Here is a 72,089-nt window from a genome sequence, read left to right as displayed (position 1 = left end):
GGCTAGAGGTTGTTTTTTCATCTTTTTTGCGGTCCACATAAATATTTGTTTAAATATTTTAAAAATCATTTTCGAAAAGTCATTCAGTCCTATAAATAGAATGGGACAATCTCAGAGAGACGGCGTGGTTTTCAAAATAGAGGGCAGGACCCTACCTCTGGTGCTTTTCAATTTTACTTTATAGCACAAAATACATTTCAGAGTGTCATTGATGAAAAAAGGCAAAAGACCAAACATATTCAGTGATGGCAAAAATGCAAGTATCCAGGGGGGGGGGGGCAGGGGGCCCATTTTCGCCCCCCCCCCCCGAAAAACAGTAATAAAGGAGTAAAAAAATGTTTCTCTCTTTTTTAACCAAAAAAAAAAAAAAAATGATAAAACATGAATTGAATCACATAAAAATGATATTTCATTCAAAGAAAAGGAGAATAACGAGAAGTACATTTTCGGTGACAATTTGTGGCGCAACACTGCGTCTCTGGCAAAGGCAGATGTTAAAAAGGTCATTCTTGTAATGAGTCTTCTCATTCTATTATATCCCAAGTTGGCCACTCAATATTCAAATTTGCATCTTCTTTTTTATCTTTATATATCAAATTGAAATCCAATTACCACATACATATGTGCATGTTTCTTTCTTTTTGTTTTCTATTTTTTTGTTGTCTTTTTCCCTTTTTACCAATATTTTTGGTAAATTATTTGTATTATTATGTATTTTTTGAGGGTAGTCATGCTATCAAGCTTTGCTTATTTTGTCAACCCTCCTGTTTGATGTGTTTGATTAGTTACAGTCAGCCTTACTTTATTCTACATATTCTTTTGTCATGTGTAAATTTGCAATGTTTGTTTGTTATATATTTGTAAAAATGCAAAAGAAAATCAAACAGAAATAAATAATCAAATCAAGCAAATCAAATCAAATGTAAGGGTTATAAGCAAGCTGTTCATTTGCCGAAGCACTTTTAACGTATGCCCCCCCCCCTCTTCTCTCTCTCTCTCTCTCCCTCTCTCTCTCTCTCTCTATATATATGTATATATTTCGCTCTCTCTTTGTCTCTCTGTCTGTATGTTTGTTTCTCTCTCTTCTCTTTCTCTCTCTTTTTTTCTCTCTCTCTCTCTCTTCTCTTACTCACTCTTTCTTCACTTTGCATACTATCAACCTCGTCTCTACACGTCTCTCACGCTCCCCTTGTCCCCCCCCCCTCCTCTCTCTCTCTCTCTCTCACACATACATCTTGCATACTATAATGCTCTCCCTCTATCGGCTACGCCTCTACACTTCTCTCACCGCATCCCGATGCCTTGTCGTCTCTTTCTCTTTCTTTCCTTCTTTATCTCTCTCTTTATACATCCTCATTCGTACCCTCTTTCCTCTACCTTCCTTTCTCCCAATACCCATTTCCTCTCCGTATCCCCACATATGAAACTAGCAATATGCCTCATAATCAGTTTTGTCAAGGCTGCAATAACCGTGATTAATTTCGCCCTTTTATCATTCTTATATATAAAGTAGAAAATAAATTAATAAATTAATAAAAATCATTACTCGGACGGGTGTGGGATTGACATAAAACTGAGTATCACTATCACAATCTGACATAAACATTCTAATTGCTTATTAATGAGACAAAGGTTATGCGGAGGCATTGTGTGGTTTCTAGTTAAGTACAGGAAGCTATGTTAGTTGTGTTTATATTTGCGGTACACCAAGACCTTCGTAAAAGACTGAGAGTTACTATGTCAAACGATTCCTTCCCTAATGAGCATAACGCGCAGTCAAGATAAGTGGCTTATCCGAAAAACATTTTGTATTGCCATTTTGAGATTTCCAAATAAATTCGCCACTATAATATTGTGTTTATGCGGCCGTCATTGTTGGACAGCTTGTGAGTGTCAAGTAACGCCCGGCTGGAATGCTCCCCAGGGAGTGGAGATTGTGCCCACAGTGTGTGTGGGCAAGCACTGAATCTAATGACCGGGGTAATAGTATATTTGTAAAGCGCTTAGAGACATTTGTATTAAGCGCCATATAAAAATTAAATATTTTTATTATTATTATTATTATTATTATTATTATTATTTAGAATAGGGTAACCTCATTGCTCCCACTTTGTGTGTGTGTATGTGTGTGTTTCAATTCTAGGAAAAAGAGAAAAAAAATGATGTACCTAATATCATCTTTATCACAAACAATTTGTTAGTTTTGTGTTCACACTTCTTGGTCAATGTCACTACGTACCCCCTGTAATACAACTATACATTTTTATCCTTTTTTCCTCAATGGCCCATTTATTATCCCTGCTAAACTAATAAAAACAAAACATCGGGGAATTACTGTCACAATGAGTAGGGTACATCTCCATAAAACGGGTTTGCCTTTGATTTATTAGTAAAGAGTGGTATTTTACAGGTTTGAAATTAAAGTGGCGAAAATAATATTATATTTGCATGGAACCTCTACTACATGAATTTACATTTATACTTGAAACTACATAATAAACAACTATCTGTCTCTCTCAAAAAAACATTAAAATACGGATTTGATGGAATTAGGCCATTTTACTTGTTTTTGTTGTTCTTCTCCTTCTTTTTCTTCTTCCTCTTCTTCCTATTTTTCTTCTTCCTATTTTTCTGTATTCAATCATATTAAATCGAGGAAGCTGTTCATGACGAACCTTGCCGGCAACTCTTGAAAATAATACATTGACTTCCACTCTGTCCTCAGGGTTTGCATACATCCTAATGGCATGTTTCGCATAAATACCATCTTGCAACCACGACTTCGGGTCTTTTAGTTCCTAATCTTAATCCTAATCCTTTCTTAGGGACTTTCTTTGTGTGAGTGATATGCGCTATACAAATAACGTTCCTTATTATTATTATTATTATTATTATTATTCTAATAAAACATGAAGAAGATGCGGTTCTAGAGAATATGTTGAGATGGAGGGGGGGGGGGGGGCTTGAGGGTTTTAGCATTCACTTTCTATATGTGACTCAGTAAGATTCATTCACTCAAGGACGAAATGAGGGGGGAGGGGCTTGAATTTGTGTACGTGTTTGTATTTGGGGGGACGGGCTCGGACCCTCCCCGCCCTCCCCGCCACCCTCATTTCTTGAAAAGCTAATGTCAGTAGGCCTATACCGCTTTTCTTTTCACACAATTGTTCTTCACATACTTTAAAAATAATGCTTGTGAGGGTAGAAAACTTTGTCTCTATAAACAGGTAGTCGCTAAAGCAGGTTTCACTGTACTAGAGCAATTGTTTCATGACCACAAAGTCGCAGGTTCGAATCCAAGATGATGCACTAGTGCGTCCAGTGGACAATTTCAAGTTGGACGGATTTGGGCGAGTGACACCTTTAAATTATACTGTGTACGTCACACGTTTAGTGCAATGTTTTCATTTTCATTTTATTCATTAATTTATCATTTATTTTCCTTTCTATTATTTACAGGAACATATTTCACTTTCACTGGTTTCTCATCACCTCTTTCACTTTCATTTACATGCCATATGAATGTCATGTGAATGTCATGTGAAATAAAGCTGTTGCGGTTTACCCTCCCCCTTCTCTCTCTCTCTCTCTCTCTCTCTCTCTCTATCTTGTCTTTCTTCTCCGACTCCCACTCCCTCCCTCCCACCTCGCTTCCCATTATAATTATATAGGCCATCTCTGGTTGGCATTTTGTTGATATTTCGTCACGATTATGTTGTCTTCCTATTCATGACTGTTATGTATCTAATTTGTATTATCTTGTTACTTAATACTAATACAATGACAGTATTTATTATCGTTATTGTTTGTCTTTTTGTATGTATTTGTTCGCTTATTTGTTAATATAATATCCCCGTCACAAGCTCTGTCTCTCTGTCTCTTTCTGTCTCTCTTTCCCTCCTTCTCTCTCCCATTCCGTACCAAACTAGTTTCGACAGGGGCGGATCCAGTCGGCGGTAAGGAAGGGGGCCGAAGAGGGGGCCCACTTCGTGAGAAAATATTTAGCGGCGAATAAGCGGGGTCGGGGCAATGAGCGCCAATTTTATTTTGCTCAACTGGGGTGGGGGGGGGGAGGGACTACTATTGTTTTTACTCAACATCCCCTCCCCCTCTCTCCACCCCCCCCCCCCCCCTTGAGCAAAACAAAAGGAAATGGTAGTAACCATCTTTTTACCCTTTTTTGGCCTGGGGTGGGGGCCTGTGCCTCCTGCCCCCTTGATCCGCCACAGTGTTCCGGTCGATATCATGATTTTGCCACACATGATACGATTTATTTGTTTTTATTTTATTTTTTTATTCGACAAGCTTCCAACATACAACAATATACAATAATAACAGATAAAAAAAAGTCAGCTTGAACAGGATAACCCACGAAAGCTCGAGAGCTTATTTCCAGTGGGGTCCCTTACAGACATGTATAAAATTAATAAGTTAAAATAGTAATATTTACAGACAGATAAGAAAATTAAAAGAACTACTTGTTAAAGATAATAATAATAACAACATTAAACTGATGATAGAAATGATATTAAGTACAAGAAGAAAAAGAAGAAGGAGAAGAAGAAAAAGAGGAGAAGGAAGAAGAGAAAAATAATGATGAATTTGTAGAATTTCTATAACGTAGGAAAACATAAGTATATACAACATGAAAAAGTATCAACCGACAGAAGAATAAAAATTTCAATCATATAACATGTCATTCACTTCTCTTCTCTGACTGTCAAGTATTAGGTATTCCTTTAATTTCCTCTTAAAATGATCATAGTTTCCTATTTCTTTTACACCATTGGGAAGGGAATTCCAATGTTTTATGGCATTGTAATAAAACGAATTTCCAATACTACCTACTCTTTCAGGTAAGTTAAAGTTGAATCGTCTATTTCTTGTATTATAATCATGTACGTCAGTAACAAGATCGAAGTTGGATCGAATATAATGATTCGACCTAGTATGATATATTTTATGCACATGATGCAATACGAGTTGTTTTGATCTTTGGTCGACTTCAAGAAAACCAGCTTTAGAAAGTTCGCTGTAGCCAACATGAGTTCTTGGACCAGAACAGTTGATAAATCTCACCATTTTGTTCTGTATAATCTTCAACTTATTTTGATCTGACTTGTTTATGTTACTATACCATGCAGGGTTAGCATAGTCAAATAAACATTGAATAAGAGCAAAACAGAGTGTACGTCTTGCTTTTAAATCCATACAACTTTGATATCTGTACACAAATTTCAGACGAGAATTTGCTTTTTTTACAACTGATTCTACTAAAGATGAAAATGAAATTGCGCTAGCCAACTCAATGCCTAAATACTTCACAGACTCTTTTCTCTTGATTGCTTGACTATTGTGTGTCACTTTGAATTCAAATGACTTTTTAGAACTACTTTTAGAACAAAATAAAATGCTTTCTGTTTTTCCCAAGTGTAAAGAAAGCTTATTATCAGTCATCCAATCGACACACGTAGACAGCTGTTCACTGAGCTTTTCCTCAATATATTTAGGATCAGGATTTGAATAGAGTAGTACGCTGTCATCTGCGTACAATAATAGTTTGAAGTCTTTTATACAAATACACATATCATTTATATAACTTGAAAATAGAATTGGGCCTAAAATGCTTCCCTGAGGAACACCGCAAGTTATAGGCATTAGTTTGGAACGAATATCATGAATGGCCACTACTTGGTGCCGATTAGATAAGTAGGATCTAAACCAATCTAAACTTGCCTTATCAAAACCCATTAGTTGTAACTTCTTCAATAAGACGCAATGATTAACTGTATCAAAAGCTTTTTGCAGATCAAGGAGCACCATACCAACAAAGCGCCCTTGGGAAGTTTCTCTCCTCAAATAATCAGTCAAATGAATTAGACATGTTTCAGTCGAATAATCATGTCGAAAACCAGATTGAAATTCATAAATTATATCATTTTCTTTGAAGTATCTTTCAATTTGAACACAGACCGATTTTTCTAGAATCTTTGATGCTACGCTTAAAACACTAATAGGTCTATAGTTGCTAACATCAGTTTTATCTTTCTTTTTATAAAGTGGAGTCACTTTTGCTATTTTCATATCCTCTGGAAAAGTACTCGTCAAGATAGATAGGTTCATTAAGTAACTTAGAGGCTTAAATAAAACCTTCGCACCATCTTTTAGAAATTTAGCTGGAATCAAGTCTAACCCAGTACTTTTTGATACATTCAACTTACGTTACTCTTTGAAAACAAATTGTTCACTGATTGGTAATAACTCGAAGCTGTTTTCACGTACACCTTTTCTTTCGTAAAAGTCACGAATACAATCATTGTCTGCGCTGAAAAAGTCTTTGGAAGGGGGGAGTTTGTCTACTAATTTGGCAGCCACATTTGTGAAATGAGAATTGAATTCATCAGCGATGGCCATCTTATCATGACATAATTCCCCATCAATTTTAATGACAGATTCTTGTTCTTTTCGCTTCTTATTTTTCAATCCTAAGCTTTTTAGATTCTGCCAAAGTTTTTTCGAATCTTGTTTATTTTCTTCTATCTTGTTTTGTAAGTAAACGAGTTTAGCCTTTTTCACCTCTCTTTGGACCATATTTCTTAATACTCTGTATCTTTTATAGAGCTTCTCATCTTTTGCTCTTTTCCTCCATTTTTTGTATACTATATTTCTCTCTTGAATTAGGGAAAGAATATCTTTAGTCACCCAAGTTTCTGATCTTTGTTTTATTCTTATCCGTTTCAGTGGCGCTATCATATTCAAATTTGAGATAAAAACATGTTGAAATATTGACCATGCCTCATTTACATCTGTACAGTCAGTTATTCGTGACCAATCAACAACAGATAGTTGAAGATTGAAAGACTCTTCTGTATATTTTTTCATGGATCTGATATCATTAGTCCTGTGATGACCTATAGCCAGTCTAACATTTTTCCGTGTACAGAAAGTAAAATAATGGTCGCTAATACCTAGATCAATGACACCACTTTGACTTATTTTATTTTCTTTGGTACAACCAACATGATCCAATAGAGAAGAACATGTAGGTGTAACGCGTGTTGCCTCTTTAATGAGTTGACTAAACCCATGAAGACTCAACAAGTCAATATATTTTTTAGCCAGTGGCCATTTGCGAAGAAGACAAATATTCATGTCTCCTAAAAGAATTATTTCGTCATCCTTCTTTAATGTATCAAGAATATTGGACAATTTCTCGATAAACAAATTGTTTTTCGGAGGTCGATACAGAACGCCAACAACAATTGGTTTTGATCTTGGTATAAGCAAATTTATCCACAGGGATTCCGTATCTCCAGTACTTATAGCATCCATAATATTAAATGCAATATCATTTTTGATATAGAAACATACACCACCTCCAGAGCCAGAGGATCGAACATGGCGTATGATTTTATATCCGTCTATTTCAATTTCTTCATCATTTATGGAATTGTTTAACCATGTTTCAGTGAAAGCAATAATAGACAGCCTTTTTCTTTTAAAAAGAATTCTAAGTTCCGATATCTTGTTTAGAATAGACCTCACATTAAGGTGTAAAAAATGAAGACCTTTAATTTTAAACTTTTCTTCAAATTCTTGAAAAAGAGAAGTGTTTTCATCTTTGAGGTTTGGCTGAATTATTCTTGCTATCGCTTGCTTTTCAGGTGTAACGCGCGTTACCTTAAAATAGTTTTCTTTTAGTCTATCCTCGTTTTGGCTTTCTTTCTCTAAACAATCGTCAGTAAATATTGATTCACAAAAAGATGGCAGACAACATGTTAAACAATTCCACTTCTCATCAGGGCATTTATAATATAACCTACGGTACTCTGAAAAACTGATAGCTTGACAATTAGTGTGAAACCATTTTTTACAATAAGAACACAGAAGGCCGTGTTGATTACATTTGACTGGCTTATCACAGTTCCCACAAGGGAACTTATATTTTCGACCGTCAACTATAATTTTCGGATCATCACTAGATTTTGTCAAACTTTCACTTAATTCAATACCCTTCTTACAAATTGAAGATAATTCGCCCAGTCTTTCATGTCCACCTTGGATGGTCTCAAGGCTGGTTTCAGTCGTGACCTCTGTTTGACTGCACTGAAATCCAAAGATCTCCCAGAAACAGCTTCGGCGTAGGACTTTACGGGGCTGCTTTTTTCCTCATCAGAATGAAGACTCTGGTTTTCTCGGTAGATGGCTTGATGCCGCCTTGCTCCAGGTTCACTGCCTGTAACTTGATCGGACGACCGTTGAGTCCAGCCATGGCCTCGTGTTGTCGATTGGTCAGCACTGTTGATGAGGTGTTTCAGGTTGCCTGCCAAGATTCGTTGACCGGCTCTGTTGAGGTGAACGCCATCACGCCCGAGATGCTGCTCGCTGATATCATTGTTGATGATGAGGCCCCATCTGTTCTCGCTGGCTGCCACTCTCCCCTCTACGATGGATGATCGTAGAGACTGAGACGTTAAACCCCTCGGCAGCAACAGACTTGCCGAGGTCTGTGATTTGGTGGCAAACTTCACCAGCACCCTCAGAGATGTTGTTGGTGCCAGCGTGGATGATCAGTTCTCCCCCTGGCTTGAGAAACTCGCAAGGTGAAGAGGTGAAGATGTCTCTCACTTTTGCACCGGGAAAAGAGACGCACTTCACGTTCTTGCTGCGGGAGAGATGTCTTCCGTCAATGTGTTTAATCATGGAATCACCGACCACAAGTACATCTCGTTTGTTGCGGATCACACTATGTCGGTGGCGGTATCCCTCTATCTGCTCATGGTATGGTGGTGAAGTAGAAGTAATACTAGTAGGTGTTGACAAAGATCGGCCTGAGCTGTCATCAGTTGCGTCGCTGTCAACAGTTGCGTCGCTGTCATCAGTTGCGTCATCAGAGAGAACTTCAGGATGGGTGATGTTGGTTTTGGAGAACAACTTCAGGTGCTTGGCCTTGTATTCATGAAGTTGATCTTTCATTGGCATTGATACACTCTTGGCACTGTTGTCTGATTTCGTGTTATCGGATAATATTTCAAACCGGTTATGCGTAGCAATTGTCGGGAAATATTTGGTGGTAGGCCTAGATACTTGTTGTTGTGCCTTCATATTCCCTTGCTCCTTCTCCTTCTCCTTCTCTGTCTCCTTCTCCTTCTCCCTTGCACTACATCCTGACTTATGGATCCTGCTGAGTATCGTCGTAGAAGTAGAAGTAGAAGTATGCTGTTCGAATAGATTGTTGAACTTCTTCTCTATAGTATCGAGCCTACTATTCAAGCCTTTCATTTCACTCAGTACATTATGCAGTAGTTGTCGGCAGTCTGCGTCATCATTGAAGACTACTACTACTACTACTCCTACTACTACTACATCTGCCAAAATTACAACAGGTATATACATGCTTATGTAGCAGATTTAGGGAAATTCCCTTAATCATTAAGACATACTCACGGAAATGTAAAGGGGTCAGGAAAGAAGGATATGAAGAAAACAAAAGTCACGCTATCCTTTAAAACTCGCTACTAGGAATGGGATCGATGGATATGACACTTTTATTTTCATAAATGTTAATGAAAACAATAAACATGATATCGGATGTACCATCTTCAATCATTACAAGGAAGTAACTCGCTGAGTTCATGACGTGGATCGGGGATCGGGTCCGGGCGGATCCAGGACTTTGAGTGGCGGAGGGGGAAAACAAAATTTAAAAAATCTCTGACAAGCGAAATAATGTTATAACTGCTACGATTACTACTAATGCCACTCCTACTACTACTACTACTACTACTACAAATACTACTACTACTGCTACTACTACTACTACTACTACTACTATTACTACTACTACTGCTTCTAATACTACTATACTACTACTACTACTACTACCATTACTACTACTACTACTACTACTACTACTACTACTACTACTACTACTACTACTCCTACTACTACTACTACTACTACTACTCCTACTACTTCTTCTACTTCTACTACTACTACTACTACTACTACTATTCTAAAACTACTACTAATGATAATAATGACAATCATAATAATAACAACAATAGTTATGATAATGATAAGATGAAATATATTACAACTAAATAAATTATCAATTTTTATCAAAAATAATTTTCACTGGTTTACCTGTATTTTGGGGGTTTTAGATTTGAAGGAGCACCAAAATATAATCACGTGACACGGCTGTATGTTATGTACATGCACTCAAACCTGCTTTAGTGACCACCTGTGCACTTTTCATGTCTCCTTGAGCGGTCTTCATATACAGGTTTCAATGTACTTAAGTTATGCAAAACTGTCTTCCAAAAGGCGGGACTGGTTGGTTGTACCCCTGCCCTTAAATCTGCCATATGGCTCGTCTAATATTTCCTCTAGGCTAACCAATTAAGATGTAAATAATACACAGCAGTGAGAGCATTAGTAAGAATTACCCATAGATACAAGGTACCTTTGGAACAGTCGACACGGCCGAGGCGATATACTTAACCGCGAGGGTGTTTGGACTGTTTCAAAGGTACCGAGTGTGGGTAATTTTGCTAATGCCCGAACAAAATGATGTGTATTATTTTGTTTATAAGATGATGTTTTATTAGTTTTATTGAATGATATTTTTATGAAATGATTTAACTAACGACCGGTCATTAGCATTTGTTAATAACCAGTCATTGGTAAAACTACGTGTTAGGCAAAAATAAATGCCTGGTCACGTGTACGCTCTCAACCAAATCATTTGATTAGGATCCGCTTCATCATCTTATAACACGTATTAACATAATTAACCTGACTTTGAATTAGATCCCTTTTCTGCAGGTAAACCAATAGATGTGTCATTGCAGTTAGTAAAAGTAATTTAACCTCCATTTCACTCATCCAAAAAGTGCATTGCTAATAATTTATTAAAGGAACAATCAATTTGAAAGTGAAACCCAGTATCAAAGGCATGTCGTGTGGTACTGGAGCTGTATTTCCCCTTTTACTTGTTTGTAATTAATGCGAGGAAATTGTCCTCACAAAAGACCAATCGTACGTGAGCTTATGAAACTTGATCATCGTTTCTTTTCCCGTCATATTATTCATCGTTAACTTTGTCATACTTGGCTCATTGTATTCTTATCATTAGGCCTATCGTGCGGCCAACGCGGATTGCTCCACTTTGTTATTTTTAACCGGTGCTTGATCTGAAGGTTACTCGTCTACAATATCATCATTTCAAAATTCAACGAATGAAATTTAGTTCAAATAGCAATTGGTCGTTCAAGTATTCGTAGAGCGAATGGTTGCAAACTAACGCCAATATGTCTACGTCAATATTCGCAACAACCTTCGCAGACACGACGATCGGTATGGTTTCCGCGTCGAATGAGAGCGCCGATAAGGTCCTCCACGCGTCAAACTCCACCGCGGTCATCGTGGAATCCACCACGCTCGCCGCCATCATGGCATTCACCATCTTAGCCAATCTGGTTGCCATGGTTACCATCTTCCGTGTGCCGATGCTGAGGAAGAATCCGCATAACATCTTGATCATCAATCTGACGGTGGACGATCTCGGGGTCGCTCTGACGATCATGGTCTTCTCCATGATCTCCGTATTCGATGATGGCCGACTCTTGAGGACACATCCTATCTTGTGCAATGTAAGTAATGATAATGATGACGATAATGATGATGATGATGATAATGATGATGATGGTGATGATGGCTATTGTGATTATGATCATAATCATGACTGCATTAATGATGATGAAGATGATGACGGTAATGATAATGATGTTGATAATGATGTTGATGATGATATTGATATCGATGATGAATATGTTAATAAAGAGGAGAAGGAAGAGGAGTTTGAAGGTATAAAACTAAAAGCCGACCACCATTAGGGCGTCCGACCAACTTTGATTAATACAGACCCTGAAAACTAAAGCAATAACATTATCTAAGAGGGCCGAGGAATGACCACTTTTGCAAAATGCCGGGTAGATTTATAGAGATTAAATGCAGGATGATTTGAAATATCATTAACCTATTACAAAATAGGGCACTCGTGTCCTTCTGAATTTTTGATTTTTTTTTTGGAGTGCATGAATTCATATTCGGTCTTATCAAGGTAATGATAAGGCCAAACATTAAATATTGTTAAAAATGGTTTGTCACAGGTCAAAGTTACCCTCATTTTTGGAAAAAGTTTCATCCAGTATGCTATTAAAGTAAATGAAGAATTAACGGATATCAGGGGAGTGTTTCACAAAGACTAAGATCACTTTAAGTTGGACTTAAATATGGCAGGTCGTTCATGCCACTGTTTGCTCTCACCATTATGATCTTTAGATAATATTTTTTCCTTCAATAATAAATTATCAACAAATATAAATTATGTAGATTAAATTTTGTAACCCTGATTACGTACGTCTCTTGAGAGACAAATACCAGTAAATGGTGAGAGTTAACAGTGGCTCGAACGGCCTGCCATAACAACCCCCAGGTGGAATAATAACAGCCATTAAGACAGAATTACTTGAACATTACCTGATCTGCAATGTTAATACTTTAGTTATGTTTATAACATGATATCAATTATTACTTCATTAAGCTTGATTTGTTGCACCAAGCTATTGTCAATAGTCCATGATTGTAATATTAGCTGCAGTGTCTGATTGAAACTAATATTCTGTTTCCGCATGCTAATGTTTTCTTTAGTTTAGAATGACACACGTGATGATAACATGATGATGTGCATTGTTTAGTCTAAACTACACTTCTCTTCAGAATCTAAAGGAGTCTTCATTAAAACAAAACGTAGGGATGATGAGTAGATAGTCCTTACTTATGGAGAAAAAAAATATTCTGTTAATCCATTTTTCGTTAACACTATTTTTCCCTCTGATATTAATTTTGTTTATAAAGCCAGTAACTTAAAAGCATTAACGCATATAATTACATCCCTTGAAACTCTCATTTTTTTTTTTTTTTTTTTTTTTTACAACAACAACAAAACGATTTGACATGGATTTCTTTTTCTTTGACTTTTCTCCAGTTCAACGGATTCTGCACTGTATTATTCTCCGCCTCCAGTTTCGCTACGATCACTTGCATAGCGATCGATCGCTACCTGTCTGTCGTCTGGTCGACACGCTTCCCGCCAAGTCACAGCCGCGCATGCATAATGGTAGTGGGCATTTGGGTTTTCTCTGCATCATACGCAACCCTGCCATTGGTCAACTTTCTTTCATCTTTCTCCTATCTGGACGCCACCCATCACTGCTCGCCCGTTTGGGATAACTGTTTCTTCTATGTTGTCGGTTTCATGACCAATTACGTCATCACCATACCCATCATGTTTGTTTGCTACCTTTTTGTCTTCCGGATCATTTGGAAGAAAGAGAAGAAATTGAGTAAATACCGAGCTGCAGCTATGAATCTCACCTATAGCCAGGTAAGTCAATAAAGTTCTACAAAGCTCCGTAACCTGGGCTTCACAGACATTTCTATACTTTCTTAAATCAGTTCTTCCCGAATAGATGATACGGGCGAGAAGATTAAATCATTCAAGGATAGAGTGGTGAGATATATCCATAACGAGATTGCGTCATTTTGTCTTACAAATTAATGAACAACCGACACTAATACAGAATTGATTGTGGCAACGCGCCTTTCTTGAAGTATTGATTCAATCCGTTGGCCGAACGAAATCGGAAACAGTTTGCATCGTGTGAAAAAAAATATCATTTATGCTAGAGATTTTCTTAGGGCATGTCTTATTCAGAGTTTTTCCAATCTTCACTATTACGCGATGCGAATTTCAACCAAAGATTATCGGACATCTAAAATCAAACCTGTGGCGAAAATAAAGTAAACTACACTGTCTTCTTTCCTGCGATAATAACTATATTGTCATGATCATTCATTATCTTGTTTATCTTCTTATTTAGCAATCGTTTGATGACACAGTAATAGACTCGGAATCTAAAACTGGGCATTCCGTTTCCTTCGCGCCCTTTTCTCCATCTTCCGCAATGTCCACCTCTTCGGAAGATGGTAAAGATAGGAATGGGATCGCGAGGATCTCCATGTCCAAATCTATGCCACACCTGGACACCTTAGGATCTGCAGAATGTTCCTCTGTTGACTTTGCAACCCCTGATAGATGCATAGGAGACTGTCAGCTCAGAGGATACCAGAACTGTGCTCGATGCAGATCGGCTCTGACTCAACAGATCCGCTGCTGTTCTACGACGAACAAGGAGAACGGACGAAGTAGCTCCGTTCAACGATCAAAAAGCACAATCACGCCTTCAAAGACCATCTCGGGGCGACGTCAGTCTCGTGTACGGAGCTCCTCCAATGACAGGACGCTTGACAGAACTGACGTGGGGGTCGGTAAACGGAGACAGTCTTCAAAGAGTCTTGACCGATCGGCATCCTTCTTTCATTGTCTAGCATCCGCCGGAAGTCGTTCGGGTTGAAGGGAAATACGACAAGAAAGGCGAACAAGGAACAGCGGAAGATGTATGCCAAACGTGTCAAGAAACTCCGAGCGGACAAACAAGTTGCCCTAACAGGTGGGTTTAAGATATTCAATACAAAGACGGTAATTTCGTCTCCGAAACAAGATATTGAAACACTGACTCACATAATGCTTTAAGATAACATCATATCCCATAACAGCATTATTAACATCCGTGGGTCAAAAGTGACATCATTATGCTTAAATAACGGACCATTATTATCATGCCAAGATGATTCTTTTCTGTCTTTTCTGTCTTGTATATTACATAAAATCAACCAAACAGGTCAAATCTAAACAGCATTTTTGAAGCTAAATAAGTCTTATCGTCATGATAGCGACGCCCGTGAAAGGGGTGGGATGGGACTAAAGCCCCACTGTACTACTTATAGCTACTTGCTCCCTCTATACAGCCAACAGTGCCTAAGCGGTACCCGTTGATCCCCCATGATCCCCTTTTTCTTATGTTAATTGAGAGCTGATTTGATGATATAACCACCTGCCAGTGACCTCGCAGGGAGGTCTAATCCCCTCCATACCAAACTAGTGGAGAATATCTCTCAAACAAGGAGTATTGCTCTTCACTATCGTAACAAAGTGTATATTCCTACGCTATTATAATATTAATAATAATAATAGCCTAATAGTCCACTCCAAATTTTATTAAACCGAAACGGAAATTATTTTTGCCTAATTGATCGTGAGCCCGGCAGCCACTGAGCAGCGCCAGATCGACGTTGCTCTATCCCTTATTGTTGAACGCCAAACAAGGTAGCAACAACTCCCATCTTTTAAACGTCTTTTGGTCTGACGAGGCCGGGGTTCGAACCCACGACCTCCCGGTTGTGAGGCGGACGCTCTACTGACTGAGCCAACACTCCGGTATTCCTGATCCTTATTTTCTATATTACAGGATCTTTCCTGATTCTATCGAGTCTCCTCTGCTGGTTACCTTACGCCATCACACGCTCCTGTTTCTTCCCTGTTCATACCAAGCACTGGATCGACATCACCGCCATGTGGATCTCCTTCGTCAACGCTTTCCTCGACCCGGTCATCTACGCCTTCATGAACCGGCGAGTCAAGGCGAAGATAAGTGACGACTTCATGGCTATTCGGCGCTATTTCCGGTTCTGCCGTAGTGGTGGTTCAAAAGAAGTTGACAAGTAAAGATCATCGAAGGCCATTTACGACATCGTCAGAAGCAACAGCATCATTTGCGTATTATGCCTCGGTGAGAGGAGGCTAAATTGAGGGAGAACTTCAGGGCGATCATCGGTTTAAGTTTTGCTGCGGTGGTGGTTAAGAGGAAGACGAAACAGAGGCCATGTATTTGATGTCACTGTGGTCGGGATCATCATGAGCAGCATCATCTACGTCGTTTTCGCCTTCGGGAATCATCCGGCCAACGCCCATTTATAGGGAGACTTTCAGCAGTACCTCCAGTTCTGCTAAAGCGTTGGTTTAGCGGAAGACGAAAGGGAAGACGAGTATTATGTTCAAGGTCATTGTCAATATCACTAGAAGTAGCAACATCTTCATCGTGTACGCCTGAACAATACAATACAATACAATAAAGTCATTTCTATAGCGCTCTTACAAACTAACTGTTGTTTCACAGCGCTTTACATAAAAGTTATCGAAGAATCTATTGTTGATCATGGTCAAAGAGGAGAGTTTTGAGATATTTTTGGAAGACATCCAGCGAAAGTGATAATCGAATAACACGTGGAAGCTCATTCCAGAGTCGAGGAGCACATGCATGGAAAGCATTGTCGCGAGCTTTGGCGAGTCAAGCCGTGGTAATTACTTCAGGGCCTTTTCAGAGAAATATCTTTCTTCTCCTGCGATCTTTAGGGGACGGGAAGAGGGAGTGCGAGTAACTGTCCTCACAGACTGATAATCATCGTCAACAAATCATATCTATTCTAATCCGTACGTACTACCATTGCATTTTGCCATCCTAACAATTATTATCCTAATCAGTACCATCGTTATTCTCATAATTATCATTATCATCGTCATCTTCGTTTTCATCTATGACTAAACTTTCACGAGCCGGGCGATTCTAGGCAAATACGACCCAGGATACACGAGATACAATGAACATGGTGAAGGTATCTCGAACTCTCTCAGCCCCGTATCTCACGGATATCTGCACTTCTATGCCCGACTCTCTCCAACTACTGTATCTCTGCTTCTTCAATCACTTCTCTTTCTCCTCGTTTCCCTTGTCTATATATTATATTATATACATACCTGCCAACCTTTGGAGACTAAAAATAGTAATCATTTTTTTACGAGGACTGTGACGGGGGAGGGGGGGGGGGGGGTGGGTGTGGGAGAGGGCTGTCCCCCTCCCACGGTAGGGAGCTTTTGGTATTTTCAACATGTAGGAATGCCCTTTTCCTTCATTTTAAACTCATCTTTCAACACTTATGCAACCCCCTCCCCAATAAAAAAAAAACCAAAACAAGGACTAAAAGCTCAAAATTCCCCTGATGAAATAGAACATGGAGGAGAAAACTAAAGGGCTGTGCATAAGCATGTAATGAGGTACTCGAGGATACTTAAAGGTGAAATTCAAAGAAGATCACAAATATGTCAACTAATGTATCACTAGAAACTGGTAAGCTAACAGATGGTCATCGGACAAGTTTTAGGTCAACTACATATCGGGTGATTTATAAAAAATAAAAATACAACCACCTCCATAGCAGCTGGGATATACGAGAGATTCGCCGGAAACATAACGATGTTTTAATGACGTCACTATATGGACCAACACTGCCCAAGCAGACGACATCCCATAGAGAATGAACATAATTTCAAAGCTATTATTTCTCAAATTATAATGAGTTTAGTGTATATAAATGTAATGGCATGTCAAACCATTCAAAAGGGGATATGACCCGATTCTGATAACTAAAATCTTTTGCTTGTAAATACACAGGATAGGGGTTAATTAACAATCAAAGAAACCAGACTTTCAAATTGAAAAGCCCCGGAATGATATTAAGGAAGGCATTTGTTCCCTCTTAAACCGCCGAACATACCCCGGTGTGTGCAGCTGAATATACAATGGCGTCTTATTTTGTTTACAAGCAACAGATTCCTTTATTTTTGTGTCGCTGCATTTGTCATCAAAATAAAACCATGCGCGGGGTTTAGAGTGAGGCAATAGATCATACATTTAGCCTGACGGTAGTGAATTAAGAGAAAGAACTCAAGAGAAGATGAAAACATAGGCACTGAAAATGTGTGAGATGTCATGGGACATCGTCTGCTTGTGCAAGTCAAGTCCATACTGTGATCTCACACATCTCAGCAGCGTTCGGAGAGCTCTTCAGGTGCTATGCCGGGGCCGTATTTAAGCGTTTTGTAATTTATAATAATCATTACTTCGAATGTTTCCAAGCATTGAATTTTGATAAACTTGTCGAATCAAAGTTTCAACTTTGCAATAATGAAAATAAAGTTAGTTTTTAAAATCAATAAATATCTACTTTAAAGGAGAATACCCATCTTTTTGTTGTTGACACCACCATACTACGGTAGAAGTATCCCAGGTCCGTCACCGAAAACTCACGCGATTTTACTTTGACTTGCAGTTGAAGGCGCTGATTTAATAATAATAATAGTAAACACTGCTGTTTTTTCCTCTAAGTCCAAACAGAAATCCGGACATTTGGTCCCACTTTCTGAGTGGTGAGTTGACAGTGATTGAGCTGTGAAACTTTTTTACCCATGGTACCATGCCGGTGCTCTCCCGGGCACGGTTAAGCGTCGGCCTGGACAGTGCCAGGTGAACGCGCAAAAAAAAAAAAAAAAAAAAAAAAAAAAAAAATTAAAAATCGTATTTTTATGACAAAAAATCGTAACGCTTAATTTAAATTAAAAAATCGTAATAATTACGCCAAAGTTGTAGTTGGCAGGTATGTATATGTATGTGTCTGCGTTTCCCCGTGGATTCTCTGTCTAAATCTCTCCCTCTCTCATTTGGTATCTGCGGATCTCTTTCATTCTCCTTTTCTCCACTATCCCTCTCCTCATTGTTTCTCCCATATTTACTTGTGCCCCCCCCCCTCTCTTTCTGCTCTCTTCTTTTCTTTCCCGTTTCCTAAATTATGGATTCACTGGAATGGAAGCACTAGAACACTCTTCACATTTCATTCTTCCTTTTTATCTATATCCACTCCCCCTCTCATCTCTCTCTCTCTCTCTCTCTCTCTCTCGCTGGCCTTCTATTTAGCTTCCTTTTCCGACTCTATTTTGATTATATCAATTTTTTTCCTCTCTCTGGCTCTACCTCTTATCTATATTGCTTCCTATACTGATCGTTGTTTTACTCTTCTCTCCCCCTCTCTGTATTCCTCTTACACTTCTTGTCCCATGTATATAAGTTCTATTCTGTCATCGACCCCCCCCCCCCCTCCCTTTTCTTCCCTTCCTTTGATATCACCATCGGAATATACACTCGCTCATTAGTACTAGAGGTGTTTTGTAAAGCTGTTCGTAAAGTTACACATGACGAACGACTTGTATGTGGAAAGCCAAATGGGATGCTCAATCGTTATTAACTGCATCCACTAAAGTTGAACTGTGCAGATGTAGATTAACATTCTTTTCATAACAAACATTTTTAATGCAAAGTATATTTTTTGCCATAATTTAATTGAGATTATTGGAAATATCAGAAAAAACTTTGGGCATCCTATCTGGCACTTCATATACAAATCGTTCGTAAAGTTATGTGTAACTTTACAAACAGCTTTATGAAACACCCCCCTGGTCCTACAATCCCAAGTAACCTGCAAGTACATTGTACAAGCACATGTAATCTGTACATGTTTCATGCAGAATGACTTGGACCATGAAAATGTCTAAACTGACAATAATTTAATCAACATTTATTCTATATTTTTCCAGTCACCAATACAAGATATATGATAATAATGCAAAAATAAAAGATTACACAATATTTTCTTCGCACACGACATCGCATCATGCATTTATAACTTGCTCACAACTTGTTGTGTAGACTTTGCAAACTTAAAGGCTAAGTCCACTCCAAAAATAATTTGCTTTTAATAGATGCAGAAAAACAAGAGAAACATAGCGAACAAAATTTAGTAAAATCGGGTAACTAATCAGGAAGTAATGATTTTTTCTTTTAAGTATGAAAAACTGTGGAACTTAGAAAATCTCTACTCAAATCAGTTTGTGATACATTGCCTCGCAATTTATCTATTGCTTTATGTATTTTATCCCATTAATTTCCCTTTTTATCCCCCAAAACTTGGATTTCACATGCCTTTGCCAAGGTTATATTTGTATCATATTGCATGCATGCATGCAAAATCTTTTATGAACTTTGAACTTTGATAGCATTTTCTGAATCATAATCATTGATTTGTGTATAAATAGTTAATCAAAATCCAAATTTTCCATGATTTAACATTTTAACTGAACAAAATTACTCTTCGTTAGTGCATCCATACAAAAACATGTTACTATCAATATAACTTGGAAGCTGGTGTGAGGAAACAAGATTATATTTATATTATCAATATAAAGAAAACAATAGTTGATAGTGAGGCAATGACGTCACAGGCTCATGAGTGAGTTGCCAATTTGTCTTGTGATATTCAATGCTGTTCATGTCATTACAAATTCATAACTTTCTTATTAATTATCCGATTTTGCTCAATTTATTTTAATTGGTTTGTCTGATTTTTCTGCTTCTATTGAAAGTAAGTTATTTTTGGAGTTGACTTGCCCTCTAATTTTTACACAAAATATACATGTACCATGAATAGGAATAAGAGTTTGTCAGACATGAGACAATCGCATTAAACTTAAATGGTCTGCATTATTTTGCTCTTCCTGAACACTCCGAGGAGGCAAGAGAAATCCTTTAAATAAACATTTAGAACAAAAAAACGTTCAGCCTAGCAAACAATACATATTAAGATAATGATGAGAGCATCACTCGTATTTTATGACGTATTACAATCATACTTAATACCATAATACTGCAAAACACTCTCTACCTAATACCTATACATGTATTTCATGTCAAACACATTCGCTTAACAGAGGATGATTTGTATATGCACACTTGTGAGAAGAAAACCCTGCTGTTTACAATAATTTGTTTTATTTTACTTTAGCATGTACTTGTCATGGTCATGCGATTGCATTGTGAAAGAAACGTGGAATCAATCAGAAAAGGTTGACCATCTAGCATATAAGTATTGGTGTGTACTGCAAGGTTCTGCAATCATCAAAATGATAAGAAATTTGGTCCAATCTTGGTAAAGTTACAAGCACCATACCAGAAAGATGTATATGGGACTGCGCACACGTGCGCGACATGTGCGTTTTATCTATCACCGTCCAATAGATAAACTAATTTAGCAAATATATCAATTAGTAGGTGGTTTCCCAACAAAATTTGTATCATCATTTATTAGTCAAAACATATTCTTTCACATGATTGGTAATAAGAGCTTCCATTTCATTTTTTTGAAATTGGGCATTTCCAATACTGGTCTTTACCTTTAATATAATTGGTTCATGTACCAGTGTAACATAGGTTAACAACAGAAGACTGGGATGTAAAAAGCGAACTGAATCACTGCGACCCTTGACACCATGGGTGTCGATCCTTACGTAATACCTATTCATCAGGGGGGATGAATGAATAGATCATCCCCCCCTGATGAATAGGTATCAGTTACGGATCGACACCCATGCTTGAGACTCTTCTCTCGGTATAACTGATTAGGGGTGTGCAGGTGGACCACTACATTCAAGGTCTTAATGAAATGTTTGACTTTGAATTCAAAGCGTAAGAAATGTTGATTGTAAACCTAATTGCAAATTTGAAGACCTGGAAAATATAGTTATGATTGTGGTCTTTTAAAAAACCACTTGTTATTTCAGTGACTACCAAAACCTGTTTCTGTGTACCAAATAATTCACATTGTACACTGTGTAAAGTAAACGATATAAAGTAGTGAAAACATAATGCAGCGAGTGAAATATAAATATGGAGTGTAGGAACATATCTTTTTTGTACAAGAAAATGATTTATTTGTACTTGTGCGTGTAATTTTACACATTGAGTTATCTGTCTGATTTATTATTATCATTATCATGATTACTAATGCTCTCTTTATCAAGTGTATTGCAGATGATGGTACTTTGTTCACAGCTAGTTTATTCTTATAAAACTAGAAATTGAACCATAATAATTATTATCATGCACAAAACTATACATTTGATATCAAGAAACTGTTGTCTGTTTAATATATGTAAACTATTTAAAGATATTATCAATAGTGATGCTATATTGTGCAGCAGCTTAAGTTATCTCTTAGATATACAACAATATAGATTTGCAAGTACACACACATGTACATTTAGATATTATAGTTATATTGTAAAACAAAATGTAAACTATTTTTATACACAAAGTACTTGGCAATTTGTCCAATGAGTTGAGAATTATATTGTTGCCCTTAGAGAATTATTAAATTGTCAAACCTACTGTGTAAAGCCACAAAAACGTATCTATAACCGAATATTAAAGAGAATTGTTTTGTTGTGTGTGTTTAGCACCAAGCACATATTACCCTGGTAGAAAGGAAATCTACTAAAACTAGATGGAACTTCGACTGCGCGCAGTCGAAAATGATGCCTCCGTCATAGAGCAATTTTACAAACCAAAACAGAAGAAATTTTTCAAATTCAAGTTCAATTGTAATCCATTAAGAGGTTCTCAGAATATCGTGATTACAAGCAATTTCTCATATACATATATGACCCTTTGATCTTTGACCTGATGACCCTAAAATCTACTCAGTTCATTGGCTCTGCAAGATGTCCTGAGTTAAATAGTAATCCATCTGTCAGTTCTAATGAGAATGCGTTCACAAGTTATTTTTGGATACATAATGAGCCCATGACCTTTGACCTCATGACCCATGAATCTACTCAGTTCATTGGCTCTGCAAGATACATACATGATCGAAATTTGGCAGGAATCCATCAATCTGTTCTAATGAGAATGCGATCACAAGCTATTTTCGCATACATAATGAGCCCTGTGACCTTTGACCTCGTGACCCCAAAATCTATTCAGTTCATCGGCTCTGCAAGATACATACATGACCAAAGTTTGGCAGGAATCCATCGATCGGTTCTTGAGATAATGCCATCACGAGCTCTTTTTGCATACCTAATGAGCCCTGTGACCTGTGACCTTTGACCTTGTGACCCCAAAATCTAATCAGTTTATCGGCTCTGCAAGATACATACAAGACCAAAGTTTGGCAGGAATCCATCAATCGGTTCTTCAGATAACGCGATCACGAGCTGTTTTTGCATACATAATGAGCCCTGTGACCTTTGACCTTTGACCTCGTGACCCCAAAATCTAATCAGTTCATCGGCTCTGCAAGTAACATACATGACCAAAGTTTGGCAGGAATCCATCAATCGGTTCTTCAGATAACGCGATCACGAGAACGGGACGTACGGACGGACGGACGGACGTACGGACGTACGGACGTACGGACGTACGGACGGACGGACGGACAACCCGAAAACATAATGCCTCCGGCTACTTCGTAACGGAGGCATAAAAATCTTTAAAAAAAACTGGTCTGGAAATGATTTTTCATTACTATTTTTCTCTAAGCTTGACATATGGAACGTGGAGAGAAGTTGGATCTTCTCTGTTTAAAGGGATCGGGTAACTTTGCCTCAGATTCTATACAAAATCCTCGATTTTACTCATGCTGCAATCATAATTATAAACATTTGGGTCAGTCAGGAATCCCATGACTTTTACAAGCCGATCACCCGTCTGATTATCAAGGAATATACGATTGGACTGAATTCAAAATTTCAAAAAACGATTGGGGAAAATGAGTACGGTAAAGCGCAATTTTTTTAGGGCTCCAATATTATACCAATCACAGACACTGATAACACGTAGGGCCGTGCATCTTACGTTTGTAAAACTAGAACCGTTGTTAAACGATGCTATGTTGTTTCTGTCACAAAGCCAATGGGACTTGATTGCGTGTCAAAGCACTGGACAATTCAGATTGTTGCCAAAAAAAATAGTCCTAAGTTTATAATTATAGAAAATGAAGAAGAAAAAAAAATGTAATTTCATTCCAATTATGTAAAGCATGAAAGATGAAAATCAAGAAGATAATACCTCCACTGCAAATTCATATGATAGATTAGCGAAACATAGTGGCACAAAAAAATGCATGTTGTTGAATATCATCATTTTATCACATAGATGGAAAATCACAATAGGATATGGAGCTAGCAAAATATTTCAGTAACGCTTGATTTTACCTAGAAGCTTTCATTCAGAGATGTCTAGAAAGAAATTTTCATCTTTAATCATCGCTAACTGTTATAGGTCTTTTACATTCCAGACATGTCTTTTCATGCCGCTACATTTCGCTAAGCTACCAAAGTATTATATAAATGTTGAAGGTTTACATTGTACCAAAAAGCAGTGAAAATTAATTACAACAAACAGAACCAACAGAAATTTTTAAGAATTATATTCCCTCATAGCAGGAAAAAAATATAACATGATTACAATATCTTTCATATAATAACAAATAAAGTCAAATTGATCAATTTTAGGAAAATTTGGCGGCCTAACTTTTACCTCTTCTTGTCTCTGACATAGTGACCAAAGGTCAGGTCGTAGTTCTTGAACTCTGAGTACTGGCGATCATGACGGGTGTAGCGGTCAAGCAAAGTCTCTTTGAGGGTGTCACGACTTGACCGGCAGGCTGCTTGCTGTGTCCAGACAGAATGTGGAGAGAAAGAGTGACAGAGTGAAAGAGAGACAAACAGAGAGAGAGAGAGAGAGAGAGAGAGAGAGAGAGACGGAGAGACAGACAGACACAGAAAGAGAGACAGACAGAAATACAGACAGAGAGACAGAGAATGAGAGAGTCGGATGGGAGAGAGGATTAGAGGGTGGGTTTAACAGAGAGGGGAGAGAGGGAAGGAGAAGAGAGAAAAATAAGTTATTATTGTTCAAAATCTATAGTCTATAATCTATATCCTTGCAACTCAATAAATGATTCAAATTCATGACCTCATCAATACACTTTTTTTTTCCAAAGAATTTAATTTGACTCCCAGGGAATTTAATTTGATTTGACAACACTTTGAAGGAAAATTTACTTTCAGAAGCTATTAATCAATGGATGAAAAACAAGGCTTTTGTTATAACAGCAATTTTTTTCTCGTCTTTATGGCATTTCTCCTTTTAACTCATGACTTTTATTACTACAATAATTATAGAAAATTTAATTTGACTTTCAGGGATACGAACCCACTCTTTCTCATGACAAATCTACTTTCAAAAGCTTTTAGAAAGTACTTAGTAGGGCTATTAAAAAAAAATTAAATGTATACACACACACACAAAATGTATAATAAACAACTTTGAAGTGAATATCATTTATCTTTCCTTGGGTTTTTCCTTGCCAGAATACTGGTCAGAAAATGAAACTGAGGAATCATATACGGAGTCATATTTAGGCCATTTAAAAAAAAAAAAATGCATTTATAGATATTAATATATGTACACGTTCATATTTATTTTTCCCGTTGCCAGGTTACTGGTCAGAAAACAAAAACTGAGAAATCACATTTGAGGTTATAATTCAGGCCATTTCTGTGTCACTAATGCATACATATCTGTACACGTCCAAACAAAATTAAGGCACGTTGATATATTTTACGTCTTACCTTATTATCAGTTGTTAGAGGGTGTAAGATAATGGAAATCCATTAGGCAATGTGATTTAGGTATTGCTCTGAATATTATGGATTGAATAATCAATAAATGCCCACTTCCTTTTGTATATTGTGTGCTCAGAGCCAGAGGGGCACCAAGTAGGAGCTTGATAAACTAAAAGAGGTAATATTCCTCTCAATCGAAACGTCCTATATAGTCCAAGGTCAAGGAAATTAACAAGTAATGCATACACAATTTTGTCAATGTACAAAGTTAAAAGCAAAGTTTTTTTGAAATATGAACTTGATTCTTTGTTAGGGAAATTCATAAAAGAATTTCATTAAAAGGAAATTATTCTGCATTAAACAATTTGGATATCACACTTGATAATATTCTGTTTAAGTAATTCTGCTATGACAAATATGAAAAAGAATCTCTGTATGGTTTGAATTCAAGATTCGTATAACAATCAAATATGAATAGATGAAAATGAATACAAAATTGAGAAATAAGTCTGAACAATGGAGGCGTGATGGCTCAGCTGTAGAGCAGTGGTCTCGTAACCCGGAGGCCCCAGGTTGGAAACAAAGTCAATGCCCTAGTGCCCTTTGGTAAGGAATTAATCCTCATTACCATTCCCTTGGAGAGGACTTAAGCTGTTCGTCCAATGGTTGCTTACTTACAAGCATACACATGCTTTCTTAGTAAAACTAACAAAGTAATTACCTCATTGGTGAAGAGAGTCATGACAAACTTGCCGGGTCTGAAGGTGGAGAGGATCCGATCTACAAGGCTACTGTAATCCTCCTGGAAAGTAACATTCAAAACAAAATCCTATTACAATTCTGATTGCCGAGGTAAGAACAAAATGGTTACATGAAAGTTATTCTATCCAATCCATTCCATTTTTTTTTGTAATGTAGCCACATTTCTTTGCAGTTGACTGATTGATTGATTGATTTTATTTCATTTCATCAATTATTTGCACATTAAAGAACATAGTTTACAAAGTTAAAAGTTATAAAATGAAACAGGAACCTACTGGAAAGCATAGCTTGTTTATGTAGGTTCCCAATAAATAAATGAACATTATTTTCATAAATCATTTTAAATTGTCTTAACAATCACAGTAAAATAGATATAATATAATAACATAGTTTCATAAAACCTTTTAAAGTATTTAAATAATCAAATTATACAAAAAGAACAGTTTTACAAAACGGGACACTAAGGACAGGAAACTGACATAATAAGATAAGTCAAGACATGACAATACAATTCATAACAGGACAAGATAAACAAAACATGACAGGACAGGACAAAACAAGACATGACAGGACAAAACAAGACACAAAAACAAAGCTGTACACTTCAGAAATTAGAAGAAGAAGAAGAGAGAGAGAGAGAGAGAGAGTGAGACAGGGGAGATGTGAGAAGTTTAAAGGAAACCAAAACCTTCATACTAAGTTACTTTTATTGTAGAGTTTAAAAGATTTGAATAAAATCAGTGAAAATTTGAACAAAATCAGGCAAGGAATAAGAAAGTTAGAGCTTTTTGAAATGACTAGTCACTAGAGGGCGGTATTCAATTTGATGACATCATCCGTGAACAACTCTTCATGCCTTTTGTACATAAAATTTCACAATTTTTTTGTTGTTTTCTTCGTATTTATTAGTGTTCTTGATCCGACTTCATAACATGTGATGTAGAATATCATTTTGCATTCTATATCTTGCTTTCAGGGAGTACATTATCTCAATCACAAGAAAGAAGTAAAAACATGAAATTTGATGTACAAAAGGCATGGAGAGTTGTCCACATATGATGTCATCAAATTGAATACCGCCCTCTAGTGACTAGTAATTTCAAAAAGCTCTTACTTCCTTATTCCTTGCCGATTTTGTTCAAATTTTCACTGATATTTTTCAAATATCTTAAACTTTACAATAAAAGTAACTTAGTATGAAGGTTTTGGTTTCCTTTAACCTGTACGAGACATGTATCTTTGCCCTATCTACATACATTGTTCCACATGATTGAGCGACTTAAACAAAGACATAACACTTCTAAATATGAGGACAGGGATTTAGATATTACATGAATTAACATTAGTCAGGTAAAATGAGCAAAGAGTTGAATGAACTGCATACCAGCTTAAGCTTTGTAGTGGAATAGATGGCAAATCTCGCCCAAATAAGTGTGTTGGATAACGCGTTGTGAACTACAAAGGCCTACAATTTTCTTCCACAAATAACAGTTACCTCTATCACGAAGTTGGCATCAATGGAAGATATATTATGCCGAAATTATTAAATGTAACAAAACTGTTTTAAGTCAAGATTATAGTCCTGTAAGTTCGTTTACATCCAAAAGTGTGGTCTTCCTGATATCTGGGGTGGCCCAGAGAAGAGTCAAAACAGTCAAAACCGATGCATGGCTTATTGTTTTTAACAGAAACAAAGGTAAAAAAAATACTAATTTACCATGGAAGCATTTGTCTCAAAGCTGACGTAAGAGAACTCCTTCTCTGGTGTAACATGGATAGTGACATAGCCATCCTGAGGGTGGAAAATAAAGAAAAATGATGGTTGATTTGTTTTTCATTGTATGCATATCCAATACATATCCACTAACACAGGTACATATATGTTTGACATCCCCCTTACCTCAAATACACAATTAGTCCAACAAAGTAACTGTGTCAGCAAGGCTTTTTACTTTTTTAGGATGTTCATGAACATCATTCAATGCATTACATTCAATGTATCCTCAAAATGTCTTCTCTAAAGTCATATTTTTACTTTTCATGAACAATAACATAGCAACTTAGGGCTCAAATTAATCCAAGGCCACCAAGGCCATGGCCGTGGATGACCTTTTGACTGGCCTCAATGCCCCTCTGACTGGCCTTGGAGATTTTGTGTGCCCTTTCCAATTCTTCCTATTTGTGCTGTAATATAGGAATGTGCCCTACAGAAAAGTGGCCGTGCCCTAAAAATATTAAAATTTAAGACCTGGCAACTTTTGCTAGACTGATGTGTTACATCAAACATTTTATCCTCCAACATCCTTTTTTTAATGTGTTTGTTTGTTGTTGTTGTTTTAATTATACAAGGCCTGCCCACAAAATTATGTGTCAGCAAGGGAAAGCTGTACCAAACTGTAAACTGTCAAAGACATGAACCTAGACCTTGATATCATAGACATCCAAGGCCATTCTCTGTCAGTAATTGTAGCTGTACTTACATCCTTCAGCAATCCATTCATGGAGTAACCACACGGCTCAAAGACAAAGCCGTCTATCTTACAATCAGGCACAAGATCAGCTATACCACTCTCCTGTGTTTTCATGAGAGAGAGAGAGAGAGAAAATGGTATACCAGGATAGAGAGAGAGAAAGAGAGAATTAGCAAGACAGAGAGGACAAGAGAGAGAGATAGAGAGAAAGATAGAGAGAAAAATATGAGTGGATCAAGAGAGAAGAAAGAGCGAGCAGAATGAGTGTAAGAGAGAGAGAGAGAGAGAATGTGCAAGACAGAGATGACGAAGAGAAAGAGAGAGAGAGAAAGATTAAACAGGGGAGAAGGTGAGAGGGAGAGAGAAAAAGACAAGAGGAGAAAAGAAACAAAATAGCCGGTCAAATACTGCAGAACAAAAATGGAATGGTAGCATTTATTCATGATAACGATCAAAAAGCATAAGGTAAATAAAATAAACCAAACACTGTACAAATATTCAATAATTTGGCGCTACATATTGAAATTTATTAGCAGAACCTGCAGCCAGTTCATACAAACGCATGTAAATATGTAAACATTTCACCCTCGTGTTTAGACAGACATCTGCCAGTAACTCATGATTACTGCGACAATCATGTCGGTCCAAAATAGCTTTCTTATGATGCCATTGATTGATTTAAATAATAAGAAAATTCTATTTACAATAAATTGGAGGGTGTAGAATCGCCCCATTGACCTAAAGCCTCATCCAGATATCCTGGGGTAAACTCTGGATTAAAAAAAATTGAATAATGACATCAGTATATGCTATGCTTCACATTTTAAAATCTTAAATGCAGAGCTAAGTAAATATGCATAGGAACTTTGTTGAACTCAGTTGCAATTCATTTACAGGTTGAAAAGAAAAAAATATGCCTTCAGTTGTATGACAAATAGGCTTAATAGAGCTCTGTTTAAACTCCTTAGGCCATGTAAAATTGATTTCATGTTGATCGTCCCCGCCCACTTCCTTTTTGGGGCCGCCTCCTATTTTTTGTTATTTGTTATTTTTGTTATTTTTTTTTTGTTATTTTTTTGTTTGTTTTTTTTTTGTTATTTTTTTTTTTTGAAAGAAAAAAAACATGAAAAACACTGCTAAAATGGCTCTAGACCTAGAGGTCTATTTCTGATTTAAAAAAAAAAAAATTGTCGGCCGCCATCTTGAAAAAAAATAGCCTCGACTGTCAGGGAAAATGTACCGAGCGGCCATTTTGAGCGGCCATTTTGAAATATCAAATATCAAATAACATGGTAAACCCTCCTCCTCTTTTTCAAAAAATCCGGACGATCAACATGTAATCAATTTTACATGGCCTTATGGTAAAGTCATTATCTGACATTTGCATCATCCTCATACTCTCCCGAGAGAAAAAGGGGGTATTTCTTGATTGACCTACAGGATCGCTGTGTGTAGACTAGTACACCCATTAATGGCATTTCCATTAACCCTATTTTAACTGGGCTATTTCAGACCAGGTTTTTACTGGGGGGGGGGGGTCAATTTGACCCCCCCCCCCCCTAAAATCTCGGCCGTTTCACCGCCGATCGCCGCGAAAATTTGCATGCATGTCAAGAGAAGTGTATAGAATAATATGGTAATTTCAAATTTTTGAAAAATTCACTCATTTGCATATTTATGGTAATTTATGCAAATAAGGTCATACAATTCACATTTCTGCCCATAAATCATAGTTTATTCATATCTAAGTATTCTTTTTCACTACATATATTTATTAGACCATTTGGAATAATAATACAACACAAACAATTGGAAGAGCCAGGTTATTCCTTATGTTATCTCTTGTTTTTATAATTTCTTATGTATTTCATTGTTTTTTTAACTTATGTATTTTATTGTTTTTGTTGTTTTATTTCATTTATAACTACAATTCAACTATTTTGACCCCTAAACAAACATCTGAACTTTAAACAAGACTGAATAACCAATGTTTTATCTATTTTTAGGAAAAATGACTTTTACATATGTTTTGTACACAAATCACGAAAATGAGCGATTTTCGGGCTGACATGCAAAGACAAAAGGTCACGTGACCTTGTAACCGTAGGTCCGATTTTCGAAAAAATTGTTTTAAAAGATGCGTAAGACTCGAAAGTAAAAAGTCATGAAAGGAAAATTTTATATCTGCCACGGTTTTGGAGTAGTCGCGAAATTTCTACAGGGGGGGGTCAAATTGACCCCCCCCCCCCCCAGTTAACATAGGGTTAAAGGGATCCGGTGACTTTGTCTCAGACTCTGAAACAAAATCCTGGATATAGCTCATGCTGCAATGATATTTATAAATCTTTAGGTCAGTGAGGAACCCCATGATTTTCACAAGCCGATCGCCTGTCTGATTATCAAGATATTTATGGTTGGAACTCAAAACCAAATTTGGAATTTTCCTAACAATACAGTTTATTGGGGAAAATGAGTACCATATTTGCCGGCGTAAAGGCCGCAGTATTTTTGGAAGAGAAAATATTAAAAAGTCGGGGTGCGGCCTTTACGACGAAAGAGTAAAAAAAAAAAAAAAAACGAAAGTCAAAACCAAGACGAATTTGCATGTATGGGACTAGAAAGGGTAAAATAACAATACCACTATGGTACAGGACATTTCAAAACATCTTACCGACAATTTTATCTTGCATTGTTAACATGAAGACAAAAATAAACGTCCTAACACAACATTTGCCGATAGATCTTGATCTAAGTTCGTGCCAATGCATTGCAAAGGTAAAGGAAGGGACAGTCTAACGGAGCTGCCGCGAACATCCATCCGAAGTCGCCATTTTGTTTTTCCATTTCATGCAGTTTCGCATTACACCGTACATTGTGGTAGGGGTATATCGGACACCAAATCTGCCTGCGATCACTTTTTTAGCTAAACTTCCGGTAAATTATAAGAATATGGATGAATTTGGTATCAGTTTGTAAAAAAAAAATAGTGTTTTCGAGAAAATTATGATTAGTTTTTTTTGTCTGTTTCTTTTTTTTTTTTTTTTTTCCCTCTTTGAAATGTCAAAGTTGGGGGTGCGGCCTATACGGCGGTGCGGCCTTATTGCCGGCAAATACGGTATGGTAAAACCAGGCACTCAAAGATTTTTATTTCTTTGAGGCACTTTATGATTATTTTGAAGCGATTTTTTGTTACGGCTTCAATATTACACCATTCACAGACACTGATAACACGTTGAGCCATACATCTCAGATTTAACATTGTTAAACCATGCCATGTCCCTGGTAAGCTCGTGCCATTCCCCTCTAACTCCAATTGTCTTACCTTGGTGACATCCTCTGACTTGCGTCCAGTGGTGTTCTGAAAGTGGGCCATGACCTCATCGTCTAGGTCAGTCATTAGCATGTAGGCCAAAGGTCAAGGAAACTCTAATTTTTTTTGTTACAGACGTGTTTCAATCAGATACCATTATTTACGTCTGGGGACTGACCATTAACGTCACCATCCAAAAGATGTAACTCTGAGCCAGTTTGTAGGCAAACACAGAGAGCTGACCAATGATTATCAAATAGAAAATAGAAATCCCAACTTGAGAACCATTCTTTTTCTTATTTTCCTAATATTTTTCAATTAAAATAAAACATATTATTACTGGTAATCAATCAAATAATGTATCATTTAGATATCTATCTATAATTTTAATCTGTTGACCATTCTCTGTTTCCCAACATTTATCTTGTTCAGCCATTCACCCCACTGTCTTTCATGATCACTTTTCATTTTTCTAAGAAAAATAATGTTCATGAAATACTTTAAAGTACACTAATTTTTGCACAACAGCTTGTTCACCTTCTGTTATGTAAGATTGAAAGTTTGTATGCATATTTAAACATGAACAACATACAAAGATGACACATACAAAGATGACACAAACAGGCATTTCTATTACGTAACAGAATTCATGTTTCCTCTGAACGGTTACACTGAGAGTTTTAACTAGGATGATGGTTGATGTGGAGACCCTTATGGACATTCACTAATTAAACGGTGATGACCTGGATAGTGTTTCACAAAGACTAAGATCGACTTAAGTTGGACTTCAACTATAGCAGGCCATTCATGTAACTGGTTGCTCTCACCATTGGTCTCTCAATTATGATATTTAGATAATATTTTTTCCTTCAATAATAAACCATGTAAATGTAAATTTTGTAGATTTGCGACCATGATTTGTACATCCATTGAGAAACCAATGCCTGGGGGGTGTTTCATAAAGCTGTTCATGAAGTTACGCATGACTTTACGGACAACTTGTATATGAAAAGCCAGATGGGATGCTCAATCATTATAAAATACATCAACTTAAGTTGAACTGTGCAGATGTACAGTGTAGATAAACATTCTTATGATAACAAACATTTTTAATGCAAAGTATATTTTTTGCCATAATTTAATTGAGATTATTGAAAATATCAGAAAAAGACTTTGGGCATCTATCTGGCACTTCATATACAAGTCGTTTGTAAAGTCATGCGTAACTTTAAATACAGCTTTATGAAACACCCCCAGGAATGGTTAGAGGAACCAGTGTTATCAACAGCCTGCCATAGTTCAAGTCCAACTTAAAGTCGGTCTTAGTCTTTGTGAAACACCCCCCTGGAAGGCTTCATATTTTGTTTGCTATGAAAGGATATTTCCAAGGTCTGATCTGGTTGCTCGATGCTGGTATCATCCAATGTGTAGAGGTACCTGAGGAGTAGAAATAAAAACAGTAACAAATAATTCATGAAAATTACTACGACATATATTTGTATGAAATGTCTACTGTTTAGCCAACCAGACATATCAATGTACCCATGAGAGCTGGTGATTTCTGTGGCAAAGCAGATGAAGATGGATGGACTCTGGTTATATTGACAAATGAGACTCATAGATGAAGAACAACAGAGAAGGTCAGTATATTAAACATCCTCCAACATGGGTTTCATGTATGGCAGTGAAAGTTGTCCCACTTCATCCCTCATTGACCTTTTTGCGTCAGTCATTCCACATTTTGTGTTTTGGGCCTTTGGCTCAATAACTTTTGATTCAGAGCCCTAAGGAACTTGTGCACAAACTGCATCCATTTATGTTTCATGACTATATTACGTTCAGGCGCGTACGCAGGGGGGGGGGGGGGGGGGGGGGGGGGGGGGGGGGGGGGGGGGGGTGGGGGTAAACCCCCCCTTGACTTTTTTTATGTGTATGTTTTGTGTATGATTTTTGTGAACCCCCCCCCCCCTTTTGATTTTTTGTTTTTTGTTTTTTTTGTAATAAAAAAAAAAAAAATTATGCCAATGGCTGACTTAAAAAAGGTTACCTTATCCCCCCCCCCCAACGGAACAAAATGTCAGATTTTCAAATTTCGAGACCCCCCCCCCAAAAAAAGTGTCCTCTTACCCCCCCCCCCCCCCCCCCCCCCCCCGAGCGACTTTTTGGCTGGCTGAGCCAGCCAGAGTCGTTGAGATTTTTTTTGGACTCCCAAAAAAAAAAAAGTGTCCGCTTACCCCCCCCCCCCCCCCCCCCCCCGCCCACTGAGCGACTTTTTGGCCGGCGCGATTTTCAAATTTTCCTGAGTCGTTGCGAAATTTTGGGCCCGATTTTAAAACCCCCCCCCCTTGAAAAAATCCTGCGTACGCCACTGATTACGTTTGATGTTCTGAATTGTAAAAAGGAAAGTAAAGTAAGCTTTAAAATTCTTAAATTGGCAATGTGTTGACAGATGTATAGTTTTTTAATCAAAATTGAAAAATATTCAACTGTTTGACAACATTCTTGACAATGGCCCGTATTCTGAAGTCGTGTCTAACTTAGCCACGTCTAAAGTTAAACAACTGTTTAGTTAGACACGACTTAGACAGGACTTAGACGCGAGGTCGTGTCTAAGTCCTGTCTAACTAAATTTCGTATTCTGAAGTCGTGTCTAAGTCTCGTCTAACTAAACAACTGTTTAAGTCCTGTCTAAGTGCTGTTTAACTAAACAACTGTTTAAGTTCTGCGCAAGTCGTGTTTAACTCTTAGTCACGACTTCTGCGCATGCCCAGTAGGCGTTAATTATGACGAAAGACCCAATGGGCATGCGTGCGCGCACCGCATAAATAAATTAACGCGCACAGCTAGCTGTGCGCGTGCTGGTACCATGGTGATGTGATCGTGACGTAATGACTAGACTGCATGTACTTTGTGTACGTACGTACGTAGTACACGTACTGTACAATGAGATTGACAAACACACTACTTATCAGTGCCTCAGTGCTCGGAAGAACCAGAAAATAAACTTCTCCAACAGAATGGTTAGTTTATTATAGATTATGGAATTTCCAAGATGTCACCAGTAGATAAGAATAGTTAATATTATCGAGAAAAAAAATTAGGCTACACGAGAAAAAATCCTGCAAAACGTATTTGAAATTTTAGAGAATGCACGTACCATCGTTCTCCCCCGCAAGTTCGGGTCAGCAAGTAGAGTGTACCGTCGACGTTGAAAAGCAGCAGAATCGCGCCCTTAAACAGGACTTAAACAACCCCTCGCAGTTGTCTAAAGTTAAACAGGACTTAGACAAGACTTCGTGTTCAACTTTATTTAAACACGACTTCAGAATACCAAAAAAGTTAGACACGACTTTGTGTCTAAAGTAAGACAGGACTTAGACAAGACTTAGACAACTGTTTAGTTAAACAGGAGTTAGACACGACTTCAGAATACGGGCCAATGTATTTCATGGTCAGATGTAGCAATCAAAGAAAAATGATGTTACTGCCAATTTGAAGGACAATCTTTGATCAATTTAGCACTAAAAATAAATCTTGTCCTGACAGAGTTAAAAAAGAGTCTATAATAAATCTGATATGCTCATGTTTCTGGTAAAAACACAAGCAGGGTCTACCAAAGGAGCGTGAACCATGGTATTGCAACATCCCATTTGGGTGTGAAGAGTCTCAGACACAACATTTCAATTAAAGGTAAAGACCAGTATTGGAAACACCCCAATTTCAAAAAATGAAATGGAAGCTCTCATTACCAATCATGTGAAAGAATATGTTTTGACTAATACATGATGATAAAAAATTTGCCGAAAAATCGCTTTGGTAAATTTGTTTCTCTCATGGTCTGTGAGAGATATAGGGTAGTCCCATATACATCTTTCTGTGTATAGTGCTTGTAACTTTACGAAGAATGGGCCAAATTTCTTATCATTTTGATGATTCCAGATGCGAGATGCTAGATGATCAACCTTTTCTGATCGATTCCATAACGTTTCTTTCACAATGCAATCGCATGACCACAACTGGTCTTTACCTTTAACCAGCTGAGGGCTGAATTTTCTCAATCCAATAGACTTTATACAGGAGCCATTCTGTTCCAGTTGACAATGGGTTAAATGTGGACCCTGTTTCATCAAACTTGTTACTAATAACCTGTTGCATTTGTTTGTTTGTTTGTTTTATTTCCATATAAAAAGACATCATGCATTCAGAAAATAATAACAAATAGAATTATGAATTACAAGATAAAATAAAAATGCAACATGTGAATGAAAGAATTTATAACATTTATATTAAATTTTATTACCTAAAGAATATGATCGTACATTTACATTTCATGTAAATGTAATAGAATTCATATATTTCATTTTGTAAACCAATAACATTACACTCTAGTTCATTCATTGGTGAATATGAGCGCATTTGATAACTTCAGTACTACCCAAAGCCACTTCACTCCATGGCTTTAGATAATTCTTGAGTTGATCGTGTGCACTTTTTTCCCCACCGCACTCAACACTGAGAGTCGTATGTTATATGTTTATGATGTGATCGTGCACTTGTTTTCCCCACTGCACTCATTACTTAGAGTCGTATGTTTTATGTTTATGATGTGATCGTGCACTTGTTTTCCCCACTGCACTCAACACTTAGAGTCGTATGTTATATGTTTATGATGTGATCGTGCACATGAATGTTTACTTACCAGCAATCCCCATTCATTCTCCCCAAGACATAGGCAGCACCTCCTACAAAATAATGAAATTCAAAAATAATACGGGTCAAAAAGTGATAATGCAATAGCCTGGATTTGTCAAAAGCGTTCGACACCATTGACCACCACATACTGCTCAAAAAATTAAATTATTATGGTATTCGCGGCCTTCCATTGAAATTAATTGAAAACTATTTGAGTGATAGAAAGCAGTATGTGGTGGTTGACGGTGTCTGTTCGACTAAAAGGGATGTAATATGTGGTGTTCCTCAAGGATCTGTTCTAGGGCCCCTTTTGTTTTTAATTTATATAAATGATATTAAACAATCTTCAAATGTATTAAATTTTACACTCTTTGCAGATGATACTTCCGTTATTACATCACATAGTAGTGTATATACTTTAGTTGATACTATGAATAATGAATTGATAAAATTGGATAATTGGTTCAAATGTAATAAATTATTTCTCAATTATGATAAAACAAATTATGTAATATTTCATTCTCGAAATCGGAAGATCCCTAGTGATTTATTGCCTATACAAATTGATGTAAATATTATAAAAAGGAAAGAATGTGTTCAGTTTCTTGGTATTATAATTGATGAATTACTTAATTGGAAACCTCATATTGATTGCATTTCGTTGAAATTATCTCGAAGTATTGGAGTTTTGTCAAAGCTAAAGCATGTTTTACCATCAAATATTTTGCTTATGTTGTATAATAGTATGATTTTTCCACATGTAAATTATTGTAATATTATTTGGGGAAATACTTATGCATCATATATAGATAAGATTTATTTGTTACAGAAACGAGCCGTGCGTATTATTACTAAATCTGATTATTTAGCCCCATCACGGCCACTTTTTGTTAAAACACACGTAGTCCCAATTTTTGAATTGATTCAATTTAATATTCGCATATTTATGTTTAAATTTCAAAATCGCCTATTGCCAGAAATTCCTAATATAAACTTTGTTATTAATAGTGATATTCACTCGTATTCTACTCGTCAGAAAAATCATTTACATTTATTTAAAGTTCGTACGACAAATGCACAAAATTCTTTCTATTTAAATGGCATTAAGGAATGGAATAATTTGAGTAATGATATTAAGGAAAGTACAACTCTATCTCGATTTAAAGTACGATGTACACAGTTATTATTTAATGATTTATGTAAACAAGTTTGAGCAGAGGAGGATATTTTGAATGTATGTGTGTATGTATATGTGTGAGCGTGCTTGTGTGTTTGTATCATGTTATTTTAAAGTTTTTAAACTGTATAATTTATGTGTAGTTTGTTTTTTCTTTTTAAGGCCCCACCACAAGCAATTTGCTTCTAAGGGTGTCCTTTACCGTAATATGTTTACTATGTTACTCATTTGTATGTACATGTTTCATTTTATGGTTAAATAAAACTTTACTTACTTTACTTTACTAGATTTCCAACAAAACTCCTCTAAATGTCTACAAATCGTAGGTTAAGGCTTTTCTTTTCCAAGGAAGCATTAAATCCCTTGAAATTTAGATTTTATGAATCGTTTGTCTTACAGATTATCGGTCATTAACACTTTACATATTTGAATGTTCATATAAAAAGCTATTCAATGTAGGCCAGGGTCTTCAAAAATCAAATCGTAGTCAAGACCATATAGTGTGCATCCCTAAAGCTAACCACCTACATGCTTACAGTTTTGAAATACATTGCTATTATTACAAGCAGAAAAAGGAGATGGATTTGTGTGAAATCCTTTAATAGCACAGAACAATTGGAAGAGGTTCTCAAATGATCCATCAGATGTGCCAATTGAAAAGTCTCATTTCAAAACAAAAGGAACTTCATCTGATTGTCCTAAAACTTTCACTGCTCTGTTTCTCTCAATTTCAAGCTTTTTGTTTACCCCCTACTTGATACCAGAGTTGACTTCCCTTTAAAGCCACTCTGTACTAGTTTGGCTAGGAGGGATAAGACCACCCAGGGTAGTCACTGATAGGTGGCTATCTCATCAACTCAGCTCTCAATTAACATATATGTTAGAAAAAGAGGATCATGTGGGACCAATGGTCACCGATTAGGCATTGTTTTCTATATAGAGGGAGCAAGTAGCTACAAGTAGTACAGTGGAGCTTTCATACTGAAGGAGGATTCTAAACTTACGGTCAAAAATAGAATCCAGGTATTTGACCTCGTCCTCAAAGCTCTTGTAGAGGGAGTGCTGCAGGTCGGGTCGCATGAAGTTCTTCCTGGAGTAGAAGATATCCTGAGGGGAGTCAAAATGAGATAGAAGATAGTACAGTGAAACCTGTCTATAAAAAACACCCACGGGAGACAAGAAAAGTGGTCTTTATAGGCAGGTGGTCTTTATGTACAGGTTCCTTTAGTACATGTTTCAATGAGAAACCATTTTCAAGGGAAACAATAGATGTGGGCTCTGTAGACATGTTGTCTTTCTATACAGGTCATCGCTAAAGCATGTTTGACTGTAGTATGAAATAGCTCAGGCTTAGCAGTCAATACAAAAGGAATAACCTACTTCAAGGAGGCTGCTCTACCCTTCATTAAGGGATATGGTAACTTTGTCTCAGATTCTGAAATAAAATTCTGAATTTAGCTCATGATGCAATGATAATTATAAACCTTTAGGTCAGTCAGGAACCCCATGACATTTACAAGCCGATCGCCTGTCTGATTATCAAGATATTTATGATTGAAATTACAAATTTTGAAAACCGTTCGCCTGACGGTTTTCATAACACTAAAGTCTATTGGGGAAAACGAGTATGGTAAAACCGGTCACTCAAAGATTTTTACTTTTTTGAGGCACTTCTTGATCATTTTGAAGTGCAATTTTTTTAGGGCTTCAATATTACACCATATCACAGACACTGATAACAAGTAGGGCCGTGTATCTCAGATCTAACATTGTTAAACGATCCCTTTAGAATGACACAGCCTCTTGTAGGCTCTCACATAGCTGAGTAAGTTTACTGGCATTGGGTTTTTACTTGCCCTGGACTAAGCATATTTTACTGTAGATTGACAAGTGCTTTGTCGACACCCCATTCCTGTACTTCATGGCACTCCGTGCAGTAACTCGCCTCTCCTACTAGTACCATCTCAATATAGCTTCCTGAGTGAGCTGTCAAAGGGATTACTCCATCAAGGATCAAGCATTCTGCACCTAAGCTTACACAGATCTTTGTTTAACATAAACCAACAAGAGTATGGTATCTTCAATGGTAATATCTCATGTCAAAGTTCACTTACAACTACTTTGCAGTTGCAGTACTTCTTAGTATAGAATAGTATGGAACAATTGAAAGAGGTGCTCAAATGATATGTCAGATTTATAGCCGATTTGCGTTTCATTTCAAACAAAACATTTTCTTTTTTATTGAAACAAACAAAGGTATGGTATCTTCAATGGTAATATCTCGTGTCAAAGCTCACTTACAACTACTTTGCAGTTGCAGTACTTCTTAGCCAATGCCAGGAGAGAGTCCAGGCTGGCCAGGACGGTGGTTGTACCGCAGGTCTTCAAGATCAAACGTCTCTTGCTGATGAACAGACTGCTCTCACTGATGGCACAAAAGAAGAACAAAACAATTAAAAGAAGGTGGAAAACACAAGAAAATAATTGCATTTTGAAAGATCCGATAACAAGGGTATCGGTATATCCATAATAGGTACACCGTAGAATGCGCTATATAGATTCAGGGCTGGTTTTTCGGACCCATTATTGGTCTGTAGTCATTCCATAGAAATGTGTGTTAATTATATAACACATGTTTCAATGGGATATCCAAGAAATTCCCTGAATATTATTTGTATTATGATAGTTAGTAAAGAGCACATGAGAGGGGAGCTACATGTAACATGATACCTCACTTTTGTATTTGATTGATCGCAACTTTATAAATCATACATTTTTGCTCTGTACTAAAAAAAAAAATCTGAAATTTGTATTTTCAATCATATATGCACCCTGAATATAATTGTTGCAAATATGTTTATATTCAACCCCTGCATTGTCATGTAGTATTGTCCCAAAACCCAGTTAATTATTAAGTACCCTCATTTTTAAACCCTGACAAGATGCCCAGTTTGAGATGCACTTAAAAGCCAAGTTTATATCTTTATAATCCTTCTCCATAGAAAGACCAAGTTCATTGATAATCCACCTCCCAGGAAAGACTACCTCTATTATGTTTCAGCCCCATACATAAAACTACCAAGTTGTCCATTGTTTTGGCGGCCCTCATTCATGTCTGTGTCCCTTTGACACTACCCTCATATTACCTGTATCCTTCTGTATAAATATTACATGTTCTGGCTTTCTGAAAGGAATTGAGTTTTGATCACCATTAGATCAAGACCCTCTTTCTAGCTGGCTGTCTCTCTTCCTCTTGTGTATGTGGAAGTTCATAATGATGTGACTGATTTGATTTTCTAAAGTTTGGAGATAATAAATACTCTCATGTGACTCCGGAAAAGAAAGAAAAAATTACCTGGTAATTTACCTTTCACCGACCTGTTCCTCTAATGTTACCCCTTCTACTAAAACCATTTTAATATTAGAGAGGTCTTCCCCTTTAACAAATTTAATCCACTATTATATACATTTATAAAATGTAAAATGTCTGACACCTGCCATCATATGAATTACCTGTATCATTTCTTACATGCAGTAGTACACGCATGAATGCTTTATGCATAATGGACCTATACCTGCTGGTATACTTTACTGTATGGAGTATAAAAGCAAAATGACACAAACACCTGTCCCGCAAACAAGTTATTAGAGTAACACATTGCACTCGGGAGGCCTCATTGGGGGTATGTTGTTGTAGGCAAAATGATGAAAATATAATTGAATATAGTCTAAATATGTAATGCTAAAAAACAAAATAGACATATTTTAGACAAAGGTTATTCCTGAGTTAACTTTAGGCTTAATTTTTGAGTTGTGGTTGCTGGTTTTTCATTTTTCTGTTTTTCTTGCTTGTTAACAACATGGGGCAAAGGCATGTTATAATCCTTTTCATGTAAAGCTTATCACAGATAAAAAAGGGAGGAAGGGACAAAGGAATAATGTCCCCCCCCCCCCCCCACAAATAAAAAGCCATCTCATTAAAGATGTTCATGCATGGGTATATAGTCGTTTGTGAAGTAGGCAACTTGGCGAACACTGAGCCAACGGGTATTATGCTCCCGTACGGACGTATGCATGAAGGGACATTAGTATGCACAGGAGCGTAATACCCCATTGGCTCAGTGTGCTGCCCTCTATATACCCTCTCATGAGCAACTTTGTTAGGGCACTCTAATTTCCTATTCCGAGCTCACCTCAAAATATAAGCATGCTGCTCATCCCTCTCCGAAAAGCTGACGATCTCACACTTCACTTTGACGAGCATCTCAGCTATCTCATCTCTGCAAACAATGACACGATTTCAACTATTATTTATTTTCCACAACAATAAAATACAAAATTGCACCTGTAGATGAGTAAAAGAACGGTAAGAGTGTCGTGGTCGAGTGGTTTAAGGCGCTTGGATGGAGATGCGAAGGTCGAGGGTTGGAATCCCGACACGGCACTAATATCCTTTGGCAAGATATTAACCTGCACTTGCTACTCTCCACCCAGGTGTCAAATGGGTACCCGGTAGGATGCGGCCGTCATTGTTGGTCAAACAGCTTGTGAGCGTCAAGTAACGCCCGGCTGGAATGCTCCCCAGGGAGTGGAGATTGTGCACACATTGTGTGCGGGCAAGCACTGAATCCACTGCCCGGGTAATAGTATATTTGTAAAGCGCTTAGAGACATTTGTATTAAGCGCTATATAAAAATTAGATATTATTATTAGGATGAAAAACTGCTAGAATTACATAATAATAAAAATAATAACAATATTTATGAAGCGCAACATATCTCTAGAGATGCTCAAGGCGCATACAAATAATTTAAATTAATATTCAACATACGATTAAAGAACAATCAAAATACAAAGTCATTAAAGGGAAAGTCCACCCCCAAAATAAGTTTGTTTCGATAGAGGCAGAATAATAAGAAAATCAGGTGAGTGAAAGTTTGAGCAAATTCTGAATGAAAATAAGAAAGTTATGAATTATTGAAGTTGTGATCTATCAAATACAAATTGGCAACTCTGTGACTTATTATACGAGCTCTCCTTCATTTGCTTTGTGCATAATATTCCATAAAATCATGTTTTCTTCGTTATTGATGACGGAATATATATTTGTTCCTTGCAGGGGGAGTATAGAAACATATTTGCAATTATTATATTTAGGGTGCATGTATGGTTGAAATTTTTCTTGAGGGAAAATGAAAATTTTAGATTTTTTTAGTACTGAGCAAATGGAAGTTGAGCTCGCATGATACGTCATAGACTTGCCAATTTGTGTTTGATTGATCACAACTTCAAAAATCCTAACTTCCTTATTTTTAATCGGAATTTGCTCAAACTTTCACTGACTTGTTTCTCTCATTTTTCTACTCCTATTAAAACTAACTTAATTTCAGGGTGGACTTTCCTTTAATAGGTGATAATAATATTACTACTAATGATGATGATGATAATGATGAAAGTACTCACAATACCAATTTATTTCTCTATTTTGCACACATATCACCTCCCCCCCCCCCCCCAGGAACAAACGGAGTTAAGTCTTTTGCCAATTCTGCTAGTTGCTACGGCAGGCAGCCAGTGAAAATGAATTTGTTTGATAAAATTATGGAAATGCAAGTACTACTTCAAACAAACAGAACTTTGTCATTCCTTGTTCATTTTTCCTGATTGAGGTGTCATATGAAAGGGCAGAGACTCAACTTTCTAGAAATGTGATTTTCTCTTTGAAATTCAGATACCGTCCGCCAAATGATTTTTTTTGTTTCCTCTCTTCAAATTCATTTTAATCACTCATGCGTGAAGTATGCATCATATAAATGGCATCAAATGAAAGAGGAGGGTCTAAGCTTTCCAAACATGTGTCATTTATTAATTATAAATGTGAATAAGTTATGATAAAACATCGATAATTCTCGGTTTCGTTTTTTCTGGGACGCACTGTATTATTACAATTTAATTACATTTTGGGTGAATTTAAATTGTCACAAAGCAATAAGTTGACATTAAGTGTTGAAAGATTTTGAATAGCCTGTTTTATTTTGGCTGAATTTAAATTGTCACAAAGCAATAAGTTTACATTAAGTGTTGAAAGATTTTGAATAGCCTGTTTTATGTCTTTTTTTTTCTTGGAAGAACGGTTGGGGAAATTCAAAAATGGTTGGGAGAATTTACTGTTAATCACTGTTAGAGGGTGTTGCACAGTGACGCCTTCAAAGAAAACCATAGATATCTTTGTGGTTTGAGCATTTTCTTTGATTATGAATAGCAGTCCTTAGGAATAATGACCCTTTTGATTAATGACCCTTTTATCAACTCATGAATAGCAGTCTTTATAAATAGGGGCAGAACCCGATCTGTTATACACAAAAGAGGCTACATGATGTATGTAAAGCAAATCGTTTTCCCTCTTTCTATCCTTACCTTGGTATGACCCTCAGGTCACACATCTTCTGTCTTTTAGTCTCTCCATTTTCTAGGGTGATAGGTTCAAACCATAGCTCCAGGAGCTTCTCTGTGCCCTCGTAGTGTGTCAGCTTACCGCCCTCATTGTTGACCTTACCACTGCCCTGATCCATGATTGCATGATAAATGGAGCCACCAGCCTTTAGTGGGTTAGACTGCTACCTGCAAATACATAGAAGTAAACAAAAGGTAAGGTTTGGTGGGTTCTGCTACCTGCAAATGTATAGAAGTAAAAAAAAAAAAAAAAAAAAAAAAAAAAAAAAAAAGGTTTAGCACAGTAGCACTAAATTCATGAACTATGGGGCTTCCTAAGTTCAGGCACATTTAACAACAACAAATCACGAATGTGATATTGCTCCATGAATCCTCATATTGCTCCATGAATCCTCATATTCTACAAAAATTATTATTATTATTATTATTATTATCCTTGCTTATATAGCGCCTAACACTTACTTTATCAGAAGTCTCTAAGCGCTCTACAATAATGCAGCATAATTACCCTGGCTTTAGCAGTGCAGCTGTTATGCGCGCTGCGTTTCAAGGAAGAAATTCCTACCACATAGACAGCTACAATGTACATTAATGGGTGCAACTGGTTAATTATCATCAGAAGAATTCTGGTGATATCACTATCTCAAATTTCGATGTTGCGGATCGGGATACGCTCAACCGAAGGAAAACTAACATCAACTGATAGATGATATGTCAAGAATCCATAAAAATAATTCACAATATTTCACAAATTAGATGTAGGTACACAAAATCAGTCAAATTTACTGTTTTAGAATACTTTTTTTACAAGCCACAGCTGCTAAAACTCAAATTAACACTGAAGTGACCGAACAGGTCAAAATCTTCCAGAGAAATGATGGGCTTTCTTAATGATTAAGACCAGTTATGGTCATGCGTTGGCATTGTGAAAGAAATGTTGTGGAATCGATCAGAAAAGGTTGATCATCTAATATATATTAAAGTATTGTTGTGTACTGCAAGGTTCTGAAATCATCAAAATGATAAGAAATTTGGCCCAGTCTTGGTAAAGTTACAAGCACTGTACACAGAAAGATGTATATGGGACTACGCCACACATGCACAACACGTGCGTTATATCTATCAGGTCCAAAAAGATACAATACTTTACCAAATATATCAATCAGTAGGCGGTTTCTCGGTAAAATTTGTATCATTACGTATAAGTCAACACATACGGTATTCGTTCACATGATTGGTAATAAAAGCTTCCATTTCATTTTTTGAGAGGGGGGCATTTCCAAAAATCTTTAAATGATGCTTGAACGATCTTGGTATCAACATATGGGGAATGAGGTAAATAACACCATGATGTCATTTCTCAACTGCATTGTCTGTGGGACGGGCTTTCAGTGAATTGGAGAGAAAGAACTCAATAATGATCCGATAACATAACAATAGCAAATCTTTGTTGGCTGCTACGGTACGATCGGACAGCTGAAGCACAGCTCACATGCATGCAATATCTAGTTCTAGATGATCTCTTTCACTAAGCTGTATAAGCCTGTACACTGAATATAAGGCTACCCTACAGGCCACACTGGGCCGCAACATTTTTAAACCTAACCTAGCCATCCTAACGATACTTATTAATATTTGAATATATGAATATTTGTGTTGGGTACGATGTGGTGGAGATCTAACCAGTGGCAGTATGTAATGCCCGCAACAATGGTCATGATCAAGTTATGACCTACATGTAGTAGGGTGTCTGATCGCGCACCCAATGTTGTGTGCTAAAACCCTTCCCATAGAGATTGTACGCTTCCCTATGTGGTCTACGTGCATTGCGCGACCATCCCAAATTGGTCAATGATTTTATGAAAAAATTTGAAATTCAAACCTTTATAACAAATGATCCTGAAGGTGAAACTCAATAAATGAGGTGTCATATGAAAGAGCAGGTTTTTCTCCATATTCCCCATCGGGGGCCACCCCCAGAATTCTAAAAATATCTTGGTCAAAACAGCGATTGAAATGTTGTTTGCATCCTAGCTCCAAAATTTGCCACTTTCCTGAGCTGCTGCCCCGCGGCTTAAGCAGGGCTAGACGTAAGGATAATATCCAGATGCTTTTTTTTTCGCTAGCCCCAAGGGATCATTTGTTATAACAGTTTGAAAATACCCTTCCCACATTTTTGGAATCAGCTAATTAGGGAGGCGTGAGCTCCGCTCAGTCCAAACCATGGTTACATCGCGTAACATGTGCGCTTATAGTGAATGAAAGTGTGGGTGGCCGTTCCCGCCATAGAACCCGGAAGTGAATACACGTTGTAGTCAATGGCAATATCGCGGAGACAGTCTCCGCGATATTGCCATTGACTACAACGTGTATTCACTTCCGGGTTCTATGGCGGGAACGGCCACCCATACTAGTCAACGGCACATATCGCGGAGACAGCGTGGCTCAAGCTTGCAAGTTGCGCATTGGCTGAGCAACTTGCGTACGATATGCATACGCTTGCATATCGCGCGATACAGCTGTTTGGCTAAATTTAGCAAAACAACATAACTCTGCGTGTACGTCTTTTTCGTCGATTCTGAGCAAAATGCTATGAATATTTCAGCGTTTTGAAGGGGCTGTATCTTTTGATAGAAACATCGGCGAGACTTGAAATTCAAAATGTATTATTCTGATTACATTTTTAATTCAAATATCAAACAAAAATGGTGAAAAACGATCCCAAATTGAAAATTGAAAAATCGTTCAGACACCCTACATGTAGTAGGGTGTCTGATCGCGCACCCGATGTTGTGTGCTAAAATACCTCCCATAGAGATTGCACGCATCCCTATGCAGTCTACGTGCATTGCGCGACCATGAAAATTGGTCAATGATTTTATGAAAAAAATTGAAATTCAAACCTTTGGGGCTTGTGATCCTGAAGGTAAAACTCAATAAATGAGGTGTCATATGAAAGAGCAGGTTTTTCTCCATATTCCCCAAAGGGGCGCACCCCCGAAATTCTAAAAATATCTTGGTCAAAACAGCGATTTAAATGTTGTTTGCATCCTAGCTCCAAAATTTGCCACTTTCCTGAGCTGCGCCCCCCGGGCTTATGTCCGGCTAGACGTAAGGAAAATATGTATGCACTTATTTTTTCGCTAGCCCCAAGAGATCACTCGCCCCAACAGTTTAAAAATACCCTTCCCACATTTTTGGAATCAGCTAATTAGGGAGGCGTGAGCAGGCGCGGATCCAGGGGGGGGGCCGAGCGGGCCTTGGCCCCCCCCCCCCGCAAAAAAAAAAAAAAAAAAAGAGAGAAGAAGGAAAAGAAGGGAGAAAGGGAAAAAGGAGAAAAAGGGAAAGAAAGAAGAGGAAGAAGAAAAGTAAAGGGGGAAGAAGGAGATCGGGGGGGGGGCCGAAAGGGCCTTGCCTCCCAGGCTGTTAACCCCCCCCCCCCCCCCCCCAATCAAAAAAAAAATAAGAGAGAAGGAAGGAAAGGAAAAGAAAAAAAGGAAAAGAGGAGATATTGGCGTACTGATAGAGGGGGGGGGGGGGGCTTGGGGGAAATCAAATTCAAACGTGGTTTATTTCTGATTCCACAACGGTGTATTACAAATAATGCTGAAATGACATAATTTCCGAAATTTTTCCTCATTTTTTAGTAAATTATACGTTTGTATGTGTTTGTTGGAAAATAAAAAAATTCCTAAATTTACAACCAGGCAAAAAATATGATTCTTGAGATTCCTACATGTCAGGGCCCGAGGTACGGCGGGGATCGAGAGCCTCGAGGCATCAAAATATGCTCATCTGACCGTGATTAAATGCCTAAAACCCCTAAGCTTCCGGGGGCTTTGCCCCCTGGATTCCATCTAGGGCCCTACGGCGGGCCCTTAGATGATCATCTGACGGTAATTTAATGCCTAAAACCCCTGATTTTTTGGGGCTCCGCCCCCTGGACCCCACGCCAAATAGTGACTTGCCAGTGTCACAAAATAATAAGGTATACACAAAAATATGGCCACCTGACCTTAATTAAACGCCTAAAACCCCTGAGCTTCCGGGGCCGGCTCCGCCGCCTCGACCCCACCTCTTTGAAATTCAGACAAGGATTAAAGAGTATAGAGAACGGTACAACGCATCGTTTTCTTTCTCTAATAATAAAACGTCAAAGCCTCGCGCAGGAGGGGAGGAGGGGGGGGGGGGACTGAATTGAGACGAGGATTCAGAGGCGAGAACGGTAATACGAATCTTTAATTATTTGATGAAACGTAAAAGCTTATGCGCTTCGCGCGGGATGGAGGGGGAACTAAATTCCGATGAGGATTATTTTCGAGAACGGTACAATGAATCGTCTTCTTCTCTAATGATTAAATAAAACGTAAAAGCTTCCGCGCTTCGCACGGGAGGGGGGGGGGGGGGAACTGAATTCAGACGAGGATTAAGAGTCGAGAACTGTACAACAAATCGTCTTCTTTCTCTAATGATTTAATGAAACGTAGAAGCTTCCGCGCTTCGCGCAGGAGGGGGAGGGGGACAAACTGAATTTAGACAAGGATTAAGAGTCGAGAACTGTACAACGAATCGTCTTCTTCTCTAATGATTAAATGAAGATTAAAAGCTTCCGCGCTTCGCGCGGGAGGGGGGGGGGAAACTGAAATCAGACGAGGATAAAGGGTCGAGAACTGTACAACGAATCGTCTTCTTTCTCTAATAATTTAATAAATCGTAAAATTTTCCGCGCTTCGCCCGGGAGGGAAAAACTAAATTCAAACGAGAATTATTTTCAAAAACGGTACAACGAATCGTCTTCTTCCTTCAATAGTTTAATAAATTAAACTTCAAAGCTTCCGCGCTTCGCGCAGGAGGGGAGGGGGGCTGATTTTAGACAAGGATTAAGAGTCTTGAACTGTTCAACGAATCGTCTTCTTTCTCTAATAATTTAATAAATCGTAAAATTTTCCGCGCTTCGCGCGGGAGGAGAAAAAACTAAATTCAGACGAGATTTATTTTCGAGAACGGTACAACGAATCGTCTTCTTTCTCTAATAATAATATAATGAAACGTCAAAGCCTGGGAGGGGAAACTCGCCCCCCGCATTACGTCACTGTTGTTCACCATAATGTACCAATATTTGGCTCGCATAATTTCAAATTTGGGCCACCCCCCCTAAGAAATCCTGGATCCGCGCCTGCCCCCTTGAGCAAAAAAAAAAAATGATTTCGAGTGCAATTACGGTTCCCCGTCATGTGCCCAATCGACAATTGTTTAGGGTATTATTTCGTCATGCAACAAAAATGAGTAAGGGTCTTAGGGATGTAATTTGGTTTTAGGCTGGGTTAGGAGTAGAGGTTCAGGGTTCAGGCGCGGATCCAGGGGGGGCCGAGCGGGCCTTGGCCCCCCCCCCCCCCTCCCCGCAAAAAAAAAAGAGAGAGAGAAGAAAGGAAAAGAAGGGAAAGGGAAAGAGGAGAGAAAGGGAAAGAAAGAAGAAGAAGAAGAAGAAAAGAAAAGGGGGAAGAAGGAAATCGGGGGGGGGGCCGAAAGGGCTTTGCCTCCCAGGCTGTTGACCCCCCCCCCCCCCAATCAAAAAAATAAGAGAGAAGGAAGGAAAGGGAAAGAAAAAAGGAAAAGAGGAGATACTGCCGGACTAATAGGGGGGGGGGGGTCTGGGGAAATCAAATTCAAACGCGGTTTATTTCTAATTCCACAACGGTGGATTACAAATAATGCTGAAATGACATAATTTCCCTGATTTGTCCTCATATTTTAGTAAATTATACGTTTGTATATGTGTTTGTTGGAAAATGACAAATTCCTAAATTTACAGCCAGGCACGAAATATGATTCTTGAGATTCCTAATAGTTAACTGCCAGTGTTAAAAAATGAGGCATAAAAATATGCTCATCTGACCGTGATTAAATGCCTAAAACCCCTAAGCTTCCGGGGGCTATGCCCCCTGGATTCCACCTAGGGCGCTACGGCGGACCCTTAGATGCTCATCTGACGGTAATTTAATGCCTAAAACCCCTCTTTTGGGGGATCCACCCCCTGGACTCCACGCCAAATAGTGACCTGCCAGTGTCACAAAATAATAGGTATTAAGAAAATAATGATCATCTGACCTTAATTAAACGCCTAAAACCCCTGAGCTTCCGGGGCCGGACAAGTTATCAAAATTGTGTTTATATGACCGCAGGCGCGTAGCCAGGGGAGGGGGGGGGGGCGGTCCCCCCCCCAAATCGGAAGAGGACGTAGGAAGTAAAAGGAGCAGACAAATAACATCTTTGAAATTCAGACAAGGATTAAGAGTATAGAGAACGGTACAACGCATCGTCTTCTTTCTCTAATAATTTAATGAAACGTCAAAGCTTCGCGCAGGAGGGGAGGGGGGGGGGACCTGAATTTAGACGAGGATTAAGAGTCGAGAACTCTACAACGAACTGTCTTATTCTCTAATGATTTAATGAAAAGCTTCCGCGCTTCGCCCGGGAGGGGGGGGGGGAAAACTAAATTCAGACGAGGATTAAGAGTCGAGAACGGTACAACGAATCGTCTTCTTTCGTTAATAGTTTAATGAAACGTCAAAGCTTCCGCGCTTCGCACAGGAGGGGGAGGGCGGCTGAATTTAGACAAGGATTAAGAGTCGAGAACTCTATAATGAATCGTCTTCTTTCTCTAATAATTTAATAAAACGTAAAATTTTCCACGCTTCGCGCGGGAGGGGAAAAACTGAATTCAGACGAGGATTATGAGTCGAGAATGGTACAACGAATCGTCTTCTTTCTTTAATAGTTTAAAGGCACACTGCCATACTTGTAGCTACTTGCTCCCTCTATATAGAAAACTTCCCAATCGGTGCCTGTTGGTCCCCCATGATCCTCTTTTTCTTATGTTAAATGAGAGCTGAGTTAATGAGATAGCCACCTGTCACAGTGACCTCGATGGCTCTCTGTGTGGTCTAATACCTTCTGGCCCAGTAGTGGTGACGGTCTTTAATGAAACGTCATAGCTTCCGCGCTTCGCGCAGGAGGGGGGCTGAATTTAGACAAGGATTAAGAGTCGAGAACTCTACAACGAATCGTCTTCTTTCTCTAATTATTTAATAAAACGTAAAATGCTTCGCGCGGGAGGGGCAAAACTAAATTCAGACGAAGATTAAGAGTCGAGAACGGTACAACGAATCGTCTTCTTTCTTTAATAGATTAATGAAACGTCAAAGCTTCCGCGCTTCGCGCAGGAGGGGGGCTGAATGTAGACAAGGATTAAGAGTCGAGAACTCTACAACGAATCGTCTTCTTTCTCTAATAATTGAATAAATCGTAAAATTTTTCGCGCTTCGCGCGGGAGGGGCAAAACTAAATTCAGACGAAGATTTTGAGTCGAGAACGAATCGTCTTCTTTCTCTTATAATTTAATGAAACATCAAAGCTTCTGCGTTTCGTGGAGGAGGGTGGGGAAAACTCGCCCCTCCCTGCACCGACCCCCCCCCCGCATTACGCCACTGTTGGTCACCATTACGTACCAATATTTGACTCGCATAATTTCAAATTTGGGCCCCCCCCCTAAGAAATCCTGGATCCGCGCCTGGGCGTGAGCTCCGCTCAGTCCAAACCATGGTTACATCGCGTAACATGTGCGCTTATAGTGAATGAAAGTATGGATGGCCGTTTCCACCATAAACCCCGGAAGTGAATACACGTTATAGTCAATGGCAATATCGCGGAGACATCTCCGCGATATTGCCATTGACTATAACGTGCATTCACTTCCGGGTTTTTTGTGCGACGAACGCTAACCATACTAATCAATGGCACGTGTCGCGGAGACAGCGTAGCTCAAGCTTGCAAGTCGCGCATTGGCTTAGCAGCATGCGTACGATATGCATACGCTTGCATATCGCGCGATACAGCTGTTTGGCTAAATTTAGCAAAACAACATCACTCTGTGTGGACGTCTTTTTCGTCGATTTTGACCAAAATGATATGAATATACCAGGATTTTGGAGGGGCTGTATCTTTTGATTGAAACATCGGTGAAGCTTCAAATTTGAAATGTATTATTCTGATTACACTTTTTATTCAAATATCAAACAAAAATGGTGAAAAACGATCCCAAATTGAAAATTGAAAAATCGTTCAGACACCCTACATGTAGGTAGTCCTTCATTTACGGTATATAGATTAAGCTTCCCGATTTTTCTCGCAATGTTATTTATTTTGGGTTAGACTATATATTTTAGGGTTATTTATTTTAGGTAAAGATAGCTTTGCACTTGTAATTTTGATTTTGGATGAAATCTCATCATTTGATAACTTATCGCATCAGATTCTGTGTGCGTGCGTATCATATGACTAGCACATCAGCCATGACGTATAGTCTAGTCTATACTCTATAGTACAGTGTAGATCTAGGTTCCTATTCATTGAGCCGATCAAATGCAGCGGTAGGATGGCTAGCTTAGCTAGTCAGAAGTCAGAAGTCAAAACAAGGTAAAGGCTATAGATCTAGGCCTAAAGCATGTTGTAGGTTTTCACACTCCAGCAAAGCAAAGAGACTCAATGTTAATGCCAATTGACCTCTAGCACTGCACTACGTGTTAACAGGCAGCATTTGAATACATGAATAGTCAATACACCCATAACACACAGATGGAAACAATCATGCCGATGCGGCTGATCGGGAAGTTTGACAGTGGACTCATTATTTGAATTTTGTTAATTATTCTTTCTAACATCAGAAAGTTGAAAAAATTGTATTTCACTGCTATTTAAGTGTCATCAATCGTCACTAAAGTACCGATTTTGAGTGAAATCAGTTGAGTTTTTTTACAGTGGTGTTTGAAATGTTGAGAATCAATAGCACAGTTTTTAATACACAGCCCGGATAGTAATGCACCTATGTGTGGGTTTTCATGCATTTGACTGCCGATATCGGAAGACTTCTAAATTCTGAGTTTGCCCAGACTGATATCACTGCCCACGTTACATTAACGTGGGATTTCAATGAGCGAAGGTATAATTCACAACCACGCCGCGCCGCGTATTCGTATACTAATGATCATCATTAAAAAAAAATGATGATTTTAGAGAAAATTGGCGAATTAAGAACTCACCTAAATGAACAACATGAACTGGATCCCGTATGTTTGCGTAGCGTGTGGTACCTGTCTCGCTATTCGTGCACGGCCACACGAGGGCGCTTTACACATTATCTTTCAAAGAGATTCGATCATACCATAGAGATATATAGTAGTTATATATCTCTATGGATCATACACGTATGTTGGAGTAGACATTATCAAGCAAATAGATTCGATCAATCTGGATTATAGAAAATAGGCAAGAAGAAAAGGAATTAGCGGGGGAAAGGGGCACTTTAACACTTCACTTCAGAAAATGGGACAACTTCCACAGTTTAGGACGGCGAGGCAAATACTTCTTTCTCAGACTCACTATTTTTTTATATCATTTGGTCATAAGGAAAAGGAAGAGACAGGATTTCCAACAAATGTGTAAATGTGAAGGGAGTGGGGTTTTGTTGAGCTTTGGAATGAAGGGGGGAGGGGGATATGTAGGTTTGTATGTGTGTCTGAGTATATGAGCGTGTGTGGTGTGTCTGTCTGTCTGTCTGTCTGTGCGTAAGGATTTGATTTATAATATTCATTCAGTATAATTAATTTGAAATCATGTATTTTTCGAAGGATGTACAATTTTCTTTATATTTTGATATGTTATGTAAATCAATGAAGCTGTATGTGTTTTTTTTTAAATATTTTGTACTGAATGAATACAATACAAAAATGCTAGAAGAAAAAAAAAATATCCGAGCTAAGCTCAAGCCAGATGCAAATAAATGTAAACTTAAAGACAAAAAAAAAATATGCCTCTGAACCGGTTCATGTAGTGTAATTATGATTGTAATGACAAAAATGTTTTTTTTTTTTAATACTAGGCCTACTGCTACTACTAATAATAGGCCTAATAATAATAATAATAATAATACTGATAATAGGTTTAGTTGTAATATTAGAAGTACAGTATATAGCAAAAAGAATATTATTATTATTTGTATTTTTAGTGGTAATAGTCCCAGGGCGTATTGAGGGAAGGGGGTGTTTTAGGTGCTCAAACAACCCCTTGGCAAAAGGGGGTGTTTTAGAATTGTATCTATGCCCCCCTCCCCTCTGGCAAAATAAATAATAGAATAAGTATATATATATATATATATATATATATTTGAGCCAAAATGTAATTACCCCCCCCCCCCCCCCCTCATTCACCGGCTGGTTTCTCCGTTAAATATTTTCTCACGAGTTGGGAAGAAGAAAAAGACGAAGAAGACGAAGAGGAAGAGACAGGAAAGGAAAGAGCTCTGGTTTTCTGTTGGCACAATAATGATAATACAAATATGTTTACTACGAATGGTTGAGTTTCATCGTGAATGATGTTGAATTGTACTAGAAAAATATTGTTTCCATGAATCAGTTGTCGGGATGTCGAGTTACACAAACTTTCGTGAAAGCATGCATATACCCCCTCATAAACTAGCTGAATGCCTGTGTGATAGGGATAATTGTCCATGTGTCCGGTGCCAATTATCCCTGGATTTTTCTAGGGATATCTGCCCAACTGACGTCACTGCCAATTATCCCTGGCCAGTCAATAATTATCCCTGACATCGGATAGATTGAATACAAAAATTACAAATAATCACATTTTGGGTCCTTGATGTTGTATTTTGCTATAGGAAATACATGGCATCAATGAAGCTACTGAGGGCGCACATCCATTCCATAAATAAGCGAGATAAGGTCTGTATACAGAAGGCAAAACAGCTAGTTCTCATTTTTACCGGGATGGATGACGCTTGCTCTTACCTTAAAATCAAATTCGCATTGAAATCTAGATGAGATTAAAACAAATAAAAAAGCTGGATATCTCGAACTCGGGAGTGAGGTTATTTTGATATGCTCCTAGTAATCCCGAACGGCTCGATGTACCATGGGTACCATGGGTGCTTTGTTTGTTTATTTTGTTGTTTGTTCGTTTGTTTGTATTGATTTTTTCCTGTTTGAAGGTTTGTTTTGCTTTCATTTTTGGTTCTGGTTTTTGGTTTTGTTTGTGTTTCTATAGTTTTGATAGCTTTTTCCAACATTTCTAGCTTTTCATTGTTATTTCTTTTATATATCTTTTAACGTCAATCGTGATGATGTATTCTTTTTGCTTTTAATTGCTCCTATTTTCTTAAATCCCAAAGGTTTATAATTGACAGAGAAAAGATACCATAGTGATCATTATGACAGTCAGTCTCAGGTAGGCCTCCTCTGTACCCCCCCCCCCTCTCTCTCTCTCTCTCTCTTTCTCTCTCTTTCTCCCATTGATGAGGCCCATAGTTCCTGGAGGTAATCGTCTTTATATAGACCATTTTCCAATAACAGTTGATTTACCCTCGAGCTATAGTTTACTGGGATAAACATTTGTTAGTCGTATCAGTCGTTGTGCGTAACAGTGTCTGTTCTAGTAGACTATATGATATTATCTGTACTATTGAGCATGGACCTACTAGTTTAGAGCCGCTTGTTATTTAACATAGGCAGAGATTGACATAATTATATCTAGACTACACTGTTAAAAAAAACAGTAGATTTTACAGAGAAAAAAATACAGAACCATTCTTTAAAGTGTTGTAACAGCAAATTTTCTGTAATTTAACAGGACAAATGTCTAGAAAAAATGAAGATTTTGTTTTTTTACAGGCAATTTGCGTGATTTCAGATCCCATATACAGATTTTTTACAATTCTACGGAATGTTCTTTTTTTATTAAGAAAACTTCATTTTTTAACGGATAATAAAAAAGAAATTACAGAAAACAAAAATACAGAACCATTCTGTAAATTGATGTAACTGGAATTTTCTGCAATTTAACAGGACAGATTTCTATAAGAAGGGGAGATGTTTTTTTTTAATAGGAATTCTGTATGCTTTCAGATCCAATATGCAGATTTATTATGATTCTACAGAGCGTTTTTTTTTTTCAAAGTAAACCTCATGTTTTAATGAATAAAAAGAAAGAATCTACAGAAATTAAAATACAGATTCATTCTGTAAAAATGTAAACTAGAAACTTTCTGCAATTTAACAGATCTCTAAAAAGAAGATCCCATGTAAATAAATGGAGTGTCTTTTTATTCAAAGTAAACCTCATGTTTTAATGAATAAAAAAAATACAGGAAACAATAATACAGAACCACTCTGATAATTAATGTTACTTGACATTTTCTGCTGTGAAAAGGACGGATCTCTCTCCCTCTCTAAAAAAAGGATTGTTTTTTTCTTTATGGAAATTCGTAGGCCTATGTTTTTAAGCAGATTTTGCTTTTAATTCTACAAAGTGTCGATTTATTCAAAGCAATCTCATTTAGTTTAATGAATAAAAAAGACAGAATTTATAGAGGAAAATACCGTAAACAATTCTGTAAAATTAATAGCTGAATTTCACTGCAATTTGACAGAAATCTAAAAAAGAAGTTGATGAGGGTTTTTTTTCAAGGACATTCAGATCCCCTATAGATATTTAATGTTCTACAAAATACCCTTTTCAATTTAAAAAAAAAAAGACCTTAACTGCCTTTTAATGCCTTAAACTCAACAACGTAAAATAATTTGCGGTAAAAATACAAAACCTTTCTGTTAATTGACTCAAGCTGCCGAATTCGGGCACATTTAAAAGGGAAAGAAGATTTCGTTTTTACCGGAAATTAGTCTGCTTTTATCAGAGGTTATGCTTTATATAGGCCTAAATTTTAGTAGGCTAGGCATAATTATATATATACTTCAAAGTTCATGTAGACCTCTCAGATATCTTTTTTTTTTATGCCATAAAAACAACACGAACTCCCACGAACTGCAACTGTAACTATACCGGTACCGTAATTTTTCTGCATCTTCTTAATCTTCTTCTTTTTCTTCTTTTCTATTCTTTTTTTCTTTTTTCTAACAGGAAGTTTTAATAGTGCTTTCATATCTTATTCAGATTTCTGTTTTTTTATTTTATTTTTTCTTTCTTTTCTTTTTTCTTGCCGCCAACTTTTTTGTTACCGTTAGCGATAGCGTGTAACATGCATGCGTGCACTTCGTTCGCGCCCATATATGCATGCATGGCGATCGATCAGATCAGAACGAACCGGCCGGGCGCGCCGGGCCAGCGCCAGCTATAGCTTGCTAGCTGCTTGCACTCGCACGCGCGCGCCATGCATTAATTGTGCATGTTTACCATGATGTGTACGTACGTACATGTACAGTGCAGCATAGAAGTTATCTAGTTAGCACTATGAACATGACAGACAATGAAAGCGGACAAAATATACAGTTCCTCAGGAAAACAAAGGAACATCCCTTCACTGCTATTATGTAAAAATGTGTAGAACAGGTGAATATGCATGTGACACCTGTTCTACACATTTTTACATAATAGCAGTGAAGGGCTGTCCCTTTGTCTACCTGAGGAACTGTATATTTTGTCCGCTTTCATTGTCTGTCATGTTCATAGTGTAGTCTGATCTATGTACATAATGCATGCAGTACATACCTGCGAAGTTCGTTCGTGAGCTGAGCCTGGGCCTGCCTGTGATTTGAATTGGATTGGGTAAGTCGATTGTCAATTAAAGTCTCTTTTTCGTTAGGTATTATAACAAGAATTTCAATGTAGTGTTTATAGTATTAAGAATTGAGTTTGTTGGTGATCACCACGATGAGATTTAAGTCGGATAGAACTCGAGAATTTATGCTTAAACTCTAGTAAAGTAAGCTAGACCGATTAAATCTGTCTCTGTTTGGGGTAGACCGAAGGCTCCGGCCGTGTGTGTCGCTCTCAGTCATTAACATACGGACATTCTCTTTTTACCCTCTGAGTGGAGAGAGGGTAAAAAGAGAATGTCCGTATGTTAATGACTGAGAGCGACACACACGGCCGGAGCCTTTGGTCTATGTTTGGGGGACCTAGTATTTACAGTACGGTCATTAACGGGGAGGGCCGCCCGATTAATGACCGTACTGTAAATACTAGGCCCCCCAAAACAGAGACAGATTTAATCGGTCTAAAACTCTAGTAGAATCTAGTAGACTCTAGACTAGACTAGAGTCTAGTCTAGGACTAGGTCTATTTAATGATCTACAAGATCGAAAATCGAAAACTACTGAATACAGATCAAAGTCAGAAGTGAAAAGTTGCTAAATGAATGGCTATTGTTCACATCGAGTTCTTAACTGGTATGAAAAGCTTTTGTGATTTTTTTCTTGCTTGTTTGTTAGTTTGTTTGTTTACTTTGTTCATTATTCGTACATTTCAATGCTGTATATTCATGTTTGAAGGACAAAAAATGTTTCAATAAATTTCAGGTGGTATTTGTTTTTTTTGTTTTGGCAAGAAGAGGTGTTTTAATCACCAGCTTATGGTTAGAGCACTACTTGTGTTTTGATTTCATACAGATTATTGCAAGTTGCTAGCTTAGTATCAGTCCATAACGGAATTGGAAACAAAATCGCTCCTCACATCATTTCATTTTCAGCCATATCCAACCAATAAAACAAACATAAGCAGAAACAGACCCCCCCCCCCTGCAGGAATCCCGCAAGCAGCTTTTTATTGCCAATCCTCATATTTTATCATAGTCAAAACGATGGGGAATGTGGGAAAGCCACTATAAAAAGATGCATTTATAGCAGGATTCCTGCTATAAGACAAGGTACAGACTTTTGACAAGTTGTTTAAGTCATTATTTTCCAAGTCGACATATTTTCTTTCGTTTCAATATTCAAATTTCGAGAAGTTAAGCGTAGTTAGAAGTATGAAGATTAATTTGCAAGATAACATCTCTGTTTGTATGTATTTTCAGGGAACTCATTGGCATCAGTCCTGGGGGTCCAGTAAAGAGTGGAGGAAAGAAGAAGAAGAAATCGGCCGTGTCTCCAAAGATAATTGCCCTCCTTCGTGGAATCGTAGAGTTCGAATCTGACTGGAAAACAGAGTAGCAGACATCCAGCTCTCATTTTTTATGCTTCTGTCAATTTGTTTTGAGATGTGCTTTATTATGCACGATTTTTATTGTGACGAATACATGGATGAGACAATGTGATGTAAGAAACCTGTAAATTTCTATTATTTGTGCCTCATCTTGAAAGCCTTTTCTCAACATCCCCAACATAATGCAAATAAAATATATATAAGTATTAGTATAGTATAGGATGTATGCATCCAGATGTGAAAGGCTTTGATTTTTGGAAAGAGCCAAGATAGTCCTTGCCAAGGAACAAAGTGAGTTTTTTAGATTTTGTTGGTAATGTAAGAAAACCTCAGCAGGTCCTATTTATAATTTTATATCTATATAATTTGTATATTTGTTCTTTTGAAGGTTGTTTATAGTGTTTTCTTGATGATATATGCTACAGTATGCAAACATTATACCATGTTGGTGTTTACCCTGGTCAACTTTATATACAGGGTGTCCCATGAACAATGCCTGACACACTTCTGATAGCACACAGATCAACTTATTAATACCATTGGTAAGAGCAACATTTCCTTAAGGCCCTGTCACATTAGGCTTGCATGTGACTTGCAAGGAAATTTGTTTTGCTACCCAGGGGTCTGCGATACTGCGATACAACAATATTACATTTTGAAATAGTTGAGAAGAGGATCGGTTGAAAAATACAAATTTTTGAGGTGCTGAGTATGTACTAATTTGTGTTTTCAAAGGTTGGCAGCTATGCTATGTACATCATCTTCATCTTTTATTGGAAACATGTACATATTTTTCATTGAGGCAAGTGGGTATTTTGAGAACAAAAATAGACATTTGTATGCTGTTTAGGAAAATAATGTACATTATGCCATCTTCAATCATGAGAACTGATGGCCATATTAATTTGATATTCTTGGCCCGAACTCACAAAGGAGGCTTAAAGGAGAATAAAAGTTAGACAGTCACATGATTTCAGTGAATGGAGAAGAACAACAAGACTTAACAGTAAAAGTTTGAGCAAATTTGGATAATCCGTTTTCGAGTTATGTATTTTTGAAGTTTTAGAAAATCCTTATTATGGACTTCCTTAAGTTGGCAACTTCGCCAGAATTTGTGATGTCATTGTGCTCAACTCTCCATTGGTTATGTACAGAGAGTTTCACTTTTTTCTAATTTTCATCAAAAATAATATTTCCGCCAGTGTATTTTGTTTTTGTATGACATGGCTACATCAATTCTGCAGTATGTCTGAAAGAATCAATACAATTGCCCTTTTAATATTTTATAAAAATAAAATGTTGTGAAACTCTCTGTACATAACCAATGGAGAGTTGAGCACAATGACATCACAAATTCTAGCGGAATTGCCAACTTAAGGAAGTCCATAATAAGGATTTTTTAAAACTTCAAAAATCCATAACCCAAAAAAGGATTATCCAAATTTGCTCAAACTTTTACTGTTAAGTCTCATTGGTATTCTCCATTCACTGAAATCATGTAAATGTCTGACTTTCATTCTCCTTTAAACTCTGTGGGGGGTTAAATCATGGTCTATGTAGATTTTGTGTATAATTTGCGCTTAATTTAGCGTGTATGCTGAGAAAGGTCCAATATGAAGGCACGCTGTATGGCAAAGGGCGCTCAATTCATGCTTGTTGCTATGATTTTAAACCATAGCTTTAAACCATGGCAAAAATCATGAATTTCTAGTACTTTGCCAAAAGCGTGCATTTATACTGGATCTTTGTCAGCTAATCATACACAAAATCTGCATAAACCATGGTCTAAACTTAAACTTCCTTTGTGAATTCCGACCATTGAGTGTGTGACCCTCAAATCGAGCAGAATTGCATCAAAATATCATCAGGTTAGATTTAGTGTGCATTTTGTTTACATTTTCTATGTTACAATGGACATGTTTGAAATAGACCCCCCCCCCCGGCACAGTTTTAGCATTGTTATAGCACATCTGAAAGAGCACCTCAAAGTGGTCTTAGGGATCCCGTTAGAATTTGGTTTAGATGGTTGATTGGAAGGCTTCTCTTCTACCCAACCAGAAGAGCGACATGTTATGATCCTTGGACTGTGATTTGTATTTTTCTGCACTTCACACTATTTGCAATATGATATCTGATCATGCCAATCATTTATTTTTTTAGAAATGTGTTAAATTATGTTTTGTATGTGTTTAAATATGCCAATCACATACAAGTCATGTGTTGCAGTAGGTTCTATGCCTCCAGATTTTAAAGGTTTTCATTATTGGTTTGAGCCAAAATAATCTTTGTAAAGGAATGAAGAATGCAGGTGCCCTTTTCTTTAGGCATCTATACAGGGTGAGTCAGAAAAAAAAAGTCCACTTTCAAAAATCTATATAATCTCTAATGTATGTTATTCTTCAAAGACTGTGGTATGTCCTAAAAGAGTTTCTTCCTCTTTTATTTGGTATAAATTTTATCAGGTTTATAGCATGAATGTCATGCTTGTCTATACAGGAGGCCCTTTTTTTTGAGAGAGAGAGAGGAAATAAAATTTCACCTGCGCCAGAAGTGGTGGCATGTCGATCATGAATTAGCAATAAATGATATACCTCGGTTAAACATGACTCTTTACGATTTCATATCATGGGGGGGGGGGCACCCCGTAGGCTATATAGTTTTTTGTTACATTTATATCTTTGTTACTCACTGAAGTTTGCTTTTATTGTTTTCTTGTTGATTAAGCTCCTTGCAGATCAGTATTTACATGTTTGTAATTGGTAATGATAAATGAACCCTTTTAAAACTACAAAATGTTGCAGTTGTTTGTTAGGCCATATAGTTTTTGTTACATTTGATATATTTGCTACTTACTGAAGTTTGCTTTTATTGTTTTACTGTTGATTAAGCTCCTTGCAGATCAGTATTTACATGTTTGTAATTGGTAATGATAAATAAACCCTTGAAAAACTACAAAATGTTGCAGTTGTTTGTTTGACTGACTTGTGTATCTGTAAAATTAAAGCAGGTGCCTGCAGCAGTCACAAGATTTATTTTTTTAGTGTGTGTTTTGATGGTAACTTGTACATACACACTCTAGCATTAAGGTCTTACAGATTTTTCATGAACATGTTTGTAGGATTTCTATAGGATATAATTTAAATAATTTCATGAGAAATTTCATTTATTACACACAAATGTTATAAAACAGATTGGCTGTAAATTATGAATCATGCTATAAAATTACAGAATTTCTCGAGACTTCTGCAAGCACCCTGCCCTTTTTATTATTTTTTCATTCCGTTATAATTTTTCTATTTTTATTTTTGTTTATTTTTTATTCATTTTTTTTTACATGCCGATTTTCTGTTTCAAAACAGATGGACTGTAGATTTTGAAGAGAAATATGTAGTCAAATTAAAGCACTCCTGTAAACCTTGATTCAGGCACTCCTCTGTCTTTATTTTAAAGATAAATTTCATGTATCACAGATGGCTTGTTATTAAAAAGATGAGCTGTAAATTTTGATAGTAGATCTGCTGCAAAATTACAGGAGTTCCTTGTAGTTCGGCAAGTTATCTTTCTGTTTTTTTAAGAATAAATTTCATTTATCATATGCAGATTTGCGGCTAAAAAACAGATGAATTGTAAATTGTGAAAAGAAAAATGTGGCAAAGCTAAAGGATTCCTGTAAACCCTGAATCAGACACTTTTCTGTCTTTTTTTTTTACAAAAATGAAATGTTATAATCACTTACAGATTGTATGTTATTAAACAGATCAGCTTTAAATTATGGTTACAAATATGGTGTAAAAAAAACTGGAGTTCTCTAGAGTTCTGGAAAAATATATATATAAAAAACAGAAAATTTGTATTTATCACCTCCATATTTGCTGTTAAAAAAACTGATGACTTGTGAATTGTGATAACAAAGTTCTGTAAAATTACAGGAGTTCTCGAGACTCTGCTGCAGGCACTTTTCTGTATTTTTATGGAGAATTTTTTTAACAGTGTACACACAATCCTTTAGGAATAAATTGTATTATAATTGTATAATTCGAGTCTGCGTGTGCTTGCAGACTAAGTACGAACATTATATTGGTGACTATCGTAATACAAACAGGATCAAATTCGCTAATTCTAAGTCATAACAAATTCGAAGATGTTTTTATACATCAGAACTGTATATGGTTATTAAAATATTTCATATTTGTCATTTCCGAAAGGAAATATGATATTCAAGATAATGTTTACACTAAAAAGCTTGATGAAGATAATAAATTAAATGTTTTTGTTTATTTGTTTGTTTACATTTTGGTCAGATTCAGTAGATTTCGTGACCATGCTACTGATATTTTTTCGCTTGGATGGATGATAGTAAACGTTTTGTGTAAAGCAATATAATCACTTAGTATGCGTGTCATTGAAGCATTTGGATATCAAGGCATCTTAGTTCTCACGTGCTTAGCTCGACGACTGAAGATGAAGGCAAATTTGTCTTCCATTTTAAGACGGTTGAGAAAACGACCATTAAAGGCATTTCAGGGGGAGGGGGAAATGTGCCAAACATGCGTTCAAATGTTTGAGCGATGCTTCAGACGTTTCAACGTTACACAAACCCTAATGCTCAAGCTAGCGTTGAAGAGATAAAAGGATGGACAATTGAAAAACTACGCGAAAAGGCGAAAAATATCCATGGCACATTGACTTCGTGAAAATTAACTCTAAAGAAATTTTGTTTGGGGTTATAAAAAAAAGATAAATTTAAAGGTAAAGACCAGTTATGGTCATGCGATTGCATTGTGAAAGAAACGTTGTGGAATCGATCAGAAAAGGTTGATCATCTAGCATCTAGCATCTGCAAGGTTCTGGAATCATCAAAATGATAAGAAATTTGGCCCATTCTTCGTAAAGTTACAAGCACTATACACAGAAAGATGTATATGGGACTACCCTATATCTCTCACAGACCATGAGAGAAACAAATTTACCAAATATAGAATTAGTAGGCGGTTTCCCGGCAAATTTTTTATCATCATGTATTAGTCAAAACATATTCTTTCACATGATTGGTAATGAGAGCTTCCATTTCATTTTTTGAAATTGGGGCGTTTCCAATACTGGTCTTTACCTTTAAAATATGTAAATTTAAAATACGGAGCATGTCAGTGAAGGAAATTTACATATTTGTTTTAATATGTCTGTCTGTCTGTATTGACGGAAAGGAAGAAAACGTCAGAAGAAGATGATACGGTACCCTCCTCAAGAACATCCAGGCGCGGATCCACGGGGGGGGGGGGGGGGGGGGGGGCTGACGGATCCGTCCGCCCCCCCCACGGAGCGACATTTCCAGGGGCAAAAGAGAAATACAAAATAGTGCTCTCTTACCCCCTCCCCCCCCCCCGGGTTGGTTCGAGTTCACATTTCCGGGGGCAAAAAGGAAAACAAATATTTAGTGCTCTCTACCCCCCCCCCCTCCCCACAACAAAAATATGTTAATGCTCACTACCCCATCCCCCCTCCCTACCCCCTTCACTGAGCGAAATATCGGTCGGCGATTTTTAAATTTCAGCCCCCCCCCCCCCCCCCCCCCCCCCCCCCCCCCCACCCCCCCCCTATTGGGAAATCCCAGATCGGCCACTGCCACCAACCGCTTGGTTGCTTTGTTCCCTGATATTTTATTCATCTCCTACACAGAAAAATCATTGCCTCTCAGATGGGTATTGCAGATGATACGATCATTCGATTATCAACGTCATGTTAATGTTTTATGCTTTTTCTTGAATTAGTCCAGACTTTATTGATTTGCTGTATGTACTCTTCATTATTTATCGATTATTCATTTAGATCCGATGCACTTTATAAACGGTACGTATTATTTTACTTACAATATTTTAACTGTATCTTGTTCGTTCAACACCCTGTTGTTAGACTTACAATAATGTATTACTCGCTGGAGTCTATTAACCGACAATCTATGTTTTTACTTTAGGCTCCTTCCTATCCTTGTTTACAATTCTCATTTGTACTTATTTTACAAGTAAGTACGAGCAAAAGGAAAGTGATAGGATACTGAAAATATCCTGTTCACCTCGCTGACAATGTCTAACTTAAATTGTGTTGTGAAACATGAAAATAAACTGATAATCCGAACCTTGAACCTTTGAATATTAAACCAAAGTTACGCTACTGAAATATCATATCTTCCCGCGATTTATAATGTTTAAAATTGCCATTAGAAGAGAAGAGAGAATTTTAGAGACATGTATATAGGGGGAGAAAGAGAGAGAGAGAGAGAGAGAGAGAGGGGGGGGGGAGGAGAGAGAGAGAGAGAGATTGTGTATGTGTGAGTGTGTGTGTGTGTGTGTGTGTGTGTGATAGAAAGCGGGAGACAGAGCGCGCGAGAGAGAGAGAGATGAGACTGAGAAAGAGAGAGAAAAGAGATGAGAGAAATAAAGAGAGAGAGAGAAGAAAGGGCAGAGAGAGAGAGAGAGAGATGAGAGAAAGAGAGAGAGAGAGAAAGAGAGAAAACAAATAGAGAGAGAGAGAGAGAGAGAGAGAGAGAGAGAGAGAAAAGGACACACACACAGAGAGAGACAGATAACAGAGAGAGAGAGAAAAGCGGCAAAGAAATATACAATTGAGGATAAAGCAAAGAGATGTAAAGAGAAAGAGAGAGATGGGTTGGGAGAGAAATGGAGAGAAAAAAACAAAGGGAGAAAGTAGAATAGTGATATATATAGAATCGTGTAAATAATATGTAACAGAAAAGATGGAAAAGATATATAAGCATAGTTAGGTGTAGAGAGGGACAGAGGGAGGGATATACCGTAGGGGAAGAAAAACAGGGATAAAGAAGGGAAACGAGAGATGAGAGAAAGGGAGAGAAAAGACACAGGTAAAGAAAGTGAAAATGGAAAGAAAGAAAAAAGACGCGATCAAAAAGCACAAAATACATTTCCTACGAACGGTGAAGAGGTCGCGGCCAATGAACTGAGGGATAGGACATGCATGCCAGCAGGAATCGAAACATCTCTAGGTGGAGGGGGTTTCGATCGCGATAGAAGAGGGGTTCTCCATTACGGAAGCTGGTCATAAATAGGGCAAAAGAGGGGTTGAGTGAACCCCCGTATGTGACCAAGACTCCCCATTGGAAGGAAAAAAAATGTTGAAGCTTCGTAGTAAAGCGTATCCAGAAATCAAGCATTTGAGGGGGCAGGATATTTTCCTGATTAGTTTAATTAGAAGCTCATGATTTCTAGAAAGTGATATTTAAAAGAATTCAAATGCAAGTACAAGGATTGACAACATTTGAGGTCTCAATATTCTTTCAAAAAGTTCCACAATGTTCAACGGTGTTTGAACAAAGACGTTAGTCAATATGAATACCTTTTCAATATTTTTAAAACGGGGTTGTCAACTATTTGATCTAAGTATCTCTGTGGCCTACATGATGTTTCTCCACCTCGGTATAGTGTGTCGGGCTCCTGGTGTGTCTAATATGTTTTCCGCTCTCGGGTAATTATTATTTTAAAGTTAAACTAGACTGAGCTTTGATATCCTCGTTTTTTTTAACATGTTCAACGGTGTTCAAATTGGCAACACTATCATTTTCTTCATTTATTAAATAAAAAGCCAGGTATCTGAAGTGAAGAAGAAAAACAAATTCAAACAGAGAAGTGAACGTTTTGTCAATCAAAGCACGCTATTGAGTTATCACGCTTCTGCGTCGCTGTGAGGCTCTTCCGCACTGTCTAAGTTACTCTGCGAACTCACAAGCGGTCGCGTATTACCCATGAAGAAATTAATGGTATGACATCTAGAATGTTTCCAATTTATTTTTTAAACGGCACAGTCAAATTATTAGAAAAAAGATGTGGTCAATCGTTCACACATACTTCATTATCTTGTATTCATCACTTTCACTGACTTCACCATTGGCATCGAATGGAAAGGTTAAAAGGGTCTGTTTGGCAAGGAGTTGGGATTTTTTCATAAACACGAGATCGCAGGCAGGTGAGGGCGCGGTGTGATCTTGGACGGTGCGGAAAGAGCCTCACAGAGACGCAGAAGCAGAGACGCAGAGACGTGATCACTCAATACTGTGCTTTACTCAAGCTGGTTAATAAAGGTATATCACTTCTAATTTTCTTCGTGGCATCAAGCATCAGTTATTACAGCAATAAGAAATGATGGGCTACATACTTTATCATCCCTGCTCATCCCTCCTATCCGTCTAGACTATTCAAAAGGACTCAATAAAAAGTGAGTGACTCACCCAACATGGCCAAATACTGTGCTTGACCAGTGATAAGTGTTATGAGGGGAGGGGAGGGGGACTGGGGTTACCCCCTTACACCCCTCGGTTGACCGCCCCCTCTACACATCATGATATCATCATCCCTTATGCCTCTCTCATCATCCTGCATCAACCAAATGTGACTCCAAGCTGTCATGTTGAGCGATCGATACCATCAATCGATTGCCTTCGCCATGTGGCAAGGGTGAATTGTGGAGGGGAAGGTAGTGACACACCACTCGAACGCCTCCCGGGCCCGCAGCGACCCGGTCGAGTTCGGCTAGCGATCCGTTGAGAGGGGCCAGGTGCCGTATAACAGGACCCTCTCCGAGGACCCACTCGGCTCTTTGCTACTATACAGGGATGCGGCTAGCGTAGGCGCGCAAGAGGCACAGCCCGCCATCCCAGCCGCATCTGCGATCTAAGCTAGATGTGGACATGCTTATTGCCTTCGATTATTTTCTCTTTTTTCCCCTTGTCTTTACTCAAGGCTTCTTTTCGCTGTGGTTCCATATCTGTGCTTCGTTCGCTCTCTTTTTCTCCCTCTCTCTATCATGTCTCTCAAGAACCCTATGGTAACTCTCCTTCTACCTTGTTCCCTCTCTGTATCTCATCTCTCTCTCTCTCTCTCTCTCTGTCTTTCTGTCTATCTCTGTGTCTCTCTTACTTTCCCTCTCCTATTTCTCTCTTGCTCGCTTTCTTTTCAGCATTACATTCTCATTGATTGTTATGCTTATTTCAATCTGTTTCGTTTCATTTTCGTTTTCCTTCTCTCTAATACTCTCCATAAAATCTGATATTTCTGCGTATAATAAATGCGAGGTGTGCCGGAGGTGTGTCTCTTTATATTAAAATCCATTGGCGTCTAGGCCTATCACAGGGAGAGAGATATAGAGTGAGAGAGAGGAGAGAGAGAAAGAGAGAGAAAGATGGAGAGAGGGAGAAAGGGAGATAAAAGTGATTATAGAGAGGAGGAAAGAGAGATAATATGTCATGATAGAGAAAGAAAGAAAGAACAGATAGAGGGGGAGAAAGATAGATATACAAGTCATGATAGAGAGAGGGAGAAAGAGAGATACACATGGTAGAGGGAGAGAGAGAGAGAGAGAGAGAGAAAGAGAGAGAGAGAGAGAGGGGGGTAGACTGGGAGCGAGGAAATAGTGGGAGTGGGGAAGTAAAGAACAAAAGGGCACAGATAGATATTGAAAGGGGGCGGAATCCGCTGAAGATTGGTCCTAGTGCGGGGGTGCGGAATTCGATAAAGAGGGTCTCAATCTCGAGAGAGTTGAAGGCGTGTGGGAGTGGAGGGGGTAGGGGTTGAATCATGAACAGGGAGTATCATAATTCATCCCGATCGATCAGGGGTGAGACTCGGTCAAGAAGGGCCACATGAAGGCATGGACAAGAACTAAGACAAAATTGTTACTATGGACATACAGAGGAGAAAAAGAGGTAGTTAGGGCGAAAGAGATAGACAGGGGTTTAAAAAGTGAATGTAAAGAGAAAAAGGAGCAGAGGGGGACAAAGAGAGAGAGAGAGAGAGAGAGAGAGAGAGAGAGAGAGAGAGAGTGAAGATGGAGAAAGAGAAGTAGTATGGATAGAGAAGAGAATAATGCTTGATTTGCAACAATTTGTAACAGTCGTGAGGTATAAAAGCGCGTTCTAAATAATTTGAAACACTAAAACCTCGAAGTTAGGGGGAAAGTGGTTAACCCGTGTACCAGATAATCTAGTTATGAGACTAACCTTGGTCCCCAAAATGATTTTCTTTTGATGTCGAAGAAAAAAACCCTCAGATGTGGAGTTAAAACAGAGTTTAATGACAACTAGATAATATGAAAGGTGTGTATCTTTCCGGTGATAATTATAGAGTTTACCTTTTTTTGTTGTAGACCAACTTGAGGAGTCGCGATGGCTCGTGGTAGAGCAGTGGTCTCGTAACCGGGAGGTCCCGGGTTCGAAACCAAGTCAAAGCACTCGTGCCCTTTGATAAGACATTACTCCTCATTACTAATCGCATCGGGGAGGACTTAAAGCCGTTGTTTCCCTGGGTGTTTACTTGCAAGCATATACATGCTTTCTTAGCAGTCAGGTAAAAGCCCGATAAAATAGTCACCATCAAACAAACTAACTGGTCAATAGTCGATAACGGTCCAAACTCATCAGAATGTATTGATGATAGCAAATCCTCCTTTTGCACGCAAAATGTACTTCAATATACTTTGGGCATCGAGCAAATGGATTATCAGCTTGTAAGATTTTATCTTCGAAAGAATAACATTTTGGAATCACCAACCTTCAAAATGTTAAACATTCAGAATGATCTGCCAAAGATCTATGACAAAATAATCTGCTCGTAGCCAATCGAATTTAAAGATAAGGTAGTGTATAACGATTATTGTATCTTTATGAGATAGGGCCCAGAAAATATTGTGAAGCATATTCCACTTAACGTCATCTAAAACCGCCCCGGTTTTGCCGCGTCTTGTCTGAACAAGGATTAAGATTCTTCATTTTTGGGGGAGGGGTCACTCTTCCTCTCCTCAATCTATGAAAATGTCCATACTTGCATCACATTGAAATCCAATGAAAATATCAGAAGTGGCGCTGAGTGAGGGTTCAGTAATGTTAATGGGAGGGGGGGGGGGCACTAATGCAAGAGGAGTTTGGGGTGTTACCAGTTCTATATAGGCCATTGAAACAATGATCTGGTGGGGGGGGGGGGTTGTTATATGGACAGCAGTCTGTGTTGCCTTTCCTACATTTGTTTTCACCCCCCCCCCCCCTCCTTTCGTGATTCGATGGCGGAAGACTGGGGGGGGGGGCACTACCTAGGTCATGTATGCACACGTTCGATGCAGCACCTGCTAAAAACCCATATTCATCTATCTCGTGGGTAACGACCAAATAATCCAAAAGCGTGATTTAGATAGAGGAAAGGAAACGGACTCGTCATAATGAAAATTCATGGTATAGCCGCTTAGCTTAGCTTGGGCAAATACGGTAGGAATGGGTTTGAAGTGGGGTGCGTAAGATGGGTGAATGAGGCTCGGGGCAGCTTGGGTTACAAGCGATAGATACCAGACTATCCCGGAAGAAACGAGGATGGTCATGACACGGAATTATCTCAACAAGTTTACCTAAACGTGTTCAGAATAAAGGTCCTCTACGACAGTAAGGCGCTACAAATTATAGCTACGCTCTATACGGTTCTCATTCATTCAAGCCCACCAGTCTTCCAGCGTGAGAACTTCAAAGGCGCTTGAAAATTGCTACATCACTTTTTGAGAAGAAAACAACAAACAATGAAAATATAACTTCTGTGACGAATTAAACGTTATTGTAGTAAACAATTGATGGCCCATTTAAACTTAAGTCTACCGCCCAAACATTACAAATTTACGAGCATGACTAAGGCATCGTTCAAATATGCAACGCCAAAACCGCGGCGGTTGTCTTTTTTTATAATGGCGTTAAGTGTAATTATTGATAATGATTGTGGTGGTTATTTTACCTGACTGCTAAGAAAGCATAAATGCTTGTAAGTAAGCAACCAGACGGCCGACGGCTTTAGGTCCTCTCCGAGGGACCTGGTAACGAGGATTAATGCCTTACCGAAAGGTACTAGCGCATCGCCTTGGTTTCGAACCCGGGTCATCGGATTACGAGACCACTGCTCTACCGACTGAGCTATCGCGCCTCCTCAAGTCACAAATCTGTATATCATAAAACAATCCTCAGTCACTGACAATGACATTTTTTTCATGTCGCTCATAATCAGTGTATTGGAGAAGACATGTACATGTACAATCATATAATATGTACAGATTATAAATATTATTGTAACCAAGTACATAAATTGCATAGTATTCGAAGAATACCATTTGTGAACATGTACAAACAAAAAGGAAATTAAAGCAAACAAACAAATAGGCAAACAGTTAATAATCAAAATATGACCGGGTCATTGAACCAAAAAAGAATGTTTGAATGAGTGAATTAATAAATAATTTATAATGAATATATTGTTGAAAGAATAAATACATACATAATTTTGTTTTAAATCATAAAGTTAATACTATGTATTAAAAAAACAAACTTATTTCGTAATATTAAAAACAGGGTGAATATGAAAGGCAGCATAATATGATGTTATGTCGCAAAAATATATTTAGTAATATAATTGGTCAAAAGTAAAGTGCTTCGAAAACAGAAAAAAAGGGTTTAAAAAAAGAAGCAGAAATTTCCTACAAAATTGTCCAAGTGTCCAGCGAGTTTCTGTTGCTTATTCATGATAAGGTTATTTGGTCATTCAGTGTAGTAGTTTAAAAGACGGACGTTTCATTCATTAGCAAAGAAGGGACATTCAAATGAATAATGAAATTCATCACTAATAGATTTATTGTAAGTTTCACGTTGTTCATATCTACCTGAGACTACTGACATCCGATGATTTCCACAACGGAATTTACAAGCATAATTCGATTCTTTTTCTATCTAAATTGGTAGGGTAAATTTCTTGGCACAGATTGTTTTTAAATACTCCATATTGTACACACTGTGATTTTTAATTTATTGATTAAACCAATTTTGCATTTTAGAATCTCTTGTTCGTT

The 72,089-nt window shown here is 37.8% G+C and overlaps 3 protein-coding genes and 1 long non-coding RNA gene across 4 annotated transcripts; 3 read left to right on the top strand and 1 right to left on the bottom strand.

Moving 5' to 3' along the window:
• The first annotated feature begins 11,315 nt into the window (after positions 1 to 11,315).
• On the top strand, positions 11,316 to 14,483 carry LOC100890502 (melanopsin). The gene is made up of 3 exons (XM_030994391.1): positions 11,316 to 11,657; positions 13,055 to 13,453; positions 13,950 to 14,483. The coding sequence occupies exons 1-3, from the start codon at positions 11,316 to 11,318 to the stop codon at positions 14,481 to 14,483; spliced, it is 1,275 nt and encodes a 424-aa protein (XP_030850251.1).
• Positions 14,110 to 16,814, top strand: LOC115918923 (octopamine receptor beta-1R-like). Its single transcript, XM_030994742.1, has 2 exons — positions 14,110 to 14,579; positions 15,438 to 16,814. The coding sequence occupies exons 1-2, from the start codon at positions 14,525 to 14,527 to the stop codon at positions 15,692 to 15,694; spliced, it is 312 nt and encodes a 103-aa protein (XP_030850602.1). The 5' UTR covers positions 14,110 to 14,524; the 3' UTR covers positions 15,695 to 16,814.
• Positions 16,815 to 23,694: 6,880 nt separating this feature from the next.
• On the bottom strand, positions 23,695 to 53,378 carry LOC756698 (S-adenosylmethionine decarboxylase proenzyme). The gene is made up of 12 exons (XM_030994741.1): positions 53,285 to 53,378; positions 44,151 to 44,354; positions 41,927 to 42,013; positions 40,035 to 40,158; positions 38,738 to 38,840; positions 36,564 to 36,606; positions 33,247 to 33,301; positions 31,877 to 31,957; positions 28,564 to 28,656; positions 27,801 to 27,875; positions 26,043 to 26,123; positions 23,695 to 24,364 (listed from the first exon to the last, which is right to left on the bottom strand). The coding sequence occupies exons 2-12, from the start codon at positions 44,303 to 44,305 to the stop codon at positions 24,227 to 24,229; spliced, it is 1,035 nt and encodes a 344-aa protein (XP_030850601.1). The 5' UTR covers positions 44,306 to 44,354; positions 53,285 to 53,378; the 3' UTR covers positions 23,695 to 24,226.
• Positions 53,379 to 57,627: 4,249 nt separating this feature from the next.
• Positions 57,628 to 62,152, top strand: LOC115928070. Its single transcript, XR_004065859.1, has 2 exons — positions 57,628 to 57,818; positions 59,068 to 62,152. It is a non-coding gene; the product is annotated as an uncharacterized LOC115928070 (long non-coding RNA).
• Positions 62,153 to 72,089: the final 9,937 nt, after the last annotated feature.

This window comes from Strongylocentrotus purpuratus, unplaced genomic scaffold, assembly GCF_000002235.5.
Source record: "Strongylocentrotus purpuratus isolate Spur 01 unplaced genomic scaffold, Spur_5.0 spur5_scaffold_21, whole genome shotgun sequence".
Classification (NCBI taxonomy): Eukaryota; Metazoa; Echinodermata; class Echinoidea; order Camarodonta; family Strongylocentrotidae; genus Strongylocentrotus; species Strongylocentrotus purpuratus.
The sequence above is the reverse complement of the archived record's forward strand: the minus strand, read 5'-3'. Positions and strand labels throughout refer to the sequence as shown.

Bases quoted from the DNA above. Each gene is read 5' to 3' on its own strand.
- LOC100890502 (XM_030994391.1), top strand. From the start codon at position 11,316: ATGTCTACGTCAATATTCGCAACAACCTTCGCAGACACGACGATCGGT. The intron at 11,658-13,054 runs GTAAGTAATGAT...ACTTTTCTCCAG, and splicing joins CACATCCTATCTTGTGCAAT to TTCAACGGATTCTGCACTGT. The intron at 13,454-13,949 runs GTAAGTCAATAA...CTTCTTATTTAG, and splicing joins TGAATCTCACCTATAGCCAG to CAATCGTTTGATGACACAGT.
- LOC115918923 (XM_030994742.1), top strand. From the start codon at position 14,525: ATGTATGCCAAACGTGTCAAGAAACTCCGAGCGGACAAACAAGTTGCC. The intron at 14,580-15,437 runs GTGGGTTTAAGA...TCTATATTACAG, and splicing joins CAAACAAGTTGCCCTAACAG to GATCTTTCCTGATTCTATCG.
- LOC756698 (XM_030994741.1), bottom strand. From the start codon at position 44,305: ATGGATCAGGGCAGTGGTAAGGTCAACAATGAGGGCGGTAAGCTGACA. The intron at 33,302-36,563 runs GTAAGTAAACAT...TCTACTCCTCAG, and splicing joins AGAATGAATGGGGATTGCTG to GTACCTCTACACATTGGATG. The intron at 27,876-28,563 runs GTAAGTACAGCT...TTCCACCCTCAG, and splicing joins TGAATGGATTGCTGAAGGAT to GATGGCTATGTCACTATCCA.